We start from the raw sequence: 71,192 nt of genomic DNA, 5'->3' as shown, positions 1-71,192 counted from the left end.
GCAGACAACAAAAAGAAATAAAAGGCATCTGAATTGGAAAAGAAGTCAAACTCTCACTCTTGGCAGACGATAGGATACTTTATGTGGAAAACCCAAAAGACTCCACTCCAAAACTGCTACACTTATACAGGAATTCAGTAGTGTCAGGATATAAAATCAATGCAGAGAAATCAGTTGCATTTCTAAACTCCAACAGCAAGACAGAAGAAAGAGAAATTAAGGAATCGATCCCATTTATAATTGCACCCAAAACCATAAGATACCTAGGAATAAACCTAACCAAAGAGGCAATACATCTGTATTCAGAAAACTATAGAGTACTCATAAAAGAAATTGAGGAAGACACAAAGAAATGGAAAAACTTTCCATGCTCATGGATTGGAAAAACAAATTTTATGAAAATGTCTAATGCTACCTAGAGCAATCTACACATTTAATGCAATACCTATCAAAGTCCCTTCCATTTTTTTTTTCAAAGAAATGGAATAAATAATCCTAAAATTTATATGGAACCAGAAAAGCCCCTGAAGAGCCAAAGGAATGTTGAAAAAGAAAAGCAAAGTTAGTGGCATCATAATTCCAGACTTCAAGCTCTATTACAAAGCTGTAATCATCAAGACAGTATGGTACTGGCACAAAAGCAGACACACAAATCAATGGAACAGAAAAGAGAGCCCAGAAATAGACCCTCAACTCTATGGTCAGCTAATCTTTGACAAAGCAGGAAAGAATGTCCAATGGTAAAAAGACAGTCTCTTTAACAAATGATGTTGGGAAAATTGGACAGCCACAGGCAAAAGAATGAAACTGGACCATTTCCTTACAACATACACAAAAATAGACTCAAAATGGATGAGAGACCTCAATGTGAGAAAGGAATCCATCAAAATCCTTGAGGAGAACACAGGCAGCAACCTATTCAACTTGAACCACAGCAACTTCTTCCTAGAAACATCGCCAAAGACAAGGGAAGCAGGAGCAAAAATGAACTATTGGGACATAATCTAGATCAAAAGCTTTTGTCAGCAAAGGAAAGTCAACAAAACCAAAAGAAAACTGACAGAATGGGAGAAGATATTTGCAAATGACATATCAGATAAAGGGCTGGTATCTAAAATCTATAAAGAACTGATCAAACTCAATACCCATAGAACAAATAATCCAATCAAGAAATGGGCAGAAGACATGAACAGACATTTCTGCAAAGAAGACATCCAAATGGCCAACAGATACATGAAAAAGTGCTCAACATCACTCGGCATCAGGGAAATACAAATCAGAACCATAATGAGATCCCACCTCACACCAGTCAGAATGGCTAAAATTAACAAGTCAGGAAATGACAGATGCTGGCGAGGATGTGGAGAAAGGGGAACCCTCCTACACTGTTGGTGGGAATGCAAGCTGGTGCAGCCACTCTGAAAAACAGCATGAAGATTCCTCAAAAAGTTGAATTAGAGCTACCCTATGACCCAGGAATTGCACTACTGGGTATTTACCCTAAGGATACAAAGGTAGTGATCAGAAGGGGCACGTGCACCTGAACATTTATAACAGCAATGTTCACAATAGTGAAACTATGGAAAGAACCTAGATGTCCATCAACAGATGAATGGATAAAGAAGATGTGGTATATATATATATATATATTTAGATATATATATATACAATGGAATACTATGTAGCCATCAAAGAAAATGAAATCTTGCCATTTACAACAACATGGATGGAACTAGAGGGTATTATGCTAAGCAAAATAAGTCAATCAGAGAAAGACAATTTTCATATGATCTTGCTGATATGAAGAATTTGAGAGGTTGGTGGGGAGGTCATCGGAGGGTGGGGAGGGAAAAATGAAACATGATGGGATCGGGAGGGAGACAAACCATAAGAGACTCTTAATCTCAGGAAACAAACTGAGGGTTGTTGGGAGTCGGGGGTTGGGGGAATAGGGTGGCTGGGTGATGGACATTGGGGAGGGTATGTGCTATGGTGAGTGCTGTGAATTGTGTAAGACTGATGAATCACCTGTACCCCTGAAACAAATAATACATTATATGTTAAACAAACAAACAAAAACAAACAAACGTGTCTGGAGTGTCAACCAAGAAATAAGAATTGCAAAGTATAAAGTTGCTATTGTGTTTATAGCAACAGTTTTTTGATTAATGCATATAATTCAGAGAGGGCCACCTGGGTGGGTCAGTCAGTTAAGCATCTGCCTTCACCTCAGGTCATGATCCAAGGTCCCAGGATTGATCACCGTGTCAGGCTTTCTGCTCAGCAAGGAGTCTGCTTCTCCCTCTCTCTTTGCCCCTCCCCCTACTTGTTTTCTCTCTTTCTTTCTGTCAAAACAATAAATAAAATCTTTAAAAAAAGAAAAAGAGTAACCAAAGAGACACCCACAATGACAATAGGACCTTATTTAGAAATCAAGCACTGTGAGAGGGTAGGTACTTTAAAAACATTTTCTATTCCACCAATATTCTATAGTGTGGTCATATTTAATAAGTAAAAAATGCAAAATAAGACCTTCAGAGAACAAAAGCAATAGTCTTTCCCTTTTTCTTCCTCCAGTGAGTCATAAAGATGAGTAGAGTCTTCCTTAAACCCAACCTGCATTTCTCATGCTGTGGCTCAAGTATATTTTCTCTTGCTCTCCTATAAAATTTACCATTTTCATCCTCTGGATCTGATCTTTTGGGCAAGGGCACTATAACTCCATCTTAGAGTTTTTCAGTCCTTTTTTCCTCTTGGGGTTACATGCAGGTGTGCTTAAACTCTAAATGCAATATACTTAACCCAGTAAGGCTTTTTTGACATTGGCTTCTTCTGAGGCCACCTAATGGATGTATACTTTAATTCTAAAAATCTGTGCTGGTTAGCTGGCCTCCTTCTGGGGCCTATTTAAAAAATGGAAGTTCAAAAGCATTCTCACATAGGATTAAACCAGGGCCATTGCCTTTCTTGTCTTCAAGAAAGAGGTCCCGTCTCTTTTCTAACCTGAGTAAATGGATGTTATTCAGTTTACCTTGTGTGATTGAAAGAAACGCTATTTTTTTTAAAGTCTTTATTATTTATATGTCAGGGAGAGAGAGAAAGAGAGAATATAAGTAGGGAGAGGGGCAGAGGAAGAGGGAGAAGTAAGGAGTCCTGCTCCCACTGAGGAGGGAGTCTTGACATGGGGCTCAATCCCAAGACCCTGAGATCGTGAACTGGCCCAAAGGCAGGCACTTAACCAGCTGAGCCACCTAGAGACCCCGAAAGAAACTCAAATCTTTATGGTTGCCCACTGGAAATTCACCAAGTTCTTGCTTTCCTTTTGAGTTATGGAGACTTGAGCTGTATTTGAGCAAAAATAAAATATCCAAGGTCTTATTCTTTGGGGACCCATTCTCATGCTGGTGGGTCATCATGCTGTGTGAGGATGTCTCTTTAGTTCAAAAAAACTTACCTACCAAGAGGGCTAAAAACGCATGCCCCAAGCATAATATGTGGCCCTAATATTGTATAGTTAGGAACCTGGGTTCAGGTACTCGCTCTTTCACTTACTAGATGTGTCCCCATCATAAAATAAAACAAAAAAAGGGGCACCTGGGTGGCTCAGTCGTTAAGTGTCTGCCTTTGGCTGGAGTCATGATCCCAGAGTCCTGGGATTCGGCTCCCTGCTCGGCGGGAAGCCTGCTTCTCCCTCTCCTACTCCCCCTGCTTGTGTTCCCTCTCTCGTGATCTTTCTCTCTCTGTGTGTGTCAAATAAACAAACAAATAAATAAATAAAACCAGAAAGCCTCATTTCCTGGTATTCATGAGTAAAAGTGATTAAGAACCCTAATGAGGATGCATTTTTAAACTGTGATCGTGGGTTTTGGTGTCTTTCCCCCCAAAGTGCTCCCTGATGTAAATTCTGTAGTGCTCTAATGATGTAAGATACCCATGTGATTGTATGTATATATTGGTGCTTGTGTATCTAAGGCATTAATAATAAAATGCTATACAAATTGCTTGTTAATTTGTGAGGCTTGTTCAGCCTCACTGTGAGCCAGCCCCAATCATAAACATCTCAGCAACTGCTGACTATGAGTCAATGGGGTCAGAGAAGTTGTAGATTCCTGTCGTATTCCATTCTTGAGCCGCATTTATGGAATTCCAGGAATTCTTAGCCTAGAGCATCTCAACTACTACACAGGGAATAAATAACAGGTGTGTTGACATTGTGGTTCATCTCAGCCCTTGGGGCCACCCGAGAGGGCCTGGGGATGTCCTGGAGAAAGAGCCAGTCCAGCTGAGAGCTGCCTTATCTGTTTACGCCAGTGTGCTGAACAAATAGAATCATTTTATACCTGTGCGTTTTAGGAAAGGGATTGGAAAGCCCTGTGATGGACACTGGTCTCATTGTGGATCACTCGTGCATTTAAGTAACATACTTCTCAGACCTGTCTTGGCTTTTCATTGGCCCTCTTTCTAGAAGATCGTATTTTGTTGCTCTAAGTTATTTATGTTCTTCCCACAGACAGTGGGATAAATGTGGGATGTCCAGGGACTAAAGCATCTGTTACCCAGCAGCGAGATTCCTGGCAACGTCTCTATCTTCTCTGGAGGTGTTATTAAATGACCTTACAACTGTGCTAGGGCTCAACAAGACAAGAGGGAGAGTGGAACCCACCCAGATCTCATTTAGGAAATGTGAGAGTTTTTCAGAATAAAATGAAACCTTAAATAGATTATTTTAATCTAACTAAAAAACTTAAAAATCTAGATGAAATGGCCAAAATATACCAGACTTCATAGTTATAGAGTAGGTCCCTTGGTCTTGGGGGACTGGGGCTGGGAGTGAACACCATGTGGAGGGAATGGGCTTGGAGTCTGCCACCTGCCTTATGTGCTTAAGCTGTCTACCAAAATCTCCAGTGTGATATTGGGAAGACTTAGAATTATGTATAGAGGTGAGTTTCTTTGTTTGTTTGTTTTGAAGCATAAAACCAGTGCTAACATTTTTGGGTTCATACTTGGGAATAAACCGTGACTAATGTGGTTCTTTGAAGTAGTACAGTGTTTGACAAATTTCAGATATATTATTTAATAGATAAATAGATAACCCTTAATATAATAGATAATCCTTAATAGATTATCACAGTGGTTCCAAATTTAAAATGTGAAAAGACATAATTGATCTAGACTTATCTTAGGTTTCAACAAGATGGGGAAACGGAGACCCAGAGATGTTAATGCACTTACCCACAGCCGGGATCAGAAAAAAAATACACACCAGACGGACCGGGTTTTAAGTATTGGCTTTACCATTTTTTTTGCCCTGTGACCTTGGGGAGGTGTCCCGAATTTTCTATAAAATTCTGCCAAGGCAAGCTGAGCAGGGTTTTTGAGGAACGAACAAGGACAAGTATAGGAAGGCATTATCTAAAAGTAGCAAAAGTCTCAACAGGGTAAGGCCTAGAACCCACTTACCGACTCTTAATTCAATAGTGCCTTCCTGACTAATTCCCAATCGAGTTTTCTCTGCTTTCAAGTGCATTTCTTTTCTTCTCCTTTTTAATCTTTGCCCATTTTTGCCTACAGTGACCAGCATTTATTGAGTATGCATCTTGTTCTTGGCACTCTGTAAATATCATACAGAGCAAGGTATGTGAAAAGTTGGCTCGCGCTACTCAGAGCCTGCCTGTGCTCCAATGACAGGTGCAGAAGCCGACTGAGATCCTGATCTTGAATTATTTCCTTTACCTCTGCGAACCTTAGTTTGTCCTTCTACACAATGAGTGATAATACTATTGTCTCAAGAAAAACCACGTGAAGGACATAACACGGTGAATTAATACAAACTATCTGTAATAACAGGAGTGAATCCTCGTAAGAGTAATTACCAGGAAACTGAGCTGAGGAACCCCTAGAGTGCTGAGAGATGTTTGTTTTCTGACCAAGAAGAATAGAAGGATCTTGCCAGGTTTTCACTAGAGACTCCGAAACAACCACGGGTTAGGTAAGGCTAAATCAGCCTAAAGTAAAGATTATTCCAGACCAACCCTAAAAAAGACCAAAACAAAACAAAAAGTATGGGAAGTTGACCAATAACTCTGCTGGAACAAAACTCAGATACTGTTACTTTTTTTTTTTAAAGATTTTATTTATTTATTTGACAGAGAGAAATTACAAGTACACTGAGAGGCAGGCAGAGAGAGAGAGAAGGAAGCAGGCTCCCTGCTGAGCAGAGAGCCCGATGCGGGACTCGATCCCAGGACCCTGAGATCATGACCCGAGCCGAAGGCAGCGGCTTAACCCACTGAGCCACCCAGGCGCCCCAGATACTGTTACTTTTAAAAGAAAATAACAAAATCCTGACACCAAATAATACAACTTCACAATGTCTAGTATCTAATCAAAGATTCTGAGGCAAAGAAGCCGGGAAGTGTCACCACAAAACAAAAGCAGAAAAACAGGCAGTCAAAAGAAGTGTGTGTGTGTGTGTGTGTGTGTGTGTGTTTGGACAAACAAAAAACAAAACAAAAATACCAAGCAAATGATGAATCTACTATTTAGGATCAAGATATCCTTTGAGGGAGATGCAGCAGAATGGAATCAGGAAGGAGCATGTAGGTAAATATAAGTTACTGGTTGTCTTTTGGCCCTTGGGTTGGGTGATGACCAATGATGATGACTATCACTAACCAAAGGTTGTCATTAACATAATTCTCTGCATTTGAAGTCAGGGGAAAGGGAGTAAAATGGGAGGAGTAGAAAAGAATACAGCACATATGGAGAGTGGAAGACAGGAAATAGCAGAACTTTCTAGAAAATGAAAAAAGGCCAATGTGGTGGCCATCTGGAGAGTCGGCAAGATGTGCCCCTCAGACAGACTCTCACCGGCCAGTCCAACAGAGGCAGTTGTTCAAACAACAATGTTCATTTATTAAATCATGGTGTGAAATACAGCAGTCCCGTGTTTAGCCCTGGTTAATGGAATAAACCGTCAGAAACAGTATCCATGCCTTGTGTGGAGGTAGCCCTCATATTATTTCTGGATTTGGTTCTTTGTGGAGTTAAAGAATTACTTGAAAACTTTCACTGTAATAAATTCTCCTGGGATCTCCCATTCACTCATTTCACAAATTCTGAGTGCCCACTCCGTGTCAGGCACTGTTCTAGACATCAGCATGATGAATGGCCCCCAACTCAGTCCCAATCTTGGTACAAGCTGAGCAGGAGCACATTGACTCCCCCAGTCACCAGCAGGTGGCAGTAGTAACCATTTCTTAAGCAGCATGATGGCTTCAGGAATAAATGAATATATAAAATAATGGATATATAAATAAAAACTCTTTTTAACTCAGCCTGCAATCAGAAATTCTCTGGTGCTGATGTGCAACTTTGCGACAGGCATTTCACCCCTCTGGGGCTCCTGAATAAAGGAGATAACGAAAGCACCCTCTTCATAAGATGTCTTGAGGATTAGATGAGAAAAGGTATTTAAAGTGTTCAGTATGAAGGAAGGTCTCAGGAGTGTTGGCATTCAGTGTGGTTGATACTGTTCTCATCCCTTTTGACAACATGTCAGCTTGCCAAAGTAGGAATAAAATCAGATGGCTGAAAGTAGTGTTTCTTCGTGAAGCAACAATAGAGGAGAGCATGTACTTACCTAAAAACGTAACAAAGGATGGAGTACAACCTAGGTGATCATTGGAAAGAAAGCAGGAAACTGAGCAGAGTTTTAAATTACTGTTTTTCTCATTTTTCGAATATCTTGTCTGATGACTGCGTAGTTGTACTAGCTCAAAGTCAGTGCAAATGATTGGTCAGTTTCCTATCAGAGGAGCAGTTGGCTGCCTAATGGAGTTCCTCCATCGCCAACAGAAGCAGAGGGCTAAAAGAAAGTGAACAGTTTCTAATAAGTTTATTGTTTCTGGACAAAGGAGACCGTTGTTCCAAGACCTCCAGAATGCCTCTGTGCATATGAGCCAGAATTCAGGTTTTAAAGCCTCAGTGTCAGCTTACCTCACTTCTAGAAAGATATGCGGAAGCAAAACTGGGAAACAGAGTTGGGGCTGACGGGCGGGTAGGAGGACTAGGATTCTTTTATAGGACTTTGCGAGTGGCTCAAACAGCCCAGATTCCCAGAAGCAGACAGCTATTTCTCAAGATAATCCAGATATGCAAATATAGATATTTATGGAATGAATTCATCCATATGGGAATGATTAAGGTGCTTCGGGGCATAGATGATTCCAGTACAATCTCAAGAGTTCAGGTAAAGAGACCAGCTGCGTTTCCATCTGCAGTCGGAAACATCCACACTTTTCCCTGGTAACAAGTAGTGATGTCTCACTGGAAACCTTATCCTTTGGGGAGAGCCCCCCAGCTGGAACTGATGAGCAGCTGAGCGACACTATTCTCCTTTTTATGACACTGTGTGATGAGATTGAACAAGGGAGCAACAGCAGACGAGGGGAGCAGCGCCGCTGATGTACGTCAGGGGCTCAGCATCCCTCAATGGTGGCTCTTCCCGTTGTTGTGACTTCTCAGCTGACTAGATGTTTTTGAAGGAGACTTGAGTTTTCAAGCAGTTTTTGGTTTCCTGCAAAACCGAGTAGAAACTGCTACCTTCTGTTTTATTTCTTACTCCCATGTTAAGGTACCTTCTTGAAACTATTTCTGATATCAGGTTCTGGAAGTGATAAGAAAAATAAAGTAGTTAAATAAAACAAAAATTTAAAAAATTTTGAGTACATAGGTATTACTCAAAAAGAAAGAGTGTGAAAAATATTTACATTCACAGATAGGGTATTGGTATCCTAACTTGAAAGCAAAACAAAACCAAGTGTAGCCCCATCAGTCAGCAACCACGACACAGTAATTTGAAATTTCCTCTTGTTTTTTTTCTGTTTTTTTTTTTTAAGATTTTTTATTTATTTATGTGACAGACAGAGATCACAAGTAGGCAGAGAAGCAGGCAGAGAGAGAGAACCAGGCTCCCTGCTGAGCAGAGAGCCCGATGCAGGGCTCGATCCCAGGACCCTGGGACCATGTCCTGAGCCAAAAGCAGAGGCCTGAACCCACTGAGCCATCCAGGCACCCCTTTTTCTCTAAGTTTTATGACAACTTTATTATGGTAGCAGAATTCGAAAATCAGCCCCAACGACCTCTACTCCCTCCTGTAGCATGTGCAAGGACCTGTGAATCAGATGGGACGTCATTACCATGATTAGGTTATGTTATGCAGCATAGTTAACTTTAAGAAGGGCAGACTGTACTTGGTGGGCCTGACCTAACTGGGTGAATCCTTACAGGAAAAGGAGAGTTGAAACACAAGAGGGATTTGATGGAAGAGAGACTCTTGCTGGTACTGAATGGGGAGGGGGCGGGGTACATGCCAAGGAATGAGAACGGCCTCCAGGAGCTGAGGTTGGGGTTGACAAAAATAGCTGATAGCAGCTATTTTTTCAGAAATGGAGACCTTGGTCCTATAAGGAACTAAATTCTGTCAGCATCCTCTGTGCTTGGAAGCCAATTCTTCCCAAGAGCCCTCTAGGAATAACAATTCCTGGTAATATATTTTAAAATTCTGAGAGCTCTTTTGTCTTTTCTGATTTCTAAAATAGAATCCCCAAGGATTCTTTTGTTTTCATGGATGCAATGATTTTTTTTTCAGTCTGTCTGATGATATGATTATAGATTTTTTTCATCAATTTTATTGTGGCATAACCATTCCAGGCGCACAGATCAATTAAATTTGACTGGTGTCTGCACTCTGCTCTTCTAATCGCAATCAAGATGGTGCACATTTTCATCACTTCCAGTTGTTCTGCGTGCCTCTTCCCAAACACTCCCAGCTCCACATCCCAGGTAACAGCTGATCTGCTTTTTGTTGCTATGGATCAGCTCTGTCTTTCCTAGAGTTTTATGCAAATGGTATCAGTCAGTATATGGTTTTGTATGTTTATGTTTTAATTCTGTTGTTCAGGGACGCTTAGGTGGTTCAGTTGGTTAAGCAGCTGCCTTCGGCTCAGGTCATGATCCCAGCGTCCTGGGATCGAGTCCCACATCGGGCTCCTTGCTCAGCAGGGAGCCTGCTTCTCCCTCTCCCTCTGCCTGCCATTCTGTGTGCCTGTGCTCGCTCTCTTTAAAAAAAAAAAAAATTCTGTTGTTCAGCACATTTTTGAGATTCACGCATATTGTTGTACTTAACGTTAGTTCATTGCTTTGTGTTGCTGAGTTCGATTTCTTGGCAAGAATAGGCTACATTTGTTTATTCTTCTATGGCATAGTCTGTTTTATTTCAGTCTGGGGATATAATGAATAAAGACACTATAAACATTCTTGTGTAAGTCTTTGTGGGGACATATATTTTTATTTCCTTTAGATAAACACACAGGAGTGAGGAGTGTAAGGAACTGCCCAAGTATTTTCCGAAGTAATTGTGTATTTTACATTTCTACCACCGATGTCTGAGCATTTAGTTACTTTGTATCTTCACAAACACTTAGTATTGTCAACCTTTTATATTTTAGCCATTCTAGTGGATGTGGTGATACTCAGTGTGGTTTTAATTACCGTTTCTATAATGGTCAGGTTTTACTGATTTTAAAAATCATTTGTGCGGGGGTGCCTGGGTGGTGCGATGTGTTGGGCGTCTGACTCTTGGTTTCAGCTCAGACCCTGATAGCCTCATGAAATCAAACCTTGCATCAGGCTCTGCACTCAGCACAGAGTCTTCTTAACACTCCCTTTCCCTCCCCCAACTCCTGTTCTCTCTCTGTCTCTCTAAAGTAAATAAATAAATCTTTTAAAAATTATTTGTCTGGGGCGCCTGGGTGGCTCAGTGGGTTAAAGCCTCTGCCTTCGGCTCAGGTCATGGTCCCAGGATCCTGGGATGGAGCCCCACATTGGGCTCTCTGCTCAGCAGGGAGCCTGCTTCCCTTTCTCTCTCTGTCTGCCTCTCTGCCTACTTGTGATTTCTCTCTCTCTGAAATAAATAAAATCTTTAAAAAAAAAAAAGGAGGGAAAAATTATTTGTCTATTTATGGATAAATGGAAATTTATCCATTTTCTTTTTTAAGATTTTATTTATTCATTTGACAGACAGAGATCACAAGTAGGCAGAGAGGCAACCAGGGAGAGAGGAGGAAGCAGGCTCCCTGCTGAGCAGAGAGCCCAATGTGGGGCTCCATCCCAGGACCCAATGTGGGGCTCGATCCCAGGCTCGATCCCAGGATCATGACCTGAGCCAAAGGCAGAGGCTTTAACCCACTGAGCCACCCAGGCACCTCGTGTCCATTTCCAATTTCATTGATTTCAGCTCTGATCTGTATTATTTTCTTCCTTCTACTTATTACAGACTTCATTTTCTCTTTCTCTCTCTCTCTCTCTCTTTTTGTTCTTTTCTATAGCTTCTTCTTCCTCTTCTTTCTTTCTTTTTTTTTTTTTTTTTTTTTGAGTAGGGTCTAAGACCAACGTGGGGCTCAAACTCAAGACCCAAACTCAAGACTTTGATGCTGCACTGATGAGCCAGCCAGGTACCACCTTCTTTTACAGCTTCTTAAAGTCTTCATTAAATGCCCAGGAAGAGAACACTCAACTCCCCACTTGAGCTGGTCTGAAAATTCAAATGTCTCTTTGCCCTTCATGAGCTCTAGGGATAGCTGGGTTTATAATAGCCCCAACTAGCTGTTCCCTGCCCTTGCAGAGTTTTGCCCTATGTGTGTCTGACCTAGTACTCAGCCAAGACTTGAGGGATCCCCTCTGCTTTCTGGAGCCTTCTTCGGCCAAGCTTCCCTCAGAGAATTCTGTTTGCAATATCCAGCTGTCTCTGCCTCCCTAAACTTGACCTTTGCTGGACTTCATGCAGGATCCCTTCTTTGCACCCGTAATCCAGCTGATTCCAGGCAGAAACTGGGCATTCATAGCGGTCTCTTTCCTTGTTTCCTTTCCTTCCAGGATTCCACTCCTGTCCTATTGGATGTCCAATATCTGGTAAATAGTAATTTCTTGTATTTTGTACAATTTTCTAGTTTTTGATGGGAAGGGATATCTAACTCTTGTCCCATCCCGACCAGAAGCAGGAGTTCCCTCAGTATAGACTCTTCCGTGCTCTCCTGTGTTCCTTGTTAGGGCCTCTCACCGTTGCGGTGGAGACTTTCCTCAAATATCAGTGTTCCTTAGATGTCCGTATTTAACAATGAGGTGTAACAAAGCTGATCTGGAGCTCTACGTGAATGCGCAGAACTGATCTATTGATGGGGCTCAATTTAAAAATCCACAAATATTAAATCCACAAATATTAGTAATCCAGGTTTTCTTTCATTTTTTTGTTTTTAAAGATTTATTTACTTATTTATTTTAGAGAGACAGAGCAGGAGGGCCAGAGAGAGAGGGAGAGAGAATTTCAAGCTGACTGTGCTGAGCACGGAGCCCGACGTGGGGCTTGATCTCATGATCCTGAGTTCAGGAGCTGAGCTGAAACCAAGAGTCCAATGCTTAACTGACTGAGCCACCCAGAAGCCCCCCACGGGGTTTTCTTTAAAGATACTCAGTAACCTAGGAGACAAATTCTCTATCTGAAGTTATAAGCCTTGCTGTTAGACTTTTGAGAAGCAGGCAGGGAAAGAAGTTGTGTGGGGGGGTGTTACACTAGGAGGGAGATTTTCTCTAAATTTCCCTCTTTTCAGTATGGTAAGCCTTCTCACTTTTACCCTCTGCTGTTCTAAGACTCAGTCCTTCTGATTCAGTCTCTCCAAAGAGTAAACCTCCAGTCTTGGGCAGGTGGGGGGTCTGATGGGGGTGGTAGTTGACCAGCTGTGTGAGGCAGAGGGGGGAACCTGAGCATCAAACTCTTTCTTTTAAAGTGTTTATCAACCCTCCTGGGTTTTCTCGCTCTCCCGTTCTGCACTTCCACATTCAGAGATAATTTGCCTCTGGTTCTTGAGATTTTTCTTGGGTTCAGCTGTAGAAATTAGCTTGCTTTTTATTTGCTTTCTCTCGGCTGGTTTAGAATTTGTCTTTCTTTGGTCTGTTAAGTGAGTTATCGTTCCTCCCCAGTTTCCAAAATGTTGAGTTTTCTTACTCGCTACCACCTCCTATTTTTTGTCCTTGTGGTTTTATGCATTTTTATGTAAATTCATAACTATTTTTAAGAACAGTTTTAGATTTACAGAAAAACAGAGCAGAAAGTACAGAGCTTCCATATAACCTCAGCAAAGGAAAAAACGTGTTTCCTCTTTTTTTTTTTTTTCCTTTTGTACGATTTTTTTATTTAGGGGTGCCTGGGTGGCTCTGTCAGAAGTGTCTGCCTTCTGCTCAGGTCATGATCCCCAGATCCTGGGTTCGAGCCCCGAATCAGACTCCCTGCTTCTCCCTCTCTCGCTCTTTCTGCCCCTCCTCCAGCTTGGGCTCTCTCTCAGAGAATCTCTCTCAGAGATAGTTTCAAGCAGACTCAGTGCTGAGCGTGGAGCCGCACGTGGGGCTCGAACTCATGACCCCGAGCTCTGGACGTGAGCTGAAACCAAGAGTCAGAGGCTTCAGCTCAACGGACTGCACCATCCAGGTGCCCCATTCCTCCTTCTGTGTGGGAAAATCCCAGTTCTTCTCTTCTGTGTCTTTCTTTCCTGTGCGTCTTTTTTATTTTTATGGAGAACATTTTACTTCCAACATTTCTGGTCAGTGAATGCATGGAGGTGTTTCCCTGTCGCTCTCGCCGGCAAGAACGACCCGCAAACGTGATGGGTGGCAAGCTTCTTTATTAGTGCTCTCTCTGTCCCGACAGTCTCTCCGCTTTATATCCTTTACCTCGGCCAATCACCGATCTAGTCCACGCCCCTCTCCCTGATCGCGCTGCGAGCCGGGGCTCACCCATGCTTGCAGCCAGCCAATCAGTCTCGCTTCCTCAATCCCCGGGCACCTCCGCATACGTGACTCCTTGTATCTATTTCATGGCTCTCCACAGCTCCCCCTTTTTATTTATATATGATGGCGGGGATCGTGCCTGTCTTAGGTTGCCGCCCTCACTCCCTACGCTTACCCGTCATCGGGTGTCCCTCCTGGCCGAGGGGTCCCTGTCTTAGGTTGCTATAGGGTGGGGTCGGTCTTACCCGTCTTTGACTACCCATCCAGCATATTAAGCCATATCTGGGGGGAGGTACCAGCCTCTAGAGCCATCATAGCTTGAACCAAAACTTGTTGCTGCCGTTGCTGCCCTCGCGCAACTCTACAGATGCATCTTAGTAGGAGCACTTGAGCCAGAATCATTAATATAACGAGGACTCCTATGCCTGCCCAGTTTTTGAGGAGCGAGAGTGATTGTTGTAGCATGATAACCCAATCATGGACAGTGCCAATGGGTACCTTAGTGGCGTTTATAACAATTTGGGCTCGCAACTGTTTGGTAAATTTGCGGCGTGAGACAAATTATTATAAGCTACCGGGGTGACACAGAGTCCAGGCAGGTTTTGTATACACCCAACAGTCCATTAATCTGATTTTGTGTTGCAAGGGCTTCAGCTACCCTCCCGGTGACATTGTTGAGTGTTGCTGCAGTCTGTATCGAGGTTGTCAACGCCACTGCAGCAGCAGTAGCAGCGGCGATGGATGCTGCAATAGCTGCAATAATGGCTGCTGTTATTCCAAAGTCTCGTTTATGTCGAAGCAGCACCGGCAGGTTGTCGAGGTTCACCTGAACTGGCATCGGGATATACGTCGGTATCTTGGCTATTACTGCCGAGTCTCCCACCGTGGCGTTCCAACATTCTGATAGCAGACAATTCTGGGACTCACAAGAGAGACTAGATGACTTGTTAATAGTAGAAGCATTAAAAACTATGAAGAGAAAGGGAGCTCTAACACAGACGGCATTGATGGCATTGATGAGTAACTTATGTGCTTAAGTAACATTTGTTTCAAATCGAGAGCCTACGTGATCTTAAAACCGCTCTGGCCAGGTTGGCCCAATCTGCGCCACAGCTGCAGCTTCCGCTTCTGCTTTCAGCTGCGCCATTACTTCTCCTTGCATTCTTAATTCCTCTAATGCCTTCTGCAACTCCACCTCCTTACTCTCGAATTGCTGTCTTATGGCTTCCAAATCCTGTAATGCCTGGAGACTGGGAGATTTCTCCTTCTTATCTACCTCTCTCTCCCCTATTTCCTGCAACTCGCTATCTGAGAGTCCTTCCGAACTTTCACTTTCAGAGTCGGAGTCTTGGGAAGACCCTTTATGAGACTCCTCCTTTACCTGCTCCAGAACCTCCCCTCCCTGTTGCACTGCTTGCTTCAAGGGCTCTCCAGTAGATTGTAAACACACTCTCACCAAGGACCACACGGCAGGGGTTCCCGAGGTTACAAATGGGCATCGTTTCAAGTCCTCCCCCAGGTGCTCCCACTGTGGCACATTCAGGAGCCCCTCCTCTATAAACCAGGGGGCAACTTCTCCTACTTCTCTCAAGAAAGAGCGGGCTGTTTTCGTCTTTAAGGGGGTGCCATTTGCCTTGAGGATATCCTTTAGAGGGCCCTCCATCCTGCACCTAGCAATCTCGTTTCCCATCCTGGGAAAACTTTCTCTCTATCGTCCCTGAAGAGCCTTATAAGCAACCTTACCTCCGATCGTCTGCAGGGAACCTCCCTGTCAATAGACAGTTATTGGTGCACTCCTTACCTTATCGTTGCTCTACCTCGATCACCTCTTTGCGACGCGGGCGAAGTCCCGGGTCTCGGCACCACTTGTCGCTCTCGCCGGCAAGAACGACCCGCAAACGTGATGGGTGGCAAGCTTCTTTATTAGTGCTCTCTCTGTCCCGACGGTCTCTCCGCTTTATATCCTTTACCTCGGCCAATCACCGATCTAGTCCACGCCCCTCTCCCTGATCGCGCTGCGAGCCGGGGCTCACCCATGCTTGCAGCCAGCCAATCAGTCTCGCTTCCTCAATCCCCGGGCACCTCCGCATACGTGACTCCTTGCATCGATTTCGTGGCTCTCCACATTTCCCCACGACAAGCAATTCTCTGTGACATCGGCTGGGCGTCCTACAGTGTAATTTCATTCTGACCCATCTACCTGGAGATAGTTTGGATAAGCCACAGGTTAAGGGCTCAGTCCCGTAGGCCTCTTCGCATCCCTCTTCAGATGCCAATCGCGAGTAAGCCTCTCGGTCACCCACAACTTCTGTCCGATTTGGCTGTGAATCAGAGGTTCCCATGATCCCCTTCTCAGGTTCCATCAGTCTGCTGGAGCGTCTCACAGAAGTGTCACAGAAACACATTTACTAGCTTATTACAGGAGGTGATGAAGGACACAGAGGAACAGCCAGGTGAAGAGATACAAAGGGAGAGGTCTGCGAGGATCCTAAGAGCGGGAGCTCCTATCCCTCTGTGGTGGAGGTGGGTCACTCTCCTGCTGTGGCTGTGTTCGCCACCGTGGAAGCTTTCCGAACCACATGCTATAGGGATTTTTATGGGGGTTTCCATCAATTATCAATCCATTTCCAGTCCCTCTTCTCTCTCTGGAGGGTGGCGGTGGGGGTGGGGCTGAAAAATCCAGGCTTCTAAGCTTGGTGGGTCTCTCAGGTGACCTGCCCCATCCTGGAGCCACCAGGAGCCCACCCAGAGTGACCTCATTAGAACAAAAGATGCTGTTAACACTTGTAAGGGTTTTAGGAACTCTGTGTGAGGGACAGGGTCAAAGACCAAGTATTAGAACAATAGATGCTCCCTGTGTTCTTATCACTTAGGAAATTCCAAAGGGTTTAGGAGCTTTGTGCCAGAAGTGGTGGCAGAGACCAATGTACATATTTCCGATTATCTCACACCCTCTCAGCCCCCACCTGCCGCTTCCAGTGAAGAATTAGGCACAAACAAGTCAGCTGCAAGCAGCACCCACCCACCAAATTTCGTCTATCGTTAACATATCACGGGAGTTTGGTACATTTGCTATAATTGATGAGACAATATTGATACAATATGATTAACTGAAGTCCATAGTTTATTTTAGGGACTTCATGCTTTTTTTTTTTTTTTTTTCCTCCTGTTTTTCACTCTGTTGGGAAGAACAGCGTTATACAAATGCAAGTATTCAATCCTCTGTCTTCAACAGAAAGTCCCCCGATAGCCTTTTGGCTCCCCCACCCGCTGTTCTGGAGTCATCTGCGTTCTGCTTATCCCTTCTTTTCCGATTTACTCTTCAGCCCGCGGCAATTTATCTTCTTTCCTCATCAGTTCACTGAAATTGATCTCTGCAAAGAACACAATTCTTCCCTTACTGCTAACTTCAGGCAAAACTTATCACCCCTCATCGCATTTGACTTTTCAGCGGCACAGGACACTGGCAACCCCTTTCCCCTTTCTGGAAGCATTATTTTTTCCCGTCTTCCCAACTTGATGCCCTCTTTCTCTGCTCTCTGGCTATTTCTCTGTGCTGGTTGGTACTGCCAGGCTCCGTGGTAGGACGTCTTCTAAGACGCTCCCACCGATCCCCGCCCTTGATATCCACACGAAGCAGTCATCTTCCTCACTGACTTGGGCTGATCCACTGATCCATGTGACCAGTAGAATATGGCAGGAGTGAGGCATGTTGTTCCAAGAATAAGTCATCAAAGGCACCACGCTGCCCAACCCCCCGCCAGCCCCCTGCCCGCAGGTGTTCCTCATGAGAATGCAGTCATGTGTGTCCTGGGGAATTAAGGCTTCAGCCAAAAACCAGTGAGGATCCGAGATCTGCCAACAGTCTGCGAACCCCAGGAAAGCCTTCAGAGGACCTTCAACTGCCCCTGACAGCTGGACCTCAAGCTCATGAGAGACTCTGAGCCAGAACTACCCAGCTAAGCTGCTCCCGGGAGACCCACACAATCTTTGACAGAAATGTTTGGGCTTCCAGGTCTCGGGGTGGTTTGTTACACAGCAATAGGTAACTTACACGGTCTCTCCTGCAGGTCTTCTTTTTTCCGGTGGCTTCTAATTCTCCAGAGTTCAAGTTGTTTCCTCCTCATAGTCCATACTGTCCTTGTTAGAGCTCACTCACTTCCTGAGACGGATTTGCTCTTTGATAACCGCTGTCATCTAATCAGATAAGCTAGATTTTTCTATGGAATTCTATGACTTCAGATACCATATGTTGGTGAATCTTGAGTCTACATGCCTTCTCCTGAACTTCAGACTTCCCCATCTAGCCACCGAATGTCCATCTTGCCTTGGATGTTCCATGGGCACCTCCCACTCTTCAGAGCAGACCTGAACCCCTCATCTTGATTCACCACAGATACCCTCCTCAGTGCTGCTTTTCCGGCCAGCGACATCCGCCTCCTGCCCACTCACCAACCACAGAACTCCCTTCTTCCCTCCATCCACAGCTCTCCCATCTGCCAGCCCTCTGCCTTTACCTCAGCTCAGGCTACCGTTGTTTTTGTTGCCCCTCCCCCCCATTTATTGCAACAGCCTCCTACCTCCTCTCTCTGCTTCTAACAGGCTTGCCTACCTTCCCGTCTTTTCTATTATTCCAAGCAGGTAATCCTTCTAAACAAGAAAATTGGATTGTGGCACTACCTTACTTAAGATCTCTTAAAAACTCCCCTTTTGCTCTTTGGATAAATCCAAATTCATTTGGCAGTTCCGAAGGTCTTGCAGGACCTTCTAGTCCCTGCACCCCCATCTCCAGTGATTAAAACTCACTTAATTTCTTTCAATTTCTCCGTGTTTTTTCTTGTTTTCTGGCCTGTACACATTTTCACTCCTACCTTCCCACCTCCCCACTCTCCATTCCCCATCTCAGCATTTGGAGCAATTCTCTCTCTCTCTCTCTCTCTCTCTCTCTCCACTGCTCCCTCTGGGTTCCATGAAACATCCATGTAATTCACCCAAGCATCCTCTGGCAAGTAGTAAGTGCTCCACATTTGTTGAGTGAGCTTGTGAAGGCACCCCTCCTCCGGGTAGCTCTCTCTCTGCCTCCACTTCTATGAATTTCTCTGACACTTAACCAAACTCATCCCTCTGCACCTAATGAAAACATTTTGAGCTGACTTTTTTGATTTTCTAGAAGTGTTCAATTTGGTGACATTTAACGAATTCATACCTGCTGGCACCGGATGACTAACTGCAGGGCGATCAAAGATCCCCTTAATCTTCCTTGTCGAGAGGGAGCACCCTGTGGACGAGTGGGGACCAAGCCCTGGCCATCTGCAAACTTCCCAGGGGGCACAGCCCAAGAGCCTGGTGAAGGGGCATAGTAAAATGCTTGGCTTTTTTAGCTTCAACCTTTAACTCTCACAAGCTCTGTGACTTTGAGTAAGCCACTCCACAAATCTGAACTTATTTCCTCATTGTGATAAAGACCTAGACTCACCTAGTCTAACCTGTCAGCCGGTGTCAGTTGTCAAAGCCACCATTGACCCCAGAGCAGATATTTGAGTTGTGTTGGCTTGGGGTGTGAGAAGCACAATGTTAATTGCTCCGCCAGTTATAAAATGAGTTCTGATGTCATTAACATAAGAAGGAGCAAAAGTGTTTCTTTGAATCAAGGCAGTAGGATGTCTATGGAAGTGTTCAGGTGTTCTGAAGACGGAGAACCGTTATGGAACTGTGAGCTCTCATGATGGCGGAAACTCAAGTAGAGCTTCCAAGTTAATAGCTGAGCTGACTTTTTCTTTCTTGCTCAGCCTTATCTGTGAAGGATTTGCTCTGATTGTTATGGACAATTTCAAACATAGGTAAAAGTGAGAACCATGAACTCCCATGTACCCATTGTCCAGATGCAATAAAAAATCAATACAAGAGCATTCTTGTTTCATCTTTATTCCTAGGTGGTTCCCCACATCAGAGCATTTGCACTTACTTTAAAGGAGTATTACTTAATAGCCATTTACCTCGCACTGTCTTCTAATCAGAGATACAATAATTTTTCCTGGAGGTGTGTGCAAGCTTAGTGTGCATTGTATATTTTTCCAGAAAGATTTATATTAACCCAGTTGAGACACACATATCTCCTTGAGAAGGCCCCTAGCCAATGGTAGTTGCTCAGGGTGGGAAATGGAAATTTTGTTGGTTCCTATATATCTGAATATCTGCCAGTTTTATTTTATTTATTTAAAAAAATTCTATTTATTTATTTATTTGAGATAGAGAGAGTGTGAGAGAGAGCACAAGCAGGGGCAGGAGCAGAGGGAGAGGGAGAAGCAGACTCCTCACTGAGCAGGGAGCCCAATGAAGGACTCCATCCCAGGACTCTGGGATTATGACCTGGGCTGAAGTCAAACGCTTAACCTGCTGAACCACCCAGGCACCCGTATTTTCTGCTTTTAAAACCCGTTCTCCACGTAGTATGCAAAATCAGAAACTGACTTGGGTAAGTTTGTGCGTTTATTTGTTTTTTGATAGCTTGCTGATTTCTTCTTCTTTTTTTGGTCTCCATGGGTTTAATTATTATATGATATGGATCCAACAACAGTGTGTTAGATCATTATAGGCATTAGTATTTTGGGCAGATTTTTAAATTCGGAGTGCACTTTCTCACCAGAATGCACTAACTTCAAAGTATACTATAAGGATATGAACATGTGCCTATGAACTAAAAATGAAAATCTATGTTTAATTTCCTAAAATAATTTTGTTATTCTGTATCTATTAAATTTTGCAACTGTGTTCAGGTGCAGCAGGGATGCTCTGAAAAACCAGTTTACTCTTTCTAATAGATTTCAGTTTTCAGTGCTAGTTGTAACGCCCAAACGCGGCTATATATAAATATTTACTTAGATGTAGCTACAGTTCATCTTACTTATAGTAACAATCAGTTTCATATGGTGTTGGTTTTTTTTTTTTTTAAAGATTTTATTTATTTATTTGAGAGGGAGAGAATGAGGGAGCGAGAGAAGCATGAGAGGGGTAAGGTCAGAGGGAGAAGCAGACTCCCTGCCAAGCAGGGGGCCCAATGCCAGACTCCAGGATCATGACCTGAGCTAAAGGCAGTTGCTTAACCAACTGAGCCACACAGGAGCCCTCGTTGGTGGTTTTGAATCAAGACAGTATAACGAGGGATGCCTGGGTTGCTCAGTCGATTAGGCATCTGCCTCTCACTCAGATCAGGATCCCAGGGTTCTGGGATCGAGTCCTGCATGGGTCTCCTTGCTCAGCAGGGAGCCTGCTTCTCCCTCTGCCTGCTTGTGCTCTCTCTCTAATAAATAAAATCTTTAAAAGAAAAAATAGAAATCAAGAGTTTGTGAATGTCTAAGAAAAAAATTAGGAAAAAAGGGATTGGGGGAAGGGTTAGCCCTGTGATGGGTATTAAGGAGGGCACAGATTGCATGGAGCACTGGGTATTATACGCAAACAAGAAATCATGGAAAGCTACATCAGAAACCAATGATGGACTGTATGGTGACCAACATAACATAAAAAAAAAAAAACTATTAAAAAACAAACAAAACGGTATGACCTTAAAATCCTAGAAGTTAAAGGGCAGTTTCACGGAGGAAGTTTGCAGCATGGGAGGAGTGAGTAGATTTTAGTCAAGAAGCATGCATTTCAGAATTCGAAATGCATTCTCTCAGCTGGCACCAGGATTGTGTTGGGCAGGAGGACATTTGCTACTGGCTGGGTTATGCAGCTTTATAAACTGTGCTCCTTGGAGTTCTCTGCTTGCTATTCTGAAAGATATTTGAGTTTTGCACCCAAGATGATCTCCAAAACCCACCAGTCCTTTTTAGGTATCAAGAAGGGATGTTCATTTGAATCCATGCCTTTCAGAGATGTGGGAGCCAATCAGGAAAAACATGGATTCTTTTATTGAAATCCCAGCTTCCTCTACACGATGCCAAGCAGCACTGAATTACGGGACTGCCATACAGCCTTTCCTTTATTCTTTCCATCACCCCAGGCCATGGGGAAAAAAAAAAATCTTTTGTCCTTATTTTCACAAGTTACCACATGGTTTGGAACCTGCAGGGCTATTTCTGAAACTCCATTGGTGCGTGCCAGAAAAATCCCCTTTAACGCACACAGTTGAATGGAACATAGTTTTGAGATGTTAATTCCCATTTATTGCATAAAAAAGATATTTAACACACAAAGGAAATGTCTAACTTAGAGCAAGTTCCAATTTTTGAGACAAACATCAGGGAGCCTGAGGCCACATGCTTTAAAACCAATCCGTTAGCCAATGTTTACTGAACACCTATTTTGCACAAGTTTCTGTTGAGGAGGTTTAAAAGTCTGAGATAAAGTCCTGTCCTCAAATTGCCCACAGCCTAGTTAGTTGGATGGACAACCCCAAACCCAGGGACCAATGCAGTAAAACCAGTCAAATACACAAGCAGTGAGAGAAGGCAACGTATGGTTTGGGTTTACAGAGTATTTATTTCAAGCAATATACTCTGCTGGTTTTGAATACAGGGATCACAGTGCTCTGAGATCCCCTGAAAATCTTCACACATTGGGCTGGATTGAAAACACAGGTAGAAATCAAATAGCATTCATGGGGTGGGGAAAGCAGATAGTGTCAGAGAGAGTCAGTTTGTAGGAGTGGGGGTGGGAGAGGTCAGAAACGTAGCAAGGACCCTACTGGGACACGCCAGGCGGAGAGGCTGAAGATGACTCTTGTGGATCCAAGGTGGGCAGCAGTGATTAGAAGTAGGGGATCCCCCTTCCTCTCCTCCCTCCCCTCTTTCTGTCCTTTAAAAACAGAACCTGATTCGACAGAGCCCTTCCTGGCGGCCAGGAGAGACAGCAGCAACTGAGGCGCTCCCAAGTGTTCCTGGCCGCGAAGTTGTCTCTCTGGGGTGGGGGGGGTTGGGGGGGGGTCTGGGAAAGTCGAGGGAGCCGGGCCAGGTAGGACCAGAGCTACCAGCGGCCCTACCCCGGCTTCTGGGAACACGGCTCAGCGAGCTCTCCGGCTGCGCCCCTGGGGTTAAAGGAGATGCTGCCGCGAGTGAAAGGCTTTTCCCAAAGCGCTCTCGCAATTCCAAGGTCTCCAGATTGCCAACGCCGGCTGCGGGGCGCCGGCTGCGCGCAGAAAAAAGTGCCTTCTCCCCGTATGGTTAGTGTCTCCAGGTCTCGTCTAGCTCCTGCTCACCAGAAATAGAAAACTAATCACGCCGATGAAAAGACAGCACGTCCCGGGGAGGGCTGAGAACGGAAAGTGCGGAGAAGGGTCCCAGACAGAACGGGCTTCCGCGCGGACGGGCCTGCGGAATCTGCGGGCATCTGCCGTCTCCCATCCTCGCGCTCCCTCGGGCCGCCGGGAGGTGGGGACGCGGCCCCGGGAAGCCCGGGCGCACCCGGCTCGCCTCCGTCGCAGCCAGCAGATGGCTCCCGGGCTCGCGCTCCCTCGCTGCCTCACCCCCGCTCCAGACGCAGGGCCGGGGCGGCGGCGGCGGAGGGAGGCTGCGAGGAGGGGCGCCCGCCTGCCCGCCGCCGCCGCCGCAGCCCCCCTCCCCGGGTGCGCCCCGCGCGGGGGCGCGAGCGCCGGGCGCGGGAGGCCGGCCGGGGACCCGTGCGGAGGCCGGCTCTCGCGAGGTGAGGAGGAGCGCAGGAGGCGGCGGAGGAGGAGACGCAGGAGGAGCAGGAGGAGGAGACGCAGGAGGAGCAGGAGGAGGAGGAGGAGGAGGCGGAGGAGGGCCCGAGCTGCCCCCGCCCAACCTCAGCCCGGCAGGGGCGCGAGGAAACCCTCGCCCCGCCGCGCCGCTCTCCCCGCCCTCGGCGCTCGCCTTCCGCCTTCACCTAGGGCCGTAGGTGCGGCGCGGCGCGGGGCGGCGGGAGGTGGCCGCGGCCGGAGCAGCGCCGCCGAGAGCCGGGAGCCCCAGCCGCCGCCGCCGGAATCCCCGGGTCTCCGCGCCGCCGCCGGGAACTGCGCCGAGGCGACATGTAGCAGCGGCCGCAGCCGACCCACCTCCTATTTGTAACTCTTTTTTTTTTTTGGAGGGGCGGGGGGCGCGGCAAAATTGTATCTCCGCCCTCGCTTTCTTGCCTCCTCCCGGGCGCAAGCCGCATCTGCCTCTAAAAACTGAGGGGCTCGGGGGCGGGCGGGGGGCCGTAAATCAGAGTTGGACGGGCACTGCCCCCGCGCCTGGAGGGCCACCATGACCGAGGAGAGCTCCGAGGTTCCCAGGGAGCTGACAGGTAAGAGTGGCGCGGCCGCGGGCTCGCCGTCGGCCCCGGCGCACCCCTCCCCGCCGCCCCCCTGCCCTCCTCCCGCCTTCCCGCAGGTCCCGCGAAGTCGCGGCGCCCCTCAGGTCGCCGCCGTGCTGGGCGGGGCGCCGGGAACTTTGCTCGCGTCTCGCCGCCGGGAAAGCCCAGTTCGGGGAGGGCGGCCGTGGGGGGCAGCGGAGACCCGGGAGTGCGGGGCTCCTCCCCAGCCGCGACGGGGGTGGGGGCGGTCGCGGTGGGCGGGTTGCCTCGGACTTGGGAGCTCTGGCGGCGAGGAGCACCGTTTGCAGAGACCAGCCCCCTGCCCCAAACTCGGGGAAGTCGGGGAAAGGCCGGCGCAGGGCCGGGGGGAGGGGGTGGCGAGCGCACAGTGGGTCGTCTCCGGCACCTGCCGGGCGCTCCCCCCGTCCCCGGGCGAGGTGCTCCTCCCACACGCAGACTCAGGGGAGGGGGCGCTAGTCGCGAGTGCGGACTGAGCCGGGCGAGGCGTGGCTTCGCCCAGCCCGCCGGGAGCCCAAGGGTTACCGAAGTGACGCACGCTCCGGCCGGCAAACTGAGGGTTAATGGTATGAGTTATTTTAATAATAATTAACCTACCGATTCTCCCCATCCCGAATCTCGGGGAACCTGTGTGCAGTACCCTATGCAAGGTGACCTGTTGTTTGAGCCCTTTGAGGATTTTTTTTTTTTTTTTTTGCTTTTTGTTTGTTTGTTTTGGTGTGGGGGGGGCAGGGGGGTTTTATGTCTTGGGGTTTAACTTAATTGCGCGTTGGGTTAAAATGGCAGAGTTAAAATGAGGTGGGGAGGAGCGTTCTGAAAACCCAGCGTTTAAGCGTGTGTGTATGTATAGCACATTGTATTTTAACAAGGTGTGTGTGTCTGCGCGCGCGTTTTGAGCCCTAGGGACGTGTATTCCTTCCTCTCCCATCCTTGGCACACTGCGCAGAAAGGTGCTGTTTAATCCGGGCTGACAGCGAGAGGAAGTTCTGCCTGCCCATTCATCTGCTCTTGAGAAATTTGCCCCTCGGTTTCTGTGTGCTCTTCCATTAGTGACCTAACTGAGCAGGTGACACTTGATGTGAAGAAGCTGTTGCTAGGTTTCTATGAAAGCTTCAGCTTTTGTGAAGTTAAAAAAGACAAAAAACAAAAACCAAAACCACCACCACCACTAAAACACCAAAAACCCAATCCTAACTTTTCACCCAAATTTAGGGTATGAAGTTACCAGTCCCTTCCCCCACTCTGGCCTCTTCTCTCTCCCCAACCCTGTGCAGTAGGCTCCTGAGATAAAGCATCAGCTGCCTTTGCTCGAGTGAGTGGCCCATCCGGTTCTGGGAGGCTGAGATCTTCCCAGCACCCTACCCGGAAGAGGAAACCAAGGCCCAGAGTCTCTGCAGATCCCTGCGGAGGTCCTGAGAAAGTCTGAGGGGGAGGGCTGGCCTCCCTGGCCGGGTGGGGGCGGGGGCGGATAAGGATAGCCAAAGAGATGAGCAGATTTTTAACTTAGGTGACCTTGAGCTTGGTAATGAAAACTTTAGGTAGTTACTCAGCCTCAAGAGAGAGGGAAGGGCTGGGAATAAGATACCTGGTTTAGGTGAATGGTTCTCAAAATAAATCCTTTGGTATGTTGGAGAATTTGATTTCATCCTTCTCTAGGAATTTGTGTGTTTATTGAGTCTTGCGCAGCTCATATCCTTCAACGAGGTGACGCATGCTTTTGTGACATGCCTGGTCTGATTTTTCTGGGCCTTTAAATGGTCTAATTAGTCTGGGACCAGGGAAATTCCTGCACCTGCGCTTCTCTCATTTCAGGTGTTCAGAGAGTTACACTTAGATCAGTTCAAAATGGCAACTGTGGGAAAACCTCAGTGTATTCCCTTAAGCTAATTACCGAAGACATTAAGAAAATGCAATTTGTTTCTCTCTGATAATAAAAGAAATACAGGCTTTTTTTTTTTTAAGATTTTATTTATTTATTTGACAGAGATCACAAGTAGGCAGAGAAGCAGGCATGTGGGGAGGGCAGGCTCCCTGCTGAGCAGAGCCAAAGGCAGAGCCACCCAGGCGCCCCCAAAATACAGGCTTTTTATTAAAAAGTTTAAATGCTAAGAGGAAGGAGAAGACTATCAGCTGTGTTACCACTCTGAGATAGCTAACTTTTAACCTTTTGGTGTTTAACTTTCCCGTCCCTTTCCATGTGGGTATGTTCTCCCCCCACACACACAAATTTATTTATTCTAGAGAAAGAGCACAAGGGGGTGAGGCAGAGGGAGAGGGGGGAAAGAATACTGAGCAGACTCCACACCCACTGTGGATCCTGACATGGGCTGGTCCCTGCCACCCAAGATCACAGCCCCACCAGAGCCAAAACCTGGAGTAGGGCCGTTCAGCTGACTGCACCATCCAGGCGCCCCGCTTAAGTCTGTTTCTGATGTGACTTTCCCACATGTCTTTTTAGGGGAGGGAGGAGTAGCTTTTATCTGTTTCCAGCTCTGATAGAGAACTCCTAGCACAGTGAGGCCCCCCCCCATCCCCTTTTCTCCCCAAAGTCCCACCTGGTTGCTGGTTTGACCCACCCCTCCCCGCCCCCAAGCCGCACTTCCTCCTGTTTCCATTCTCTTCTCCACGTGGGCCAAGTGCTTCCTTCTCACTCTTCTCTACCTCGGCAGCTCTAAACTTTTGTGGTGGGTTTGATTACCCCTTCATAAACATATTTATGTACTTAACTACATACATACTGCATTTAGCATGGATAATTTAAAACAGAAACTGGAATACATTGCAAATAGAAGTAAAAATTCTATTTTCTTCCCGCAGCTCAGTGGATGGCATTGCACACTATACTTTGGACTTTGGACTAGTGGTCTGTGTCCCACTCCTTTAAGATTCTGCTCAGGAGTCCCCTCCTCTGAAACTTTCGGGAATTTCCTGTCCATGATCTCATGCTAGTGTGTACCGATTTGCCTAGAGCCATTTGTCCAAGTTGTCTAGATTGTAAGCACCTGTGGGAGGCAGGGGCTGTCTGTGTCCCCGGGCCTGGTTGAACACTTGGCAAACAGGAGCTCTTCCTGTGTCCGTGTATTTCTTGAATATATGAATAAGCCAAGATGATTATAATATAGAATACAGAGCTTTGGGAGTATAGCGGAGGTTGCTATATATATATATATATATATTTTTTTTTTTTGGAAGATTTTATTTATTTGACAGAGCAAGAGTAGGAAAGAGAGAGCACAAGCAGGGGGAACGGCAGGCAGAGGGAGGAGGAGAGCATCCCAGGCCCCGGGGATCACAACCCGAGCCAAAGGCAGACATTTAACTGACCAAGCCACCCAGGCACCCGAAGTCGCTATATTTTGTAGTAGAATGTAACCAGGAGACTAGCAAAAGGGCATCGCAGGAAAGAGAACAGTACACACAGAATCCTGGGGGTGTACAAGCTGGAGATGATAGGGACGATTGGATTGTTAAGTGTGTGTGCTGAGAAGTTAAACCGAAAAAAATATGGAAGACCTTGAGTGGTCTGCTACAGCATTGGGCCTTATCCAAAAATGACTGGGCCTTATCCAAAAATGACAGCACCTCAAAGAGCGAGAGCGATGTGATCAGGCCTGTGGATTTTTGGAGGGTCCCTTTGGTGAGGGAGGGGACAGAGAGCTGATAGGTGGGACATCATGAACTTGTCTTGAGATTCTTAGTCCTTGAATGCCGGGTCAAGCCCGGGGGTCGGGAGCTGTTCAGAGGTGGTTCTAGGAGAGTGGGTGACTGGCTTCCCGTCTGCTAGAAAACAAAATTTCCAGCTTCATTAGTGGCCACAGGAGTGGGAGGAGAATGAGTCTGATTTGAGACCTGTTCCATTTGGAGCACTCAGTGCCATCCTTCCTGCCACCAGATTTTGAAGTCTCCCCTGCTTCGCTCTTGATTCCTGCTTTCTTGTTGCCTTTGACCGCTCTTTGGGTTGTCGGGCCTCCAGAAGACAGATGGCCAGGATCACCCTTCCCAGGCTAGATTGTCCAGTCTGGTTCTGGTTCTTTGCCATATTCCCCAACTGTGATGTCAGGCACCTGGAAATGGTACTGTTTCTAGGCCACTGTGATGGGCACAGAGGCTGCTGGGGGCCAGAGGTAACCAGCCAAGGGAGGTTACGAATTCTGTTGTGCTTGTGGTCTGCATGTAGCACTACACTCCGTGGTACCGTCTGACGTGGCTCATGTTTTTTCTCGTATGTGCGTCTGTTTGCCCAGTGGGATTACGTCATGCCTTGAGTGAACTGGTATTGTGTCACAGGCTTTTATATTTGCCTCAGCATCTGAGAGCACAAGACAACACACGTAGTAGGTGTTCATTGACTATGTGACCGATAACCATCAGGCTTGTTAAAACAAGCTAAAAAAAAAAAAAAAAAGACAAGCCACAATGATTAAAAACAACCCAGAATACTCCTTCATGTGTTCTCCCCTCTCCAGTGCTTTTTTTTCTTATTAATAAAGGAATATAATGAAACTCTTCCCTTCTTTCAGAAAGCATAAAGGATGTTATTGGCAGAAAGATAAAAATTGCAGTGACGAAGAAAGTAAAGTTGGAAGTCAAGGGAGACAAAGTTGAAAACAAAGTGCTGGTAAGTATTCTTGTTTCTTAAAATGTTTGGAAGTGAAAGTGTTTTTCCTCTTCATTGTTTTGATTGCTTCATTTCCATGCAACTCAAGTGCTGTGTTTCGTATTTTGCTGGAAAGTTCCAAGGGCCATTTTGTCCTGGATTAACTGGAATGTCTGCCCATTGAAAGGTAACAGTAGGATATTAACATTTTGGAGATTGAAGTTATTTCTTAAAATTGTCTCAGTCATCCACACTGAGTCCTCTCCTACAGCTGGTTTTCAGAGTATTCAATTTTGATATGAAATGGACTTTATAGTTATCTTTGCTGTGGCTGATTGTATGATTTCATTTGTGAGGACTTAGGGAGGAGGTTAAAGAATTCCTCTCCTATTGGTTTAACTGTGTAACTAAATGTTCTCAGATGTTACATCTGAGTCCCCTCCAGGGGAAAAAGATACCTTCTATCTCTGTTGTTTCACAGGGACATTTGGTGTTTTAAAGGGAAATGCTTGATGCAGGCAGTATCTGCTAGTGTTGACATCGGACTTGGGGTTCTCCCAGCATGTGGGGGAGCTGCCGGGGGCCCAGGAGTTGGACCACGTTGGGCACAGAGTTGGGGAGGCCATTTTAGTGACTGGACAGTAGCTTTAGAGAAGCGAAGTGGTGGTGTTTTATTGGCTTCTTGGTTGAGGTTGTGGCAATCCTAGATTTAGTCTTGGGGAAATACATGCTATTTATGTTTTCAAGTTGGAGAGAATATTCTGTTTATCTTTTTATCAGTGGAAATTTTCAAGCATATGCAGAAGTAGAGATTAACGTACTGAACCCTGTGTATGTTCATCTAGCTTCAACAGGTTTTCATGTTTCACCGATATTGTTGGTTTCCCCACAAGCCCCCCCAATTCCCCAGGGTATTTTAAAACAAATTCCGAGCACCTGTCATTGAAAGAGAATCTTTTGAGTATTCTGTTTCTTCAGTTGAATTTGCTGCAGAATCACAAGTGTCTTTCTGATAATGTCTGTCTTGAGAATCTTTCAGAATATCTGGCTGCCTTCCCCTGTAGATGGGAGGATTATGCTGTTGGTGGCCGCCGTCTCTTTCTCTGTGGTCTGTGTGTCCAAGGCAGAACAGCAGAGGACTTGAAGTGGAGAAACTTGACGGAGGGGCTTTGGCCCAGCGACCGAGTGTGTTCATGTAGCCTGCCTTGTTAGGGTGACCAAGAGCAGAAGCAATGGGTGCCACCATTCTGATTTATTTTGCTTTACTAAAGAGTGAATTTCCTTAGCATATATGTTACTTAATGTTATAGGATAGTGGTGTCTTGGGGAGGTGGCAGTGGAGAGAGAAGACATTTTGTTTCTGCTGTTTAAAGCCAGTCTTTACATGGATGGATCCACTTTTGTCCAACTCAGTTGTCCTTGTCAAGCAGCATTTGCTACAACGGTCTGACCCGATGTGTGGTATTATTTGGTGTGAACCCTCTTCATCGTGCTAGGAATGAGCCCATGTTATGAGTGAAATCTATAACGTGAAAATAACAAAGACAAATTTAAATGTCCAGTATAACAAAATTAGCACCATTTATAAATACTTACGATCAGTACTTAATGTTAAGGACTGCCCTGTATGCCCCATCCCCCCAACGCCCCACACATCTCAACATAAGCTGGAGTTAAGGTTGTCCCCAAATTATCCACATCTTTGCATGTAAGCATTTATTTCCCCAAATCTGGAACCTAAGTGGTTTCTGATCGTTTTGGCATAAACTTGTTTTTGGCTGTTCCTTATATGTGTAGACAGGAATTATTAATTGAAATACTCAAGAGTCTGCCAATCTTTTCTTTTTTTTTTTGGTAAAGATTTTATTTATTTATTTGGCAGACAGATCACAAGTAGGCAAAGAGGCAGGCATAGAGAGAGAGAGAGGAGGAAGCAGACTCCCTGCTGAGCAGAGAGCTCAATGCGGGGCTCAATCCCAGGACCCTGAGCGGAAGGCAGAGGCTTTAACCCCCTGAGCCACCCAGGTGCCCCAGAGTCTGATGATCTTAATAGAAATATTCAGGTCGGAGCAAGGTGGTCAGTGACAAACTGACCTTCACGTTGTGTTTTTGGAGTTTCTGGATCGAGAGAATTTGTTACTGAAATGAAAACACTGGGGGATCTCTTTATAATGTTCACTTCTGACTTTCTGTGGCTGTCTGCTAAATTGGTCATAAATGAATTGGCTTAGTACCTTCAGTATATCTTGTTGGAATTTTACTTCCTTTCCCACTGTGCCTGTTCTTACCGTCCTTCCTTCTCCTAAGGCTGGGAGTGTGTGATTTTGTCATGTCGTTCCTTCTTTTTACAGTTGGAGACTTGATACGATTTCTAGCTTATCTTTTGTGGAGGGTTTATCTTCATCTTCCTCTTTCTCATGGTCATAATAGCTAATAGTTATTGGACATTGACCGAGGGCTAGGCTCTCTGCTCAACGCTTAATTAGCATTACCTTATTCAGTCCCGCAGCAACTCTGTATGTCTCTGCTCAGACTGGGACAGGCCAGATACGCTGCTTCAGGTCATTTACTAGTTAATGACAGAGCTGGAATTTGAACCCAGATCTGCCTCTCTCAGAGCATATCTTGTTTCACCATTTTTTTTTTTTTAAGATTTTATGTACTTATTTGAGAGAGAGAGAGAGAGAGAGAGCGCGGGGGGGGGGGGGCTGAGGGAGAGGGAGAAGCAGACTCCCCGCTGAGCAGAGAGCCTGAGGCTGGGCTCCATCCCAGGACCCTGGCATCATGACCTGAGCCAGAGGCAGATGCTTAAAGACCAAGCCAGCCAGGTGTCCCTGCTTCATCGTTATTCTCAAAATAAAGAAAATGTCCTTCGGTTTGTTGTTCACTCTTTCATTCAATGATCAGGAGGATTTGGGCATTGGGAGGGTCAGGAATCCTTGTGTTTATTTGGTGGATTGATGGACCTATACACAATTTCCAACCGACTGAGCACGTCCTGGGCACCATGCCGAGGGCAGGTATGAGACTTCACATATCCAGAGTCCGCAGTCTCGCTGGGGAGGGAGACATGTCAGGGGGCCGTGCTGTCAGCCGGGCTGTGAGCAGGACGACTGGGGGGCTGTCATCACAGCATGTCCCAGACTCAGACTCAGGCTGGCGCATCAGGGAAGAGTTCTAGAAGGAAGGGAACCCTAAGTTGACATTGGGAGGCTGAGTGGGAGTTGCCAAGGGGAGAGAGTAGAGACGCGTTGTGGACCCAGGGAACATAGCAAGCCTGGAAGCTGGGCCGGGTTTAGAGAAGCAGAAGCCACTTGCAGACGCAGGACTGGAGCAGGTGCCGCGTGGAGAGACCAGGCACAGCGGGGATGCCTTTCCTTGCCATTGGGGTATCAGGTGCAACAGGGACGGGTTCAAGGGGTCTCACCACCTGTTTCTAATAACCTTGACGTGAACTTTATCGTCTGGTGTCCAGGGACGCAGCAGGGCTCAGAGGTGAGGAAGCTGGGCCTTGCAGTCTCAGTGCAGCCCAGCCGCTTTGTAACACTGTGAAGCCTCCGTTCCTTTCTCTAATGGGACAGGTGTGCAACAGGAGCTGTTTGTTCCTGGCTGCCTTGAAGATTAATGAGGCTACATTTTAACACGCTTGGTGCAGGGCCCAGCACAAGATAAACAGCCACCAAATGATAAAGCAAGAGGAACCCAGAAACCCTGCCTTGTTTCCTCAGTGGCACCGAAAATGCCACTCCTGATGCCCGAGCATCTCCTACCTTTATCGAGAGGTTGGGCTCAGTTCACCATAAGGCCAAGGGGAATATTTATAGCTCCGTCTCCTTTTCAGCGGGATAGAGTGCAACTGATCAGATCTGAAATTCTGCAGGTAGGACTCTGCTCCCATGGGATCAGGAGTGCTGGGATGTGCGGGGTAGAGAGATCTGTGATACGTTTGGCAATCAGGGTGTTAGGGATAAACGAGTGTCTTTACCGCCTGGCTTTTCGGAGCCATTACTGCATCTATGGGCATGGGTGGTTCCTAAGCATGAGCTGGAGCGTGCTGTCTTTCTCGATCTTATTTGGTCAGAGACCCTAATAACTATAGGTTAGGAAACCAGGGGGGAACAGACCTGAGGTGGAGCCTCTGGGGACAATTAAAGGGAAGATAGATAGAAGAGGTTGGAATGGGCTGTCCATCCTTAGGATGGCTCTCCTAGGGTATGGTCCCTGGGCGCTGGACTTTTTATCTAAGTGGCAGGCAGGTTCACAGGAGATCTTGTCGTCTGTTTCTGTAATTCCTTCTCTCTTGTCTGTAGGACATGTCATCGGGAAGAGATGCTGTCTTTGACTCTTACTCCATTTTCTCATTTGCTTGTTCAATCTTAAGCCAATTTTTGTAGTTCCTGGACTTTATTTTTATTTATTTATTGAAATATTTTGTTTATTTATGTGAGAGAGAGTGAATGAGAGTGAGTACAAGTTGGGGGAGCATCAGAGAGAGGGGGAGAAGCAGACTCCCCACTGAGCAGGGAGCCCGATGCGGGGCTAGATCCCAGGACCCTGGGATCGTGCCCTGAGCCGAAGGCAGATGCTTAACGGACTGAGCCACCCAGGTGGCCCGGTACCTTGACTTTTAAAACTGTTTTAATTAGTGCATTTTTAAAATCAAGCTTTTCAGTTTGGGATCACTGTATAGATTTACATGCGGTTGTAAAAAGTCACACAGATAAAGTATCCTTTATCCAGCTTCTCCTGTCTTGCAAAATCAATGTGTGATACCACGTTCAGGATTCTGCCGTTGATGCTGTACGATGCTGAACATTCCCACCATCGCAAGGATTCCTCCTTCCGCCTCTCTGGGCCACACCCATATACCCCCTTCTCAGACCCCTGGTTGCTGCTAATGTGTTCTTCATTTTTTAAATTTTGTTCCTTCAAAAAAATGTTATGTAAATGTAATCACGCAGTATATATATGCCTTTTGGGTTTTTTTTTTTTTTTTTCCCCACCTGAGATAATTTCCTAGACATTCCTCCAGGATGTTGCATGTAGCCATCTTGTACCCCGGACCCCCACTGGGGATGATTCCATGGTCTGGGTGTCCACTCCTCCAGATGGACCTGTGGGTGGTTTTCTGTTTTGGGGTTATTTGGGGTTATTAGAATAGAACTGAGATTGATACAAAGTTACAGACTTGGGTGTGAACACGCCATCTTCCTTTCTCCCTGATGAATGGCGAGGAGTGCAGTTGCGGGTCTGTATTGGAATTGCCTGTTTAATTTTAGAAGAAGCTGTCAGCTGTTTTCCAGAGTGACTCTACCACGGGGTAGTCCTACCAGTGACATGTGAATAATCCCGTCTCTGAGTCTTTGACAGCATTTGGTATTGCCTGGACATTCTATTTCTTTTTCTCTTTCTCTTTCTTTTTCCTTTCCTTTCCTTTTGAGGATCATGGTTGAAAGACAGATTCTGTCAGGAGGAAACAGGGTCCCCGGTACCTGCTCCCACCCACGCTCTGGTGTTGCTGGCCTGGGGGCAAGGAATGTGGTCTCCTCTCTCCTGGTGGTGGTTCTGAAGCATGTGGAAAGGTCATCCCTGGTCTCAGCTTCATTTTTTTTCTGTTCCGTTTTGGAATTCGGGCTCTATCATCTTTGCCAGTCCCTGGTTCTTCCACACCTTCATCAAGTGGGCCCGCAGGAGGAAAGCAGGACTGCCTTTCTTCCCAGACTGAGGAGGCTGGAGAAACGGCATCACCAGTCTCTTGGAAACAGTTCATCCATTGTTCCTTTATTTCCTTTTTGCAGAGTTTCTCCAGAATCTCTTTAATGCATTTTTAAAAAATTTGACTATGGATTTGTAACTTTTGAGTCTCTTAATTAGGTTTGGTTAGAATTACTGTCAACTAATATTAAAAATGTTAAAAGGTATAAGGATGTTAGTTTCGGGGAGGCATATCCCTAAAATATTTTGGTGGCGGTGCTGTCTTCCATTAACTCAAAATATAAACTCTACAACCACCTGTTTATTTTAAAAAGACATTCAGAGGGGGACTATCTCTCACCTAAAAGTTTTGCAGGTATCTGGTCCACTTAGTTGTGAAGGATTTTAAATCTCAGATATTCTCAGATCTGGAAAGCATTGTCCTTTGAGACAAGGCCACATTTATGTCATGTGGCCGGTCTGTGTAACATTTTCCTGATTTCCTGGCCCCTCGTGCCTGACTCGGACCAGCAATACGGCCCGTGGCACTGTTGCTTCTTAGACAAATAGCCGTCCCGGAGTTGGTGTTTTGCAACTCTGTTCAGGCAACACCTGCCTTGGTCAATGGTGTCCAGGCTTTTTTTTTTTTTTTTTTTAAACCACTATTACCTTTATAAAGCACATTAATTTTCCAGGGATCCCATAAAGTAGACCTACTTTAGGACTCTGTTTTGCACATTTTATAGTTGAATCCAAAATAAGATAAACCCGGTCAGTGACCGCAGCGAGGCTGTTGTGATGAGCGTGAACTAGAACTACAAGGGGAGACTGGACTTTTTTTTTGGCTGCGCAGTATAGAGAGACTCCCTGTTCACCAGTGAAGTGGTACAAATATCACAGCTTTTAAAATAGCTGCTTCTGCAGTCTTGGGATGTTCTCCAAGTCGATATGGCAGGAACAGCTTTCTTCTGAGTCCTGTACGAACGTACTTTGTGCTGACAGCACAGCGTACCTCTAATATGTTAAACCGGGTGCAACACGTCAGACCACGCACATGTGTTTCCAGTAATTATGGTGAATGGGGGGACGAAGTTCATGTCCAATGTCTGGGGTGTGGTGGGGACCTCTGCAGAACATCGGGAAGATCATTGTCCCAGGTCTTTGGCTCACTTGTCTTTGTGAGAGGCTTTTGTGTGCCCGTTGTTGGGTAATTAGAACAGTTCCCTTTGTGGTACCCTTAGGAGTCTCAACTTTTAAGGATCACTTACAATTCAGTGCTTAGGTAATTTTCAGAGCACCTGGGTGAAGTTACCCGACTCGAGAAAAGTGAGCTTCAGAAAACAGCCACAACACTGACACGATCGTCAGGAGGGAGGTAGCAGAGAGAGCACCCGTTGTTGCCAAGGGGCCTGGCAAAAGTCCTGGGAAATTCAAAATAAGTCCACTTTGAAGTGTTCCAGACTTTACCCGGCCCAGGGCTGGAGCCGGCGCCCACTGATCTCTGGGTAGGACACTGGGGGCCGGCTCTGGCTCCAGGCGTCTGTTTCCAGAAGGCAGCTCCGGCCATCGTGCACCTGTTACCCGAGACGCATTTACGTCCTACTCTGTCATCTGCAGCTGCCCCCGTTTCTGCTGTAGTTAGGGCAGGAGCGTCCGATGACCTTGGGCACAAGCCCTCCGACATTTATCAGCCTTGGTGTAACTTTTCATTGTTCTTAAAAAGATACTCTTTCCAGCTTCTGGGATTTGGCCACCCTGGGAGGAGAGAGTGTTCAGGCCCGCCCTGGAGAGGCGCGGGAGGCAGGGCTGTGAAAGGGGCACGGTGGAAACCGACCAGCCGGGAGGTCTACAGAGAGTATGGAATGAATAGGGAGAACTCTTTTTTCAGAGTTACAGAGAAAACAAAGACTTTAGTGAAGGGTGACTGTCAACTGTTGCATTTCATTGGAAACACTGTTACTATCTATTGTTAAAGTAGATTGAAAAATGCAACTTTATCAAGTCCGTTGAAGGTTCCATGATTCTGCCTCTCTGCCTCGGTCGCCCTCGCCTTTCTCAAATGTGTGTTCTCTTTTGAAAGAATTCGGTTTGGTGTATGTAGGGCGTGTTGTCTAAATCTTGGTAACTGTGCCCTATTTCTCTCTCTCTCTAAATAGATCACTTCCCCCAACTCTGAGAAGAGAGTTAAAGGTGTGGAAAGAAGGATGCTTGGTGTGGGATGTGTGTGTGTAACTAAAACAGTCTGTTCGCGTTCGCCCACTGGGTCTTTCCCATATACTCGTGTTTTGAGAGAGTTTTTGTTTTGAAGACATTGTGCCTTGGTGAGTGCTGGCCTGCCGTGTCTCGGTCTCTCTGGCTGTGGTGGGCGCTCGGTGGGTCCTCCTAGAGGTAGAAGCAGGGGAGCACACGTGTCCTGAACTGCGCTTAGAGCATTTCCAGCCTGTGGCAAGAAGTGGAGATGAGTGTGCTTACTCCCCGCTAAGGAGGCATATGTATCTGTTTCTGCTGGGCCTTGGGGGTCTCAGAAGCCATATATGGGTATCATCTGGGGTTGTGCCCGTGTCCTCTGCATGGCCCCTGGCGTGGAGGGGCTTGACCTCAGCTGACTCCAGGGAAGTTGGTTCCTGCCATCCTCCTTGATTGTCACCCAGACGGTCTTGGGCCTGGACAGCTCTCGGTGGCCATCTAACCATGCACTCTAGCCTACAAGAAGTTTCTTGAGAACATCCCTGGGTGTCTACGTTTTGCTTAACTATTTCCAGGGATGGGAAAAACGAGAGTCTCAGAAAGCCTTTGGCTGTCTGGGCTGGCATCTGCTTCTCAGGGACTTGTCCGCATTCATTCTAGCTTAGTCTTCTGGAATGTCCCAGAACTCGTGCCTTTCCACCAGTGCCAGTCAGGCCTTTGAAGACGGTTGTCATGTTTTCCCCCGGTCTCTCGGTCCTCCGGCTGAATGCACGTCCTTCCCGCAGCCGTCCTGAGCCTCAACTGACGAGGATGTTGCTTTCAGCGTTTGTGCCGTTCTCATCCCCTTGCTTTCCAATCAGCCTCCTTTGTCAATGAGCTTTTACGTTGTAGATGTTTGGGGATCGCAAGTATTTGGTAAACACCGTGGAACTGAATTAAACAGAATTTCTCAGAGACGTCAGTGGGCTCCTGTGGATTGCGTCTCTTGAAAAGGAATGGGATCGTGTCATCACAGAATTGTTCCTCTAGACCCTGTAGAAAACATCAATATGTTGAGGTCTGCCAAGTGCAGAATATCAGCTACATGTTGCTCGGGCACGGAAAACATTTCCTTCTTTTTTTTTTTTTTAACATTTTGGAAGTATCTGTGCTATTTGCATTACTACAAATTTATATAGGAAAGCAAAACTGAAATATCACCTAGGTGATCAATTCAGAAGCTACCTTTGGAAGAAATACCAGTATTTTTTATATATTTTCCTACACGCATGCACATATAAATATATAACATTTTTAAGGTGGAATTATGAATACTGTTTGGTACTCTACTTTAAAAATGTGGTATTTAAGGTGAAAGCTTTCTGTGACAATCATGTGTTGATATTGTATATAAGGTATATATGTGTTGATATTTTATATAAGGTATATATTGACTAATTGATATACTGATATTGTATACAAGGTATATATTGACTAATACGCATCTATGTTTTGGACTCCCCCATGGCACTTCATTAATCGCTATAATTTAACACTTACTGCGAGATATTTAGGTGGCTTCCAATATTTTGCCCTATAAAGGAGTATCTCCGCCTGTTTATCTCTCTTGGATGAATTCCTGGAAGTGGAGTTGCCGCCTGAGAGGCTTTCTAAAGGATACATTTTTCACCTGATTGTTATTCAGGAAGTCTCAATGGAGAATAATTACCCCCGACCCGCATCAGTTTTATTGTCTTAAAAAAAAAATCTGTTTCGTAGACTGGCTCATTCTCTTTGTTCAATGTCTTGTATGTCTTTGGCCAACACTCCTGAGACAAACCTTTTTTTTTTTTTTGGCAGTCTGAGGTCCTTTCTGATGTGCCTGTGGGATGTGTGGGCTTTCCTCCTGTGGCATATCTGCAGAGTGGTTCTTGTGTCTTCTGGTCTGCAAATGGACTGCCAGAGTCACAGCCTTTTTTTTCTCCCTCTTTTTAAAAAGCTTTTCAAAAAATTTTTAAATTAAAGTTAAATTTAAATTTCAAAAATTTAAACTTATTTTTATTTTTTTATATTTAAAAAATCTGTTACATTACCTTCAGGTGTACAACATGGCTTGCTGCGACAATTCTATGTGCCCCACTCTGCTCACTGTGCTAAGTGGGCTTGTCAACGAGGGTCCCAGCTGTGGACTGTCGCCGTTCCGGGATCTGTGTTGTCTTTCCTTGAGGGTGAGACTGTATCGTAGGCTTTTAATCTCTGCTCTTTGCTCCTCTCGTGGGGCTTTCTTCCCCTGGGTCCTCGAACGCTCTTCATCAATGGTCATTGAGCACATTTGCAGGTGACAAGGCCCAGGCCACTTTCGGGAGACCAAGCATCCTTGAGGACACTCCTGAGCTATGAGCGCAGACACCTAGTCTTGTGTCTTAAAGGACAGTTCAGTATCCTCGTGGAAGGAGACCTTACTTTGCCTTCCAGACAGTTGTGAAGACAGTTTACCTCTCCTGCTTGTAGCTAACGCTCTCTCTTCAGCGCGGGGGCCTGTCTCTGTGCCTGGCCCTTCCGTTCCCACGTACTGTCCCTACTTCTTCACCCTCTGCCTACCCTCCCACTCTGGGTTGGGGGAGGGGCATGTCCAGGCAAGGACCTGAGCGCACTCCTCCAGGAGCAGCTTCTCGGAGAGCCCCTTCTTCCTCACTGAGCGCCACCCACCCCCAGCTCCCCGTGGTTCAGCCTGTGTCTCTCTCCTTCCAGAGCTGTTGGTGTGGCCCGCTTCACTCGTGGTTCTGCGAGGTCCCTCAGGGACCTATGATTATTCTTCAGAGAGCGAGCCCGTGAGACTCCTTCCTTCTTCAGGGCTATGTTCTTACTCCCTTTGTGGAACAGACCAGGGAAGGTGAGCCCCAGATGGGGGGCAGTAACTGTGAGGTCACTTGCTCCAAAGGCCTTCTCGGTGCTGAGGGATGCCCGAACTTCCTGTCCCACAAGGGCCTAGCAGTAGCCTCACAAAATGTGGGTGCAGTAGGGGCTAGTGGGAGTCCGGGCTGCTTGGTGAGTTCCCAGTGGGCATTTTTGGTTTTTTGACCCCATCTGTCCTATGTTGGTTGTCACTAGCAACTCAAGAAAGATGTCCTTCCCTCATAGGAAGAGGAAGGAGCCCCGGCCTGGAGAGAGCCTTCCGCCTTCCTCCCACCGCCTGTGCTGGCTTGTCCCCTCCATCTGGGATGGCTCTGTTCAGCACCAGGGACCACCAGCAAGGGGGAGGGGTTTCTTTTCTTTGCCCGCATCCTCAGGGTAGCAGAAGGGTTGCAGTTGGGGGAGACTTTCTGTGCAGTTCTGCTCCTTGCCTCCCCGGCTGATGGCCATCGAAGCTCACCTGCACTGGAGGAACGCAAGACTTGGCTGCTGGTGTAGACTTGTCTGCTGAGGTCCCCTGGGCGTCCTCCTTCTCAGGGCTTCTGGCCCCAAAATGAACTGTGAGCTTCTGAGACCTGTTTTCTTGTCAGCAGTTGGCTTCTCTAGAAGAGACTTCCCAAGTCTCCGTAGCCCCGGCCCTCTCTCTCTGGGTCTGCTCCTCCGAGGGGTGGTCCTCGGGTCCCTTCGTTTTTCCGACAGGGCCTGGATGCCAGAGGTTGGGCTGGCCTTTCCTGTCCAGGGTGGCTTGTTCCCAGACCAGCTGGAGCAGAGCAGAGACCATCAGCACCTTGTCACGTGGTGTTTGTCAAGCATTGTTCTTGCTGTCGAAATTTAACAAAAGTGACATCTGTCTTCATATGTGATGTTTGCAGGTTATCCGTGGTGCTGAACGAGTGTGTGGTGTCCGTGGGCTGTGTGTGTGGGAGAACTTTACACTTGGTTCCTCTCTGTCTGGCCCCGCATTCCCTGGGAAGAGTCAGCTTCTCTCCACTTTTAACGTTCTGGAGAGGGGATGCCTGGGGGGCTCGGTCATTAAAACATCACCTTTGGCTCATGTCGTGATCCTGGGGTCCTGGGATTGAGTCCTGGATTGGGCTCCCTGCTCAGCCTCCTCCACTCCCCCGGCTTGTGTTCCATCTCTCGCTCGCTCGCTCTCTCTTTCTCTCTCAAATAAATAAATAAAACCCTTAAAAAATTAAAGTGATGTTCTGGAGAGTGATGCTTGTGGTGTGGTATAGTTAACCTTAAATCCAGGGATGGCTTTTTTTGTTTTGTTTTTTAATGTCTTCACGCACTTTTTATGCTTTCCATTCTTGTAGCGGCTGTTACCGGATTAGTCTGCCTGGGTTTGAGTCGTGAAACCCAGCACTCCGTGTTATTCTCTAACCGTAGGCAAAGTATTTACTTCTCCTTGCCTTGCTCTTCTCGTCTACACAGTGGGTGTAATGAGAGAACCTTCTTCATAAATTTGATTTGAAGATTAATGAGCGATTACAGATAAAATACTTTGGACAGTGCCTGGCCTACCGGAAGTCATGGGTGAATCGCGGGGTATGTTACTGTCGGTGGGGGGGGGCGCAGTGAAGGTGCTCAGTGCTCAGATTGCAAGAATTTGACTGTATTCCATAGTCAGAGATGGCTCTGGTATATTTCATATAAATATCTTTTTTAAAAAGTATGTCTCCTTTGCTGGGGCACCTGGGTGGCTCAGTGGGTTAAAGCCTCTGCCTTCGGCTCAGGTCATGGTCCCAGGGTCCTGGGATCGAGCCCCGCATCGGGCTCTCTGCTTGGCAGGGAGCCTGCTTCCCCCTCTCTCTGCCTGCCTCTCTGTCTACTTGTGATCTCTGTCTGTCAAATAAATAAATAAAATCTTTAAAAAAAAAAAAAAAGTATGTCTCCTTTGCATATTCTCCTGGTCCTGGGCAAGATACTTGTGTTATGTTTTTTCTGCTCAGAGCTTTTAAAGCCAGTATCAGTTTGTTGATAGAAATGGGTTTAGGGGCACCTGGGTGGCTCAGTCAGTTAAGCGTCTGCCTTTGGCTCAGGTCATGATCTTGGGGTCCTGGGATCGGGCCCCACATCAGGCTCCCTGTTCAGCGGGGAGCCTGCTTCTCCCCACCACTTGTGTATTCTCTCTCTCTCTCTCTCTCTCAAATAATTAAAGTCTTTAAAAAAAATGAATTTAGGATTTTTTCGCTCTGCTGCTCTTGAGGAAGGTGCGTGGTTTTTGAGAAAGCTTTCTTTAAGGAAGTGTTTAGTAAGTACATTGCTGAGGACTGTCTCGGAGGGTGGTATTGTGCTACTCTTCTCACCTGGTTTTTACTGCAGATTCAGGTGTGTTCAGAGGTAGGCTCAAGCCTCTCTTTCACTTCCACATTAGTCAGATTTCAAAAAACAAAAAAACAAAAAACAAAACAACAACAAAACCCCCAAACTCCACAAAAACCAGATTCACCCATGACTTCCGGTAGTTGACTCTCGTTCATCCCGATAGGGCTTTGTTGGCCCCTTCGGGTCCCTGCTGACTGTGGTTGCTTCTTCTTGCATTTCAGTCTGTTGCTCTTTGTTCTGGGGGCATCGTTTGGGTTTGCTGGCTTTTATGGTTCTGTTTTCCCCCATTAGAGTACCCCCAGGTGTGCAGGATTCTGAATCTCCAGGCCGTGCGGGATTCCTGCCTTCTCAATGTGGTGGGGTCAGGGTTAATCAGCCTTAGCGCTGCTGACATTGTAGAGCAGGTAGATCTTTGCCATGGGGGCTGCCTGTGTGTAATGGGACATTCAGGAGCATCCCTGGCCTCTGCCCACTGGATCCTAGCAGTGTCACCCCTTCCTTCCCGTTATGACCATTAGAAATCTCTTCTGACATCGCCACATGTCCTCTGAGTGACAGAATTGCCCCCGAGTTGAGAAACACTGGTTTGGATCAGCGGGTCCCCAAATGTCAGAGAGCAATACCGTAGTCATATTTGTGTACAGAATTCTAAGTCTGGAAGTCTACCGTTCTGTAATACGATTATGGTTAGTTGATCTAAAAACCCCTATGCATTTTAAAATACTTATTTTTGAAGTATTTAGATAGTTCAGTCTATTTAAAACAAAAGAACAAATTGTACCAAATGGAAGTTTGTCTTAAGACGCCTAATAGGTTCCCCTAGTGGTTTTCAGCGTGTCGTTCTGGGACCTGCATGTGAGCTTTGTCTGGGAACTTCTTAGAACTGCAGACTCCTCAGGCACCTGCGTGGCTCAGTGGGTTAAACCTCAGCCTTCGGCTCAGGTCATGGTCTCAGGGTCATGGGATCGAGCCCCGCATCGGGCTCTCTGCTCTGGGGGGGGCTGCTCGAGCCCCGCATCGGGCTCTCTGCTCTGGGGGGGGGGCTGCTTCTCCCTGCCTCTCTGCCTGCTTGTGATCTCTCTCGGTCAAATAAACACATAAAATCTTTAAAATAAAAAGGAAAAGAAAAGAAACGCAGACCCCTTCGGGTCCTATCCAGAGCTGCTGAACCCTGGACTCTGGGAGTGGGGCCCAGCCGTCCGTTTTCACAAGCTGTTCTGATAATGGTGACCCACACGAAACTCGAGAGACTTGGGATAAGATTCTTAAGCCCCCATTAGAGACCTGTGGACTAAGGCTCCCTGAGAAATCATCGTAAGCTGTCATCTGCGGGACTTTAGAATCTGCTTAAGAAAGTGACACTTACTGGGCAGGTCGTGCTAGGTGTCTGCTGGCTCCGAGAGCCTGCCCTGCCCACAGCTTCCCTGTGGGGTTCTCATTCCTTCAGCATCCCTGCACCGGGCCCAGGAAACCCCACCCTGACTGAGCGAGCCGTGGTCGTGCCTGACCCCAAGGCAGGCATCTATAAGTCATCCAGCAGCCCAACAGGGCAGATCTGGATCTGTGTCAGAGATTCTTCTTGGTGGAGTGGAGAGGAGGGGCGGGAGGGGGACAGGGAGACAGACAGACAGACCAGGACAGAGAAGGGAGACTAAAGAAAGCCGAAGGCCCGAGGTGGAAGCCGTGGGGCGTGAAGAGGCTGTTACGGAGCCATTCCTGCGGCAGGAAGAGTGGAGCAGGACGGGGTTGACAGAGCCCGGCCTGGACGGCTGCTTGGGCGAGTGTGAGCCTGAAGTTGAGCAGACGCCTGAAACGAGCAGATCCAGGAATGGTGGTTTTTAGTTTTCTGCGAGGCCCAGCTGGGCAGCTGCTGATGGGTATTCCTGTCTCGCATCCCCAAATAGCCTCATCTGAGCCCATCACAGCCTCCCTCTGTGTCTGTTCTCCGTCACCTGTAAGAATCTGACAAACAGATGACACGTATCAGGGGACCGGCTGGGCTCTGTGGGCAGGTTCGCGGCCGGCAGCTTCCCCACAGCAGAGATTCCCTGCCCACCTTGTGTCTTCAGCTTCTGTCTCCCTTCTCTGTCTTTGTCTCTCTGTGTCTCCCCCTCCCGCCCCTCTTCTCTCCCCCACCAAGAAGAACCTCTCTCCGACACAGATCGGCCCTGTAGGGCTGTTGGATGACTTACATATGCTTGCCTTGGAGGGGGCAGAGCATGGGCACCTGGGCAGTCCCCACCTCGTCGCTTAAAGACCCTCGTGGCACGAGATCTTCATAATGCGTTGATATCCCTGGAAAGAATGCCACGTGTCATGTTGACTCTCTCCAAAGAGACCTTCACAGGGCGTGTTTCAGACCCCGCTTCGCTTCCTTAGATCCGACCAAGGAGGACAGCTCATCATGAATCTGTTCCAGGGGTCCATCGCTTTGACTGGAGTCACGTTTCCCCTTACCGTTTCCCGTTGAGGACTTGCCATGCTAGCTCTTTGGAGGCAGAGTCAGAGCCTTCAAAAAAGAATCACTGGAAGGACAAGCAATCGAGTGTTGAAATCAGTCTTGTGAATCATTTTCTAAAAACTCAGTGGACCTAAAGAAATTTCTTTTTAGTTTGAGTTCGTGGCCCAGGCCTTGTTCAGATGCTCGGTCCCCCCTCATGGTTCCCGCCCGCACTCCCTGCCTCCCCTTGCCCAGTCACACCCGGAGCAGAAAACGATACCTCCGTGCAGCATGTACGCGGCATGTACGCGGCATTCTTTCGCATGAATTACCCCAGGGGAGGAGTGAATGGAGATGCAGAATATTTTACTAGTTGCTCAGATGGTTCACGGACCTGCTGCGGTAATGGATTATAGGATGTAGGCCAGTGCTCGTTTTCAAGCCCAGTTTAAAAGATTGAGAGCAATCTGGATGGCTCAGTCGGTGAAGCGTCTGCCTTCAGCTCGGGTCATGGTCCCAGGGTCCTGGGATCGAGGCCTGTGTATGGCTCCCTACTCAGCGGGGAGTTGCTTCTCTTACGGGTGCTCCTGCTTCTGCCCACTCTGTCAAATAAATAAATAAAATAAAAGATTTGGGGCCGAACTAGACATAATCAGGATTCTCTTATCAAACTCGTATCCTCGAGGAGATTCTGCAGGAAGCCCAGGACTCTCCTTACTGTAGCTTTGTGTCCAGTGCTCCTACCCCATAGTGATCTTTCTCCATGCAATACAGGTGTATTAGCCTAATCAATGAGCCAGGCCTGGAGAACAGATCTCGAGCCCAGCTGCTCAGCTGCCTTATCTGGCATCGCCCATCTTTAATTTAGTGTCCTGTGGACGCGGCGATCAATCACGGTGGCGCGGCCAGGCAGGGGAATGGGTGGCTGCAAGCCCGTGCACGGTCCCTGTGCTTCGGGCAGTGACGAGTGCAGTTGAGAAAGCCAGGGGGCTGCTTCCTGACTGGTTGTTTTAGAGCTCCGCTGCCCCTGGCACTGTTCCTGACCCAAGGGCCCTGGGGGTGCTTTTAGGAGCAAAGCTGCTGCCTCCCACCGTGGGGTCCCAGACGCTGTGTGTGCCGCTGCCTTCGGGACGAGGTGGCCTTCTCTTATTGTGTCTTCTACACATTGTTTCGGAGAGTGTGATTGATTTCCTGTCGGTGAAGGTGTGGCTTCATCGTGCACACGGGAGAGAAGCGGCATGTCCTTTCCCGCTTCAGCACGCTGCTGGCTCTTTTTCAGAGATGACACTTCATTTCTTTTGTGTGATGAAATTAAAATGTGTGATTTTATTTTCTTGTTTTTATTTTCTTATTATAATTTTTTTCTAAGATTTTCTTTATTTATTTAAGAGTGAGAGCGAGAGAGCAGGAGCAGAGGGTAGGGGCAGAGGAAGAAGCAGGCTCCCCGCTGAGCCGGGAGTCCTAATGTAGGATTCGATCCCAGGACCCTGGGATCATGACCTGAACCGAAGGCAGATGCTTAACCAACTGAGTCATCGAGGCCCCCTATTTTCTTATTTTTAAACAAATAAAGCTGTTACTTAAAATTTCCCCTACAGTTACTGGAAATACTAAGAAAGCATCTCTTTTCCCAAGGCTTCTACTGGCAACCCCTTTTAGCCCATAAACCAGAAGAAACCTTGTGTAGCTCTGTGCCTCCATTCCCAAATTGGGGAACAGATCCTGCTCCTAAGATAGGAATATAGACGTGCTAGAAGCAAAGTGGCTCGTGCCCGGGACTTGGACTCTGCATTTCCCAATCTTGAACAGGTTTCTCCATTTCTCTGTTCTTGGACCCTGTCGCATTTTGACTTGATATATACATTGTGCATTTCATAAGGCACCGGGTCCCATCCCCTCGGACACTAGTGTTCTGAGGAACTCAGAAAAAAGCTGCCAACTCGTTTCAGTTTTGTTTTCTTTGACATAGGGAAACTGTATGAGAATTTACACATCCCTTTAAACTGTTGTGGTTTCTGCTTCTGACACTTTGCAGATTAGCCAATTGGAAAAAGAAAAAAAAAATAGGTAGAGATGAGACACATCATTCCGTCTTACTTTTGGGGAGATGGTTGAGATTTTTTTTTACAAAAAAAAAAAAAAAACCCAAACTTTTTTTTTTGTTTGTTTTTTAACCGTGTTTTTTTACATTGACACCGTCCATGTCAAGGAGTTGTGTTTGGGGGGAAGAAGGCGGTTGTACCTGGGAACTGAGGGGTAAAGTCCAGGAGGAAGCCGTTTTCCCAGGGATCTCCTCTGTTGGCTTCTCCATTGGAGAAGACGTTGGGTCTGCTTCTTAGAAATGTTCAGGTTAATTTTGGACACTTTGCTTTAAGAAGAGCATTGAGGAATGGGGTGAGGGAAAGTTCCTTAAATACATGAGTCTCCCTGATGGTGTGCACTTTCTGTTATGAGACTGTCTTCCGCTCAGTGCTGAGCAGCCCTCACGTGTGGGCGGGGCCTGCCACAGAACAGAGGATGTAGATTTGGTATTTGGGGTCCTGACCCGGGGTGCAGTGGATAAAAACTACTGGGGACTGGGGATGGTTTAGAGACTCAGAAAAATCTCCCCAACAGCCAGAGCTGTCCAGTAAAAGAAGGTGCTGATCTGTGTACCGGGTCGGGGAGGGGTTCAAGTCCCTCAAAGCATGACGCATTTGGGTGTAGATCACTCAGACTGGGATGCCCTAGAGCACATCCGCGTATGAAAATGCCTCCTTTGATCCAAGATCCCAGGATTCTGTCTTCTCACTGCTTATCTGTCAAAGCACGTATGGTATAGAGCATATTAAATATCACAGTTTTTCTCTTATGAACTTAGGCCAGGACAAAGCAGTTGCTGAGAACCAGCGAGCCTCGCACTGGCTGTGTGGATCAGCTCTGAGTCTTTGCCTTGAAGGCACTTAATTGCTTCGGTGAGGCTGAAAGCCTGGCCCTTTGGCTTCTGGTGGATTTGCTGCTTTGAGTTCCAGTAGAGCTGTGAGAAGCTTTAAGCGTGTTTCGCAGGGTTAGACTTTGACATGTTTTGACACTTGTGAGTCTTACCCTGAGCAGAATTCTCTGCCCCCTGTGTTGGTGGTGGAAAAACAATGGGCATTGTCTGTCCATCTAGATGGGGAAAGATGCTGGGGTCTTCAAGGAGCTTTGGAAGATTGGGCATCAGGAGACCAGAGGGTTAGTGCGCATGGCCCAGCTCTGTTTTTTGGGTTTGTTTGTTTGTTTGTTTTTAGGTAAGAGTGTGGGATGGCAGAGGCTCTCCTTCCTGGATGCTAGTTCAATTAATAATACCAGTTGAGTTTCTTCCTCCCAAAACCCTCATTTCTTTGCATTTCAAAAGGTAAGATAATTCACTAGGTCCTCTCTCCCAGCCTGAGGTGAAGTCATCTCCTTTGTCGCAAGTGACTTGGATTTTGTTGAGTAGTTAAAGGCAAGTGGCTGAGCCCAGGAACTTTCGGCTGTTCATGATGCGGCTGTTCAGAACTCTCGCGCTTCTGCCCCACTTTGGACTTTTAAATTTTATGTACTGAGTTGCAGCCAATGGAGAGGCTGTAGATAATTTTTTATTCCAAAGTTGTTTTTGATAGGTGGTCCCTGTCGCTCAGCCGATGGTGCCCAGAATAACGTGATACAATGTTTCTCTTGTGGGAACATGATGGTCATTGTCATTCTTTGTGAATACATAGCCATTGTGTAGGTTAGGGACCCAGGGCTGTCTGTTGTAAGACTTGTCAGGAGAGTCTCTACCCCGGATGCTGATGTTTTCACTGAGCTGCTCTTTGCCCAGGCCATTGAATTTTTGTTGTTGTTGTTTGTTTGTTTGTTTTACTTAAAAAAAAAAATTATGCTCAGGGGCACCTGGGTGGCTCAGTGGGTTAAAGCCTCTTTCTTCAGCTCAGGTCATGATTTTAGGGTTCTGGGATCGAGCCCTGCATTAGGCTCTCTGCTTAGTAGGGAGCCTGCTTCCCGCCCTCACCCCGCCGCCTCTCTGCCTACTTGTGATCTCTCTTTCTGTCAAATAAATAAATAAATAAATAAATCTTTTTAAAAAATTATGCTCAAATACTCATAACCTAAGACTTACCATCTTAAGCATTTTAAGTGTACCCTTCAGTGTGAAGTATATTTACAATGCCGCCAACACAACTGTCCATTTTTAGAACTTCTTCGTGGCCCCAAAAAGAAATTCTGTACACATTAAGCAGTAACTCCCTATTCCTCTCTTCCCTCTGCCCCTGGAAACCACCATTCAGCTTTCTGTCTCCATAATCTTGCCTATTGGAGGCAATAGATCCTACTCCTAGAACCTGCTCCTAGGAGTAGAACCGTGCACTATTTTTCCTTTAGTGTCTGGCTTCATGACAACGTTTTCAAGGTCCATCCACATGGTATATTGGACTTTAATCTTTCTTTGGCTGAATAATGTTCCCTTGCATGGAGGGGACCACATCGGCGTATCCGTTCACCTGTCCATGGACACCTGGGTCATTTTCCATATTTTGGCTGTTGTGCTGTGAACATTGATGTACTGGTCTCTGTTTTCAGTGTTTTGAGGGTGTGTACCAGACAGTGAAATTGCTGGTAATCCTGTGTTTATCTTCTTGAGGAACCACCAAACTGTCTTCTGTAGCGCCCTGGCCATTCCAGCCCTGGGCACTCAGGCCTGTGCCGGTAAGCTGCGTTCTCCCCTATTTCTCAACCATTTGGAGATGTAAATTAGAAAAGTGATCAGAGTGTATATGTCAGCATCTTCATCATGGACTTCTGTTCTGTCATGGAATTTGTTCGTTGTCTTCTTGCGTGTCACTCGTTTGGGTCCCAGTGTTCCGCCCTTAAATAGACATTCCCTGACCCGATCTGCATTCCTCCATCCATGGCCACCTTCTTCGTACGTTATCCAGCAAGAGTTGTTTGCTGGGACACTGGGTAGCCGGGCAGCATATTCCAAAATGTCACTTGAAAGATGAGGTCAGTTCACAAGAAACACATGGGAATGATTTCTAGGTCTTGTGCCCAAGTCAAGCTCTGATATTACTTGTTAATTTTGCTTGGTTGCAGAGAGGGAATATCCCTGCTGTTAAAAATACACGTTAAAGAAGAGGGTGGCAAAATAGAAAAGTATTTAGATACTGGGGAACAGCTTCCTCCAGGAGCCAAAAGAGTGTCGGAAGAGAATACCGTTGGGGTGGTCTTTCTGTCATGTTGTTGTTTTGTTTAGATGCTGCTTTTCCTTTTACCCTCTTGGTTGGCATCTAAATCTGAAGTGTAAAGCCTTTTTTTGGAGATACGACAGTGGTGAAAGATGGGTCTTTGTGATCGTTGGTTTTATTTTTATTTACTTTAATTGTTTTATGAAGATTTTATTTATTTATTTATCTATCTATCTATTTATTTATTTATTTATGAGAGAGAGAAAGCATGCGTGCTCATGAGTGGGGGCAGTCAGAGGGAGAAGCAGACTCCCCACTGAGCTGGGAGCCGAGGCAGGACTTGATCCCGGGACTCCAGAATCATTACCCGAGCTGAAGGCAGTTGCTTAACCATCTGAGCCACCCCGGCGGCCCTGTTGGTTTTATTTTTAAGAGATGACCAGATTTTTCACCTCTTGGGTCAGACAGTTAACCTCTTACTTACAGCCGGCTGGTGGCGTTCTGACAGGCGTGGCCATGGATGTCGGCATCTAGACAGGCCCCACGGAGACCTGCAGTGAGGCAGCCATCCTGGTGCTCAGGCTGGAAAGAATGGCTTTGTGTGCATTAAACCTACACATTTAACACCCATGGAAACACTTGACTCGTATTGATGAAAGTCCATGTGATCGTGGATCACTTTTGGCGGCTCATGGTTGTCCGAAGCGAGCCCAGAGTGTCCTCGTAGGAATTAAGCTTAAAAGTCGGCAGTGTGAGGCGGTGGCGCCCTGTGGGGTGTCCCCACACCAGCAGCTCGGCCTCGTCACACTGCGTTCTCCCTGTCGCCCGCCCCCCATTGAGCTTTTGGGAGCCCGCTTTCCTGTGAGGCTCTGTGGGACAGACTGTTGTCCTTCTTCTTCTGGACCTCGCAACAGGAAAAAATGGTTTTCTCGCTCTGGGGAAAAAAAAAAAAACCCTTTAGATTTTAATCATAAAGGCTGTTGGACTTTGGATTGTTTGATAAGTGAAGGTGAAGGCCAGTTAATGAAAGTGGAGCCATTTCCTTCTTTGAGCGGCTGCCCTCCGCTGTCCCCAGGTGGACGCGTCCGCCTGATCGGGAAAGCCCATCATCGTGGGGCGTCAGTTATTCATTCAGCAAACGCTCCTGGAGCCTCTGTCACACACCGGCCTTGTGCTGGAAGGGGAGGGGGTAGGGGGTAGAGGGAAAGTGAGGCTGATTCTGCTCCTGCCATTTGCAACTTGGACCAATTCCCACGTCCGCCTCGAGATGCCTCCTTTTAATTATTTATTTATTCATGTATGTGAGATTGTATTTTGAAGTCATCCCTCACACCCAGCGTGGGGCTTGAACTCACAACCCTGAGATCGGGCATTGTGCTCTACCAACTGAGCCAGCCAGATGCTGCTAGGTTCCTCCTTTTTAAACCACTTCATTAAAGATAGAATTCAGGGGTGCCTGGGTGGCTCAGTCAGTTAAGTGTCTGCCTTTGGCTCAGATCATGATCATGGGGTCCTGGGATCAAGTCCCTTGTTGGGCTCCTTGCTCAGTGGGGAACCTGCTTCTCCCTCTGCCTCCTGCTCCCCTTGCTTGTGCACTCGCTCTCTCTCTCTCTCTCTCTCAAATAAATAAATACAATCTTTAAGAGAAATAAAGCTAGAATTCCTATCCCCTACAGTGCATTCACTTCAAGCATACAAGTCAGTGGTTATTAGTAGACTAGGCATCCATCATCCCAGTCAACTTTTTATCCCCCCCCCTCCAGAGAAACCCCCAGTCCTCCTGTCCTCCTCAGCTCCTGTCTCTGTGGATTAACCTATAGCCAGGTGCCCACCGAGGCTGTAGATGAATGGATAAACAAATGGTGGCCTTTGGTAGAAGGCCTTCTGGTAGAATACTATGCAGCCGTGTAAAGGAATGGTGCGCTGGTGCGGCACCAGCACAGATGGACACTCAAAACATGGGACGTCAAACACACCAGACACAAGAGGTCCCATATCATTCTCTTTATGTGAACTATCCAGAAGAGGTCAGTCCCCTCAGGTTCTTGGAAGGAGGGCTACCTGACTTGGCAGAGGCAAAGGCTCCAGGGTCTCCAAGAGCAATACTGGTGAGAAGGGAGCCCCAGAAAGACCGGAGACCTACAACCAGGGCTGTAGGTACGGACCTGAGAAGGAAGGACAGCATTCGATGGGGGCCTGTGAAAGTGCTTAAACCCCACCTGTCAGGTCCAGGTGACTGCCCCTCTCCTTCTCCCAAGGGTTCTGTAATGTAGCCACCAGACCCCACAAATGCACACACCAGATGTAAGACACACCCAACAGACACAATGGCACACTTAGGCAGTGCTTCTCCGTTGGACTTGGCGGGGAGGAGGGAAAGCGCCCAGACCCCTGTGGGATCATGGTCCTCTCGGAGGGACAGGGAATGCGTTATTTGAAAAGTCCTCTCTCTCGGGCGATTCTGTGAAGACACGACCCTGCCCTCTCCCCCTTGCTTCCCAGTTCCGGATTCTGTTCCAGGAGCCGATCGCTGCCTATCAGACTACTGGTGCGTCATTGTCCTCTTGGTCCAGAAGAGTCATTTAGAAATCGGTTGTAGGTACTGTGTCTAGAGACGTGCTAGCCCTTGTGGGAGGTAATAACCAGATTTATCCCGTGCTCATTGAACTTGAGTCTATTTATGAGGGCTGTATAAATTCTAAGTTACATACGACTTTGAAGATAAATCTTGTCAGGGTGAAGGGTGAAAATCCTGTCCACACCTCCTCCCACCCCCTTTCATTCTGGGTGTGCCCAGATCCATTTGAAAGCCCCAAAGATTTATAAGGGCCCCTTAGAGCAGCCTCACCAAAGGCCAGCCTTCCTGTTTGTAATCAACTTACTGAAATGTTGTTGGACTGCTTTAGTGTAAGGATATGTGTCCCCCAAGACAAGAGATCTTGAGAGCTAGCTTTTCAGTGGTTAAGATACCAAGGATGACTTCCAGATTTTAGGCATCCTTCTGCTTATTCTGTCATTTTTTTTTTCTTCCTGGGAAAATAGCCATGATTGCAAAACATAGGCTTTTTAAAAAGACAAAACTTCATGAGTGTAAGAATTAAATTGAGGGCCACTCCTGTAATAAATCTTGGAATTTGAATTTTAATTCCTAGCACATGTGTTACCCCCCCACCCCCCAAATGTGTGATAACCCTATTTAGCCGAAGATGCTTTCTTGCTTGCGAGGTTAATATTCTCCTATGGAGACTTTCTGTTTAGAGTTTATGTGTTTTTTTTGGGGGGTGGGGGTGGGGGTGGGGAGGACACTCTTACTATTATTGGGGTCGCTTTTGGAATTCCCACGCCACCTTTTCCCAATGACTCTGGTCTTCTCTGAGCAATGACTGAGGACAGTTGCTGGAAACCTCGCCAGGTTGTAAGGAGGAAACCGCTGGCGTATCTCCAGCGTCCCACCTCTGAGATTTCCCTTGCATGACTCAGTACGAAAAGTCCAGGGGACGGGAGCGAGTAGAGAGAAGAAACCCTTGTTTCCTTTTCTGAGTCGCCAAGGACTTTTATGAAGGTTTTTATTTAATTGCCCTGGTTTCCTTCTCTTGGACCACAGCCTGTGATGAAGGCAAAGAAACCCTCCCCCCAGGACGGCCTTTGGGAGCTGAGTGTGTGAGCCGGCCTGGCCTCCCACAACTTGGGGGAAACATTTTTTTCTTTTTTACTTCGTGATCATCGTTCTCGGTGCAGGGGCGGATGATGAATTTCAGAGAAAAACAAACTGTTACTCAGATTTACAAAAGGAGTGGCCCAAAGTTTTGCCCAGAGGAAGAGAAGGGACCTTTCCTGCCCTGCCCTTCCTGTGCCAACACACCCGGGGCCAGGATGCCTTCCTTGGGGACAGGATGGCTGCCTGTCCCCTGCCTCCCCTGGACCGGTGTCTTCTCCTGGGGCTTTTCTTTCCCTGGTCAAGCAGCTTCTCTGGTCATTTGGTATTTCTAGTGCCGGGGTTCAGTGGGGTCTGCGTGCCGCAGGTGCAGTGGACAGAAAGGTGTGGGGGTGAGGGCACTTGGCCTAAGGGGACCCCCCCCTCCCGACCCTGGGTGGAAGAGGCTGTCAGGGCCGGTGGCCAGCCTGCTGTCAGTGACGAGGGACCGGCTCATTGCCCAGGGTCTCCCCACCAGCTCGTTAGCAGTCTCATGAAGGCTGCGGACAAAGACCTGCTTGTGTGCGTCAGTGGTGTGGCCATTTCTAAGCTCTTCAGATCTTCTCCCAGGGAAAGCAGTTTTGTCTTTTTAAAGGTTGTTTGGGAGAAATCAGAGCAGTGTGTGTGCGTGTGTGTGTGTGTGTGTTTTACATAGATATATATATTTTTTAAATAGAGGCTTTGAACTTTGAAATGAACGTGTTTTGGGGCTAACTTCCTGGGACGTCGGCCAGCTCCTTCTCCTTCTTGCCTTTCAGCGATTCCTTTCACTCCTCAGAGTGGGCGTGAGGAGCCGAAGGATGTAAAAACATGGGATGAATTTTGCTAAAATAAGCCCCAGGGAACGTTGGAGGGGGAGGCATCCTGAAGATGTGGGGTCCAGTGAGATTCAAAAATTGCACGTTCCTTTATGGTATGTTCTTTCCACCCGATCTTTTTCTAATTACAGTGGTTCGGACATGGGAGCCGAGGGAAGACTGTTCCAGGTAAAAGGAAGTAAAGGGTCTTAGGGGAAGGCTAACCTGTGAGGTCTTTTTCTGCCTGATTTTAAAGCCAGCTTATAACTTTTTTTTTTTTTAAAGATTTTATTTATTTGACAGAGATCACAAGTAGGCAGAGAGAGAGGCAGGTAGAGAGAGAGAGGAGGAAGCAGGCTCCCCGCGGAGCAGAGAGCCCGACGTGGGGCTCGATCCCAGGACCCTGGGATCATGACCTGAGCCAAAGGCAGAGGCTTTAAACCAGTGAGCTACCCAGGCGCCCCCAGCTTATAAATTTTTATGGAACATGTATGTGTCTGTGTATTTACCCTAAATGGTCAACCTAGTGTTTGCCCCCTTCTCTGCCAGTGTCTCCAATACTCCGTGCTCTACCCTGTGTTCAGCCTCGTCCTCACTGGATAAGGCTCTGTCCCTCTTCGAGGTATTTACCAACAGTCAAACATGTACTTGGCTTTCTCGTAGGGCCCGCCTTTGATACAGACGGAGGTACTATATATAAATATCCCCAAATAGCTTTTATTTTTATGATGGTTAGATTTTTGCCTCCATATTTAAGGTTTTGCTATATGAACGGGTTTGCTCTAGCGTCCGAAAGGCAGCAAAGTCTCGGAGGGCACTGCAGAGGTATCACGGGCTCGCAGAGTGTTAGGGGGGGGGCAGCGTGCCTCACCGGTAGCGGGACTCGAGCCCCTGCTGCGCTGGATGGAGAAGACAGAAAAGTGATGATCAGCTCCCAAGTGATTACAGGCTCCCTGTATGCCCATGCTCCGTGCAGGGTTTGAGCCCTGGGTGACCGAGCTGGGCTCATTTTGTCTCCATTTTGCCGACGGAGAAACCAAGGCTGGAGACTATAGATGGCCTCCTGGGATCACAGCAGAGGCAGGATGGGGACGAAGCCGTGCATCGGAGACTGTCGGGACGGTGCTCCCTGTCTGTGCGTGGAGAGTTTCCTGGTCGGCTCTGTCTGATCCTGGGAACCCCGTGGTGTCGTGAGGTTTTTCTCCCGCACACCTGTTCCAGCCTCAGCTTTGAGCCTTTGTCTGGGGAGGTCGACACCCCTCTTGTCATTCATGGCCCCTGATTGGCATTCTTGAGTTCTGAACATCCCCCTTGCAGACACAGCAGTTGGGACACTGTCGCTGTCTCTGCTGCCCACCCGAAGGGCTCCCCAGTACTCAACCTGTGGTGCCCAGAGCCACCCTGGGGCCTGAGCAGGGCCTCGCCCGGCACGGGTCCCTCTAGACCTCCTGCTCCTTTTCTCCTCTCCCACTTCCTCCCCCTTGTATTTCCCTTAAGCAGATTATTTAATTCCATCTTGGGTAATTGCTTCTTCTGTGGCCAAACTCGTTCTTAATGTTGCACACCTTTGACACATGAAGGAAGGTACCCCTACCCCTAAATGGGGTATTTCCTAGGACCTGACTCAGTATTCTGGGTCTAATTATTATTTATTATTGTAATATTCTAGTTTTCCTTTCACTGTGCTCACAATTAGATGCAACAGAATTAAAAGGAACACACCATCTGGGCCCGTGCTGCTCCGATTGTGGTCCACGGACGAGCATCATTGGTATCAGTTGGGAGCTTGTTAGGACTGTAGACTCGCAGCCCCTCTGACCTGCAGAACCAGAGCCCACGTTCTTAACAAGACGCCCAGGTAATGATGGTAGGCAAGCAACACAGAGGAAACACCGAGAAGCTGCTCCTTTCTTTCCTTTTTTAAGGGTGCATGTTACGTCTTGGTCCCAGCTGAAAGCCTCCAGTGTCATGGTTAGCGAGGGTCCCAGGGAGGTTTGTGGGTGACGTCAAGTGGAGACAGGTTTCTTGATGTAGGCAGAGCGCGGCTTCAGAAAACCAGAAGGATGGGAATTGAAAGTAGCCTTAGTGAATTAGTGAGTGATTATCCTGAAACGGATGGAAGTTCTGTGGAGGGCATGGGCTGCCCTGTGCAATGCTGTGCAGCACGAGGCCTGTCCAGGCTGTACTGGTCAGGGGGCGCTGACTTCGGGGTCCCCCGCCTGGTGTACACCTCTCTCCCAGGGACCCACAGGATCTCAGAACAGGATCTCAGTTCTGAATGGTCTTTTTAAAAATGTTTTGTTTATTTTTTTGAGACAGAAAGAGAGAGAGAGAGCATGAGAGGGGGAAGGTCAGAGGGAGAAGCAGACTGCCTGCTGAGCAGGGAGCCTAATACGGGGCTCGATCCTGGCACTCCAGGATCACGACCTGGGCCAAAGGCAGTTGCTTAACCAACTGAGCCACCGGGTGCCCCTGAATTGTCTTAATGCTTCTGGATGACATGTTTCAGATTCCGCGGGGCTGCCTAACGAATCCTCCTCATGGTGTTTACCCCCCTGCCCCACGTAAGGGTACTCAGGGCTGGATGCGTGTTCCCCTGGCCCCACTGTGGTTTCCCTAGAGGCCAGATTTATCTGCAAACCCTTAGTTTGTAATCAGCTCGGTGGAGGAGGAAGGCTTCAGGACCATCTCTCTAATTTAGACACGGAAAACAGCGTCTAAGAATTTGCCTTCTTGTCCAGGTCCTGTGCCACATGTGGATAGCATGACTCCAGGTTTGCATGGTAACAAAGCAGATTTTGGTTTTGTTAAAAGAAAAAAAATGAGTATGAACTCAAACCTGTCACTGAGGACACTGACCATCTTCTTTGTTCTCTAATGCGTTGGCCTCGGGACAGGTGCCTCTCAGAGTTTATTAGGGACTTTTTGTCCATGTGCTTCCTTATCTTGGCAATGAGAGCTGTGACTCGGTGTTTTCTTCCTCGTCTTCTGGTCTTCCAGGAAGCCCCGAGTCGGTCCGGTTTGTGCCGGGAGCTCTCCTCTACTTCTTACGCCTTCGGATCCTCTTCCCCTCCTCCTTCCTTCTTGTCTTAATAATTAAGTTCGTTTTTTAGGATCTGCCTTTTCTCTTAAGTCATTTCCAGTTCCTTCTGGGAACCAGTGAGGGAATAAACATGAACTCAGAGCAGCTACACATGCAAATGAGAACCCAGAAGCATGTTGGTTTTGTTCAACTGTCTTCCAGACGTGGGACTCTGGGCGTGCGACAGCCTCCGGCGCTGATTTTGATCTGCATGTACGGAGGAGCCCTGGGGCTTCCGGCAGGGAAGGGGGGCCTGCCTGCGTGGGCGCACAGGGGGGTTGGCAGGGGTGCGGGGGGGGGGCTGTCAGTCGGGCGGCTGCGTGGGTGGTCTGAGGCTCGAGCCTCTGCGGTGAAATTGGGAAGGAGGGGTGGGGGGTATCGCAAGACCTTCTGGGGACAAAAGGCTGAGCTGGGCCACTCGTTAGGTGCAGAGAGTAAGAAAAAGGAAAGAGTCTGGGTGACTGGTTAGCAGGCTTTGGCCTTGAGAAGGGCGTCTTCAGATTTCCGTGTTCTTAGGGGAACTTGATCAAATAAGCCCTGGGCCAGCTGAAGGTTTTTTTTCCTTTTTTTTTTTTTAATCTTTCCAGAGCAGTTTGTCATAAATCCTACTGTGGACCTGATGAGTGGCCGCAGAGGACACCTAGCCCTCTCTGTTCCCTCATGTGTGCCCCAGACCGCAGGTCGTCCGCCATGGGGGTGGGGAGGGTGGGGGGACCCAGCTCATGGTTTGGGAGCCCCCTCTTCTAGGAGAACTCATCGGACCCACAGGAAGCGTGCAGTAGTGTTTCAGAGACAGCGCCCGGGGCTGTGCTGTGTGGGGCAGGGGTCCTGCTCTGGGGAGAAACTCCCAGGAGCTCAGGGAGGTGGGGAGGTAACAGCATGTGGCCCACCTGGAATGCCTACATGGCAGCCCGGCCCTGAGGCCCAGATGACTGCCCTGGAGGCTGTTCTGTACCCTAGTTAGTGAGGTGCCCCCTGGGGACACCAGTGCCATCAGAGAAGGTTGACCTGAAGGGGCATCTGGCCCCGCCCCACACTTAGGAAAGCCTTCCTTAGCGAAGACCAGAATGCAAGCATCACCTTCACCTGAGGTCGCCCCAGGGACGAGCACGAGCTCTTCTCCAGGAGGAAGGCTGCGCCTGCTGATAGAGGAAGGGGAGTCCGATGGGAGGGAGTCGCTGAGCTTGAGGCAGGGAAGACCACAGACTCCTTTTAAAGTGTCCTGCTCTGGCCTCAAGAAGCCTTAGTGTGCCTGGTGAGTAAACTCAGTAGAGTGAGTGTGCGTCGCTCACATTTATTCGTTGGATGTGTCCTCGGCTGCGCAGCCGGTCCTGGGCTCCTTGGTGTGACTCCTGCGAATGCTGGCGAGCCGTAAAATAGCTTTGTGTAATCTTGATTTAAAAAATCCCAAGCATAATAATTTAGGTAAGGGTTTGTCGTGTATGGTAGCACGCATGCTTCTCATCTCTGCCCTTAGACGCTAGTAGTTATGCGAACGTCCATTTTTTTTTAAAGATTTTTCTCATTTGGCAGAGAGCATGAGCACAGAGGAGCAGCAAGGGGAGAGGGAGAAGCAGGCTCCCCGTTGAGCAGGGAGCCCGATGCGGGGCTCCATCCCAGGACCCCGGGATCATGACCTGAGCTGAAGGCAGACGCTGACTGAGCCCCCCAGGTGCCCTGAAAGTTATTCTAATTTCAAAGAGCGAGATTTCCTTGAAGCGAAGCAGTGACTTCAAAAAGGATGGCAGTCCTTGTGGGGGGGGGGGCACGCAGATTGGGGGAGACGCAGTTGGGGGGGATGCAGGGACTTTAGCTTGTGTTTGCTGCTCACTTTCGTGCTCCAGAGCCCATGAGCCTCCTGCAAGGTCCATGCAAAACTTCATTTGTATTCATTTTTCTGGGGCCCATACCTTTTATTCGGTTTTCAGTGGAGGAGCTACCCCCCCCCCCAAAACTGGGACTCTCTGCAGAGTGTTTTCTTGAATGGGATGACAGGGTCGCAGATTTGAGGAACTCCGCATCTCTCCAGTTGAGGCTCCCCGAGAGCGGCTCCGTCGGTTCCTGTTCACTTGTCCAGCAGCAAACCAAGCCGCACGTATTCTGTTCAGACAGCGGCCCAAGAAGGTTCGTCAGTGAGGCTTCGTCAGTGAGCAGGGGCCGTCTTGCTTCAAAGACCCCAGACGTTCCCGGGATGTGGCATTATTTCTGCTCCGAGTATGGCATCGTGTCTAAGGAGAAAAAAGCACCTGGATCGGGTACAGTGTGGACACACTTTTCTTCCTCTTCCTCTTTCTCCTGCCGCCCCTCTGCCTCCCGCCATGGTTACAGGTAGATTTTGGAGGTGGGACAGCCACCACTAGGAATTTCTAGAGGCCACATCGATGCAAGCAAAGGCTTCGCCCTAAACTTGCAGAGGAGGATGTTCTCTGTTTTAGGGCTCTGATTTTTGAGGTCTGCTTATTGACCAGTGGACATTTCCCAGGACAAGGAGAATCACTGTCACTGAAACCCGGCGGGTTTCACAAAGGGGTTTACCTTTGTTCCGACTACATATAAAACAAGCCCTGTTAGTAGCTGGCGGGTACCGAGTGCTTGCCCTTTGTCGGGAACTGTTTCTATGATATATAATAACTAATTTTATCCTCCCAAGAAATGGCTTGGGTTGAATAGGTCTTGTTCAGAAATGAAAAGGAAACAAAGCCACATAATGAATAATCTCTTCCTGCAGGCTGGTCGGAAGTTCGCGATAACATTCCTACCCATGACGTTGCATTCTTGGGTGAAGTGTGGAGATTGAGTTGGAGGCTGGGGGGGAGGGCTCTGCCTTGTCCAGACTCTCAGGAACAGGAGGAGCCTGAAATGCCTTGTAGATAGACCTTTCTGCACACTCTGCTTGCTTGCCTCTGCCCCCCGCCCCACACCCCCAGTGTGCGCATTCTGCATTCTACACATTCTCGTGGCCACGCAGTGCTCGTCTTTTCTGTGGCTGTCTAGAATCAAGACTTTCTGGGACACCTGGGTGGCTCAGTCGAACTTGCCTTCAGCTTAGGTCACGATCCCAGGATCCTGGGACCGAGTCCTGCATTGGGCTTCCTGCTCAGCGGGGAGCCAACTTCTCCTGCTCCCTCTGCCTGCTGCTCCTCCTGCTTGGGCACTTTTTCTCTTGCTCTCTCTCTGGCAAATAAATAAAATCTTAAAAAAAAAAAGAAACTGAAACTTAAAAAAATATTTTATTTATTTTCGAGAGAGTGCACAAGTGCAGGTAGATGGGAGAGAGTAGAGGGAGGGGGGGAGAGAGGGTCTCAGGCAGTCAGGGCTTGAACCCGTGACCCTGAGACTGTGTCCTGGGCTGAAACCAAGAGTTGAATACTTGGCCACTGGAGCTCCCAAGGCACCTCTAGAATTGAAACTCTGAGGGAAGGGTTTACAGCACGTTGTGACATAGGGGATAGTAGTTGATCAGTAAAAATGGGGTCATTTAATCCGTTCTCAATCTTCATTGAATACCCACCCACCCATGGGTCGGCAGAAACTTGGGAGGTTTTGTGGCAAAACAAGGAAAAAAGGTCTTTACACTTGATTTGTTCCCAGGCTCGTTGGGAAGACAGACAGGTGACCCAGGCGTCCTGGTGTTGAGGGAAGAGTGCTGCTCTGAGCTCCTTGAGAGGAGGGTCTGAGTCAGTCTGGAGGTAAAATACCGGGCAGGTTGGGGGAGGGGCAGAAGGTGGCGTTTGAATGAACGAGTACATTCGTGGTAAATGCCTGCTAGTTACCGTGATGAGCGTCAGGAATGTGAGAGCCTAGAATGCTTTATGCCAATAGGAAAGGTTGAAGTGATTTTCCACGTAAAAACCAGAATACCTTCTAAACCTGGAGATATTGGGGTCCCCAGCAGAATGCTGTGTTATGTTATGTTATATTATCATGTTGGAAAAGAAGTTTAAGTATTTGATAATATTTGGGGCCTTCTGTTTCTTGTAGTTAGTTTTGCAGAAGTCTGATGCTTTTATAGAAAGGGCTGTTAAATCAGGTGTGTGTGTGTGTTAAGAGAGAGAATGCAAGTGAGGGGGGAGGGGCTGAGGAAGAGGGGGAGAGAAACTCTCCAGCAGACTCCCCGCGGAGCGTGGAACCCAACGTGGGGCTCGATCCCAGGACCCTGAGATCCAGACCTGAACTGAGACCAAGAGTCAGGTGCTCAACTGACTGAGCCCCCCAGGCACCCCAGGTGCATAAATGTGTCATTTGTCGTCATTCTCTCCTGCTGTGGGGGGTTGTATGTCCTCACCAGTCCAAGTGCTTACCATGTAGAGGTGGTTTTTCTACATGGCGGGATGTAATCCTGGAGCGGCTAGACCCCTCTGAGGACGAAGCATGAAGTCGATGGAAAATATTTTTCAGGTTTGGCCAGTGAACTTGTTGGAGTAAAACAGATGCTCACTGTGTCTGGTGGCTTCCACAGGCACGGAGAAGCTGCTGGTCTCCTCAGGCTGTTGCTTGTTTGACCTTTAATGCCAGCTTCAGATCGGTGCTGTACAGATGAACATTTCTTCTCTGGGAAAATGACTGTGTCAGCGAAAGGTGTTGGTGTTGGCGAGTGGGATTGCTGCCTGATCTCATGGGGCAGGGAATTCGCAGGTGAGCTGGCTTGAGCCCCTGGACTGGGGACACCCCCAAAGGTGGGAGCTCTCGTAGTCCCAGGACTTGATGCGCTTTGGTAAACATTTGGGACTGAACTCCCCTTTGCCTTCTCCTAGCAGGGGTTACTTCCTTTTAAGTTATCAGCAGTGGAAAGAGAAGATTGTCTTATTCTGCCTAAAAGCGATGCAGGGGAAGTCCAGAAGTATGTTGAAACCGCACACAGTCTCTTTTAGGTCTTTCCTCAGTCCAGCCGGGTGCTCCCTTTTGTGTGCTCGGCAGATGGCATCTTCGATTTTTCTGTGACCTTACAACCTGTTCCTTGCTAACACGGTCTCCACATTATAACTACTTGAAAACGACGCCCGCCCACACTCTGTAGGGGCACCTGCTTTGATCTAGCTGCCTTTGCGAAGAAGTTACCCAGTTGAAAGGTTTCAGCGGAAGTTCTCTAAAGACAGAGTTGCTGTTAAGCTTGGATTACATAATAGTATCGCGTGGACCCCATCTCTGCGGCTCTGCCCTCCTTCTCCATGTGGAGACGGTTCTCAAGGTCTGTCTGCTGAGTGTGAAGCCAGGATCTCATTTTCCGACAGGTCTGCATTCCAGTCCTTCGAAGGCCAGTCTCTCTGGCTGGGTCTCTCCTCAGTGTTGAAGACGACATGATGATGGTTGGTCCATACGTACCCAGGGAGGAGACGCCGGAGGAGGGGGGCTGAGATTGGAATAGTTGCATTAACCCGCCTGGAACACCTTTTCCCCCGCTGCCTTTGGCAAACTGCAAACATTCTAAGTAACCCCAGCTTCATCTAGAAGGTCTCTCTCCCTGCTGGCTGGGTAGCACTTGAATTACAACAGAGGGGAGAGGGACCGAGACATCGGCTAAGTGGACGGATAAACAGTGGCTGCCACCTCGGGCATCTGACCCGGAAGGACATTTGGAAAAGCATTGGTAAAAAGAAGTGTTCTCAGGACACCTGGGTGGCTCATTGGGTTAAGCCTCTGCCTTCGGCTCAAGTCATGATCCCAGGGTCCTGGGGTCGAGTCCTACATTGGGCTCCCTGCTCAGCAAGGAGCCTGCTTTTCTCTATGCCTGCTTGCATTCTGCCTGCTTGTGCTCTCTCTCTCTCTAATAAATAAAATCTTTTTAAAAAATTTAAACAAAAGAAGAAGTATTCTCCGTGCAAAGGGGAAGGACTGGCGAGAGAAACATGAACTAAAATCATTCAGCTGTCTTCTCGGAAGCTGTCGTTCCTTAAAGAAGTCGTCAGTGGTTGCAAAGATTTTTTGAAAATCGTCCAAGTCGTTCCTGGTTCGTTTTGCCGGGTTTTGTGACCGTTCATTTTACGGACCGTTGCTGGATGTCCTGTTGTGTGGATCTTAACACTCCCATCTGTGCAGAACAGTGTTTCATTTTTTTCCCTCTCGGCTGTAATGGTCAGATTACAAGAGGTTGGAAGATGGTTCGGCATTTAGACCACTTTAGTTTTCCAGCTCAGAATAGAAAGATGGAAGTGGAAGAGCAGAGACCAGGTGTGCTAGCTGTTTTGGCAAATGGAGAAGAAAGAACAGGAGACAAAAGACATGGCTATCTGGCTGGCATCGCAAGTCTTCTGGGGAATAGGATGGGCCGCCAGGGCTCAGACAGTGCTCTAGGAAATCATGGCTCTGGGAAGTTAAGCCCTTCCAGTGCCCTACAAAGGAGTGGGCTGGAGGATCACTTTCTCTGGTCTACAGCTGCCACAGGGAAGCCAGCCCCGTGGTAGGTGGTGTGCAGGAGATTGTGGTCACTGTGGAGGGAGACCCTGCCTTTATGACTTTCAAAGCAGGGGACACCCTGACCAAGGTCCTCACGTTCCCAGTGTAAGGTACTAGTTATGTTGAAGAACCTACTACCTCAAGATTCAAATATTTTTTTTTGGCTGGACCATGTATGTCCATCAGCAGGGGGACTGTTGGAACAGAGCTCTCTCAGATCATAACCACCCTCGTTGGAGGAAAGTAAATTTCTTGTGTCAGGAAGCGGGTCACCATTTCTGCAGGATGTTTAAGTACAGCACAGCGGTCCTGAGTGTTTCGTGTCCTGGCTTCTTAGGGTGTCTGTGACGTAGGCCCGAGGGTTAGCTCGTTCTGCAGTTAGTGGACGGATATATTAGCACAAGGACATTCTGGGTGTTGGCAATGCAGCAGCAAGCAAAATCGGTTCCTAAACTCTGGACTCTGGTGGGGGCGGTGGGCAGTGACAGACTGCTGACACGCATGAAGTGGTCATCTTAGTTGGAGGAGACAGAGACAGTGGGGTGACAGGTGCCGTGTGTGGTCAGGAGGGTGAGGACATGTGGGAGGCACCTCTGAAGTGAGGGTAAAGTGTTCCTGGGGAGGCCCAGTGGGACTGTTGGCCCCAAGGTGGACATGAGCTTGGCCTGGTCAAGGAGGCTCACAGGAACCCTGAGAAGGCCGCAAGGGGGCAGCGGCCAGGCCACACAGGGCCCCGGAGGCCCCCAGCCCGCCTTGTGGTCTCCTGGTGTTTGTGTTGGAGCCTTAAGCCTTTTGTGGCAGCAGGACTTCTAACTGGTAAATCCGAGCAGGAAAATAGAAACTTCTGTGTGGAATTTACTTTGCTGGAAACTGAAGGATTCTTGCTGCGACCTCAGTTGCTGGTAGGACGACGCGGCTACGCATCTCTTTCCTCAGTGACAGCTCTTCTTGCTCTTTTTTTTAATTGTTAAAAAAAAACCCATGTTGCATATAGTTTACTGTCCTTACCATCTGTAAGCGCAGAGAACGGCATTGTCAACCACATGCATCGTTCTATGCACAATATCTGGAATTTTGTCCCTTGGAAAGCTGAAACTCTGTCCCTGCTCCCTGTCCCCCAAGTCCCCGGCAGCCACCAGTTTGCGTTCTGAGAGTCTGACTCTTCTGGACACCAATGCAGTTGACATTAGTGGACTCCCGAGGCGTCTGTCTTTTGGGGGCTGGCTTCCTTCGTTAGCCTGATAAGGTTTGCTGGTGCTGGAGCACATGCCGGATTGCCTTTCTCTATTTTTTTTTTAAAAGATTTTATTTATTTATTTGACAGACAGAGATCACAGGCAGGCAGAGAAGCAGGCAGAGAGAGGGGGGAAGCAGGCTCCCCGCCAAGCAGAGAGCCTGATGCAGGACTTGATCCCAGGACCCAGGGTCCACGACCCGAGCCGAAGGCAGAGGCCCAACCCACTGAGACTCCCAGGCGCCCCCGGATTGCCTTTCTAAGCTGCCTGGTGTCCATCCACACGTGCAGACCATGTGCCCACCTGCCTCGAGGACACGGTGGCTGCCACATCTGACCACCCCCAGGGCATGGGGTCAGGACATGCGCGCGGCCCAGACCCTCCCCAGGGATGGTCCTCTGTTTCTCCACAGGGTCCGAGAAGGGTTTGTGGCGCGGGAGGGTCCAGGCCACGTCCACATGCGTTCCACCCAGTGAGGTTTCAGGGAGGATCCAGAAGGGGTTGGTTTGGAATGATGAGGTGGTCAGTGGGGAAGGAGGCTTCTCGTCGGAGGGCGCACAGATCCGGTTACAGCGTCGCGGGAGGTGAGAACGTGGGGAGTCGCGAGATCAGGAGCTGGAAGCCGGAGCAGCAGCCAGGAAAGGCAGATAATAGGGTCCCCTGTGCCAGCCCGAGGAACACGGAGTCTTTCTGGAAGGCCTCTGGGAGCTCTTGGGGGAGTTCTCAGCAGGAAAAGTGATAACGGATGGGCTTTTGAGGACTATCCCAGCAGCCGTGTGATTATAGGATATTGCTAGAAACGCCCGCCATGCACTGATGTACTTACTCCTCACTCAGAGAATTAATTGCTTCACAAGCAAGCACCGAGTAGGGATCACAGGAGAGCGGACGCTGTTTGGAGGTGGGAGGTCCGGGTTCCTTCGAGCGTCGTGTTAATTTGCTTGATTTATTACTGAGTCTCTGTGGAGACCGGTCCCATGAGCTGTGCCCCGGGATGAGGCTTCCAACATCCGTGCAGTGGAAAATTCGTGGAAACTCGAATATTTGCCATCCTGTGAGGTGGGACTATATGTTCCATGAGAGGGTGTTGACATACTGTCACATACCCTGAGCTGTTTAATCTGGAAGTATTTGTGGAAGTGTCATGTGGTGTGAAGGCTGATACTTAATTATCTTGGGGGGGAAAAAAAAAAAAAGACTGGAAAAGGCAACCCACTTCCAGATTTGAGGGATCTGCCGTGCATTTGTTTTTGTGGAAAAGGCTGGTGTTCAGTGGCGTTTTTCACCACCCCCCTCGCTGCTCTCATGTGTGTTGTGTTTTGACTTGTTGGGAGGATAATTTACTTATCTTAAAGAGATTGATTCAACTAATCTGGGAAGTTTGATGACACGCAGTAGGAATTTGAAGTCTCTGTGTTCTCCTGTCATACAGTTGTGTTCGTTCCTTGGGTTTGTCCATCCAGTCACACAACAGACATTTATTCAGGACGTCCCTGTGTCACAGACACTGTGCTGGGGTGTGGCAAATAGGACAGACTCGGCTCGTCTAGCCTTCTAGGCAGTGAGGGAGACAGAGCAAATGTATGCCTTACACACACCCCTCATTGAGGCAAACCTAGAAAATTATGGAAAATAGAATGGTAGGGAATTTGGAGGAGGGGGGAGTCCATGTAGGGTCGTCAGACACTTTTGTGATGGAGACATTTAAGATGAGGCCTGAAGGAAAAGAGAGCATGGTCATGTGAAGAGGGAGAGGAAGGGGCTTCTAAGCAGTTCAACAGAATGTGCAAAGGCCCCAAGGAAGCATATGGTTTTGGGAGGACTGAAAGGACCGTGAGGCCAGAGCGCGGTGGGTTGGAGACGTCAGGCTGGACCACCCTACCCTGCGGTAACTAAGGAGTTTGGGTGTCATTTATAAATAGAGAAATCTCATGACCTGTGATACGTTTAAAATGATTGCCGACAGAATGAGCGCGCGCTGAGGCCTGGGGAAAACCAGTGGTTAGCTGCTGCTGCGTTGCGGATGTGAGCCAGAATGGCTTGGTGGAGGGCAGGGCTGCTCCAGGGGACGGCTCGGAGTCAGGCCAGCAACACACTTGCTCAGCCGTATTGCAGACCTGCCGTTCCAGCAGCTTCGGGGCTGGAGCGAGCCCGCCAGGTGACCGGATGCACGGGAAAGCTATGCCAAGGAATAGAGTGGCCGCCCGTGCTTATAGCTTCTGGGTTCGGTGTGATGAAGCCCGGAAAGCATTAGTGAGCATGGGGGTCTTCAGCAAAACTGAAACGAAAGTTCCAGCATCAACTTGATCTGTGTCGGGGATTTCAGGTGAGAAGAAATGGGGAGACAGCTCCAGCTTGCTATGCATCTAGCTTTCCCAGTGGGGTTTTTCTCTGGTTTCTCCTCCCCTCCGGCTGCTACTCGGTGTGCACAGGCAAACTCTGAATGAGCATTTTGTCGTCCCCAAAAGGAGTAGCATATGGGCTTTCACAGCTGGTCACATTTTTTTTTATTACTATATTTAAAACAACATCCAAGATTAGGAAAAGAATTTCCTGGCAACTAGCGTCACAGACTGTGATAAAAAATTATTACTGGCTATCAATACGGGCTCCTGGGTATCTCATGTTGGGGTTTCGAGTCCAACGTCTTTGTAATCTGTCCCTCAACAAATGCACATCGATGGGGAAAGAAGCAGGAAAAGAGATTTATAGCTTGGGTGGTCTCTCTTCAAGTTTCTGTTTGGTATGGTTAGGACTTCAGAACTTTCCATGTTTCACATTCGGGGGTCACAGACTGTAAAAACGTTGGGGCCTGTGTGAAGAGGCCGTGGGCCCGGGGAGAGAGGGACCATTGGAGCACAGCGCATTTCTGTCTGAAGAGTTTGCGCTTGGGTCTTGACGTTCATGATTTCATCTCGTCCCCGCTCGGAGGGAGGTGGTGTATCTCCCCATTTGTAGGCGAAGACATGAGCCAATAAAGAAAACTCCCATTTGAACCTGAGTCTCAAGTGAGACTCTCTTCTGTGCCATGCTCACGGGGCAAGACTTGCGTGGGGCTGGACTTGTGGGACAGGGGCTCACAGAGTGGTGTGCGTGCAGAGAAGCCTGGGACCTCTGAAAGGGACGAGGAGTCGCGGGAGACTTTGAAGGGGAACCAAACTACCGCAGGGCGCACTACTTTTAGTTTTCCTGACAAGAACTGAGCACAACAGAAAGGGTTTTCCGATGCCCCTCGTGGGCCAGGCTCCTTCAGGGCTGACCTGGATGGCACTGTGGTCTCCTTGGGGCAGGTCAATTAAAAGCGTCCTTTTTACATTGATGTCTTTTCTCTTCCTCTCCTGTGCATGTTTAATTTATTTACCTTTCTTCCCTGAAGACTTGCAGGCCTTGCTGCTTTTCTGGAGATGTTCCGTGTCTCTGAGTCACACGCCACAGCCCCCGTTGTCCGCTTTTCTCTCCGGTTCCACCGTGTCTTCCTCCCTCACTTGTCCTAGGTCGTGTAGGCCTTGGGAAGCGCTTGCTCAGGGATCCCATTTGGTTTTTCCTCTCTCCCGTCTCCTTGTGGAGACAGTGTTTGGGTGATAAAGTGACTTGGAGGAGACTGATTCGCCCGACAAAAACTCCAGTCAGTGAACGGGGACGTTAGAGCAGCTGTTGGGAACTCGGGCCTCGAAGCGTGGGGCTCCACAGCTGGTCCCAGTCTTAGGTGGGTCGTATGCACTTTCAGTGACAAGAGATCTTTCAGTCAATGTGGAAGAAGACACAAAAGCTCATGAGAAAAACGTTGAGCTATTTAGGATGACAATGGACAATATGGGCCCAAAGCAGACGTCACAAGCTAGTGGCTCACGGTCTGTTCTGACGTGCTTTCCGTAAACCGTGGTTTTAAAAAAAAAAATTAAATTTGGGGGGCACCTGGGTGGCTCAGTGGGTTAAGCCGCTGCCTTCGGCTCAGGTCATGATCTCAGAGTCATGGGATCGAGTCCCCGCATCGGGCTCTCTGCTCAGTCGGAGAGCCCCTGCTTCTCTCTCCTCTCTCTCTCATGGCTGCCTCTCCATCTACTTGTGATTTCTCTCTGTCAAATTAATAAATAAAAACTCTTTAAAAAAAAAAAAAAAAAAATTAAATTTGGGCAAGCAGAGGAGTTTTCCTTTCTGTGCTTAGTCGGGATTCCATGACGGTGAGCACGGGCAAAACATGTGTCCCCTGGCTGGCACTGCTGCTGGGGGAGTGAAAGCTTCTGAAGACAGAACGTGCGGACCCTCGTAGATCAGGGTCTCATGATGAGAGACGGGGCCAGAGAGCTGTGGGTGGGTCTCAGCCCCCCGGGCCCTTGGCCCCAGTACCTGGGTAGGGAGGGGTGCTTCCCCCCAGGGTGGTGGTGACCCCCCACTGAAGCCTTGAAAGGCTGGAGTGGCAGGTGACCAGGCCAGGGCTCCGTGGGGAATGAAATTCGGAGTGCAAAGTGCAGTTGGAAGGTGGAGGGGCTGTGTCGGGGCGGGCCCGTGCTGGAGCTCTCGGGACGCCCGGGCGGAAGGGCGAGACGTGGTGAGATTTACGCGTGTGCGGCAGTGTGCTAAGTGGATCACACAAAGCCCCGCCTTGGGAATGGCCCGCTGGAACCAGGGACAGCTGTAACCGGTTGGGGAAGTCCCTTTCTGATTTTCAGAGGCAGGGGAGAGGCTGGGCCCCTGGGATGCCGTAGGCCTCAACCTACCTGCTGCCCTGGGTGAGACACTGCATCAGGGGTGCTGGCCCTTTGCCGCTTTAGAGGACGGCTCCGATGCTCAAGGGTAGACGTGGACAGATTGAGGGTTGAGTGGAAATGGTTGATCCGTTTATCATTTTGCCGAAGCTCCTTCGGTGAGATTTTTGTAAGTTGTTTTTTTTTTTTTTTTTTTTTTTTTTTTTTGGGAAGGGCGGAGACTTGTGGGACATTTTTTGCCGGAGTTTTGCGGAAGTGAATCACATTTATCAAGATAAATTGTACGAAGAAGTTTGTGTTTGTTGATTATAACCTTGTTTCTAGGGAAATAAACCCACCAAAGAAAGAAACTTCCTGGAAGGGCAGGATGCCTGCCGCCGGGTCCCTAAGGGAAGGGAGCGTGGCTGTCACTCGCATTCAGCGGACCTTTATGTGGGCCCCAACCGCGTCCTGCCTGTCAAAACAACGCTTTTCTCTTGCCTTTTCGTTTAAGAGCTGTGGGGGGAGTTCCGTGTTCCGTGCTCTGTGCAGGTCTCACTGGCGCTGGGGACTAGCTCTCCACAGAACATCTTGTGTAAGGATTACCTGCTCCCGGAGCACCCTCACTGCCCTAGAGCCATCACCCCTGGGGCCACCACTTGGAGGCTAAAGAGACTTTGTGGTGCAGGTTAGGCTGTCCTCCTCACTCTCCAGGAGAAGTTCAGGAGCCTCTCACCCGGCCCTGAGGCCTGGGGCCCTCTCTCTCTCTCTTGGACTGGGTGTCTGCAGGGCTGCTGGAGCGGATCTCTCATGTGCAAATCCGAGCCTGTCATTCCCTGCTTAAAATCCTCCAGCAGGTCCCCTGAGTGCAGCAGGGGAGGGCCCGCAGCCAAGCCCGCCGGCCCCTGGGCGCCCCATATGCTGTGCTCTTCCCGCGGCAATCTGCCCCTCCCCCACCGGTGGGGCCCCGGCACCTCTGGCCCCCCCATACCCCCTGCTTGCGGGTAAGACCCCCTCGATGGCCAGGCCTGGTTATGGCCCCAAAGAAGCACCCTCCCCACTTTAATTTTTTCAATGTGATGGAGAACAGGAAAGCCTAGTGCGGAGGGACCGCATCCCGTGGTTACAATTTCTGTTAAAAGGAATCATCGGTTTCCTTTTCTCCTCGCATTCTCCTTAAGGACCGGGGCCAACCCCCCCATTTGTGGAATGAATATAGCTCATGGGCCTAAAGATTGCAGTTGAGCACTGTAGTGCACAGGAAAAACGAAACTTGTCCCTCAATTTAAAGAACTGACCTCTTTCATTCAAAAAAAAAAGAAGTCAATTAAAATCAGACTGTGGGGTTTTTTTTTTTTCTTTTCCTCCTTTGTTTGCCAGGAGCCCCAGAACTAGAATTTAAATGGTTCCATAAGAATCCTAGAATTCCCCCAGGTGGCGGCTGCGAATGGCAGTCCTGCTGGTTGGGTCTGCCCCGCCGCAGATGTCCCCTACATGATTTTACGTTTGTGTTTTTGCAAATATTTACCGATGTGGTTGTCCATGTGGTGGGGGCGCCGAGGCCGCAGAGGCTGGCAGGGTGGGCAAAGCCGAGGCTGGGAGTGGGTGGATCCCAGCGTGGGCCTGCCTGTCGGGCAGTCGGTCGTGGCAGAAGCATAGGGGAAAGTCCCAGGGGGGGCTAAACATGACCCCCGGTTTTCTGACAAATGCAGGTGGGGTTTTTTCGGGGAGGCGATGAGGGAGGAGCAGGTTGGGGGAAAGGAGTGACTAGCAAGAACACCCTGTTGGAACAACGGTCCAGGCAGATGTGGTCCCTGAGGTTTGCACCCGGCACTCAGGAAAAGCGATTCTGGCTCCTGCTCTAA

At 48.2% G+C, this 71,192-nt stretch overlaps 1 long non-coding RNA gene across 1 annotated transcript; it reads left to right on the top strand.

Annotated features, from left to right (window-relative positions):
• Nucleotides 1-23,402: 23,402 nt before the first annotated feature.
• Nucleotides 23,403-28,717, top strand: LOC123392640. Its single transcript, XR_006607391.1, has 2 exons — nucleotides 23,403-24,087; nucleotides 28,635-28,717. It is a non-coding gene; the product is annotated as an uncharacterized LOC123392640 (long non-coding RNA).
• The last annotated feature ends 42,475 nt before the right edge of the window (nucleotides 28,718-71,192 follow it).

Source organism: Mustela putorius, unplaced genomic scaffold, assembly GCF_011764305.1.
Source record: "Mustela putorius furo isolate JIRA1106 unplaced genomic scaffold, ASM1176430v1.1 tig00000594_pilon_pilon_pilon, whole genome shotgun sequence".
NCBI classification, from domain to species: domain Eukaryota; kingdom Metazoa; phylum Chordata; class Mammalia; order Carnivora; family Mustelidae; genus Mustela; species Mustela putorius.
This window is presented reverse-complemented; position numbering and strand designations above follow the sequence as displayed.